The sequence below is a fragment of the Ammodytes marinus genome (genome assembly GCF_949987685.1).
Source record: "Ammodytes marinus genome assembly, chromosome: 22".
In the NCBI taxonomy this organism is placed as follows: Eukaryota; Metazoa; Chordata; class Actinopteri; order Uranoscopiformes; family Ammodytidae; genus Ammodytes; species Ammodytes marinus.
In genome coordinates, this window is record NC_137226.1 from 21,512,061 (window position 1) to 21,575,754 (window position 63,694).

The following is a 63,694-nucleotide window of genomic DNA, read 5'->3' on the forward strand; positions in this document are numbered from 1 at the left end:
GAGTGCTCCACATTAGGGTACTCCACTCTCCACAATAAATTATTTAATTATGTTTCATCTACAGCAGAAATACGTAGGCCTACGTGTGTGTTGGTTTTAATATGGCTATTCCAATTAGAAATAATTTCAATTAGGCTATAGTTGTTTTGTAGGTATAGGCCTGCTATTGTTTAATTAGTGCAAGAAAAAAAATCTATCTATTTATCCTCCCTTCTCTAGAACCGTACTAGAAATAAGATATAAACTTTCTTTATATTATGTTATTAAAAAAGGTTTTAGATCGAGGAAATTCCTCTTGACTAGAATGTGAGCGTTCTCGTTTATAAATGGCTTACTGTTGACTTTGAACGCAGCCCAGTTGGTCCGCTGCCACTTCACCCCCTTCGTCATTTCCTTTACACAACCTTCTCTGAGAGTGTTGTCCAAGATGGCGTCGACGCAGTTAACGGATGAGGAGCTTTTCTCCGAATTAAAGCGCTTTGGTTTCACTCCGGGCCCGGTTACAGAAAACACACGGCCGGTGTATTTGAAGAAATTAAAGAAGCTTCGCGAGGAGCAACAGCAACGGGGCTCCAGAGCGGGTAAGACCCGTAGCAGCGGGGCCAACAACAGCACCACTGGCGGCGGCAACACGGCGGGATCCAGACAAGCCAGCCATGACGTCACGCACCTGAGCTCGAGCAGGAGACCGGGCCGGAAGTCCACCGTACTCGGGTTCAGCTCCGACGAGTCTGACGCTGAAGCTCCAGTGAAAAGAAAGGGCCTCAATCACAGCGGCAGGGCGGACCGAAGCCCTGCCTTTCAACAGCAACCGAAGACAAGGCCCGTTACTACACCGAACGTTGCTATCAAGAAGAGTCGGTATGGCGCTACTGCGAGTAACGTTTCGTTAAATAGCAACAATTCTTCCCCTGGCCCGGACGGACAGAGAAGTGTATCGCTGGGCTGGGGAGTTCGTGCCAGATCCAGCCCCGAGGCGGAAGGGAGGGATTACGACGAATCCGGAGACGAGGACGATTATGAGGGGGAAACGGAGAAGAACTCACACTCTTTAAACGGTTGTAGCGGGGCGTCTCATTTGAACGCTAGCAAGCTAGCCGCGGATTACTCAGACTCGGACGAAGAGGAGGTTGTGGGCCTTGGTGTTGGAGACCGACAGCGACAGGACAGACTGGAGTCTAGACGGAGCCACCCGAGAGCGGTGTTCACTTCTCACGGAGTCGGCCGAGGTTCCCAGACGGGAGGGGTCGACCAGCCCCAGAGTGCTAACATGGTGGGGAGCCGGAGGGAGGAGGGGGAAGACGAGGAGGCGAAGAGAAGGGAGTCGGACTCGTTGGGGGGCTTGCGGAGCCACAACTTTCCCAGGAAGTCCATCTACGTCTCCCTCGCCGACAACCACGCCGGAGAGACCGGCGGCAAAAACAACCACGTTGACGGCGAGCACGGCGCCTCAAGAAGCAGCATTGGCAGCGGCAGCGGCAGCAGCAGCAGCGCGAGTAGATTCAGCATCGGGTTGAGACCGCGCTTCTCCAACTACAGCAGCCTGGCCCACACCTACAGGGGCAACCACTCCAATCACAGCGCTCCCAACCACTCATACAGCCAGGCACTACTCAAGCACAAGCTGTCTGTGCCGGAGGATGAGCTGCTCCAGCAGTTCAAACGGGAAGAGGTGGCGTCCTCCGGGAGCTTCAGCGCTCACTACCTGTCCATGTTCCTGCTCACGGCAGCCTGCCTCTTCTTCCTGCTGCTGGGCCTCATGTACCTGAGGATGAGGGGCTCCGGAGCCTCTGGGGTGGATGGAGTCGGTGAGTATCTGACAATAATGTGAAACTTTTGCTTTACGTTTATCCCCATGAAGTATGGTGGACATAAAATATGTCCACCTGTCATTTGAAGCCACTATTTGATAAGGGCTAGTTTCATCAGTTCATGATACAATATTAGATCGATATATTAATTGGGCAATGAGGAGATATTTGGCGATATCAGACTCTGCCACAATGACCTCGATTTGATGCGATTCAGGGGCCTGTGGTAGACAACATCATATGCCCATTTAACACAACCTGTTACATTGATCAACCCGTTAAAAACCACTAACATATTATTTACCATTTTATTTCTGAGCTCTTCCAGACATTTAAATGAAAAACAATTCATTCTTTTAGTGGATATAATGGCACACACAGAGAGATTGTCAGAACATATATTAAAGACAGCCAAATGCATAGTGTTGGCATAACATCAGGAAGTTCGATCTTTTGCCAATTAATCAATAAATCTATATCCATGTATCTTACCCTGCTACTATTTAAGGTCTAACTATATACCCATGTGTCAAGGTGGATTGGTTTGTGGGTTTTTCTTTTGGGATTAAAGAAGACGGCTACATAAAATAATAAAAAAGACTACTTTCAAGCCAGATATAATGCTGCATAGTAAAAAGAAAATAACTTCTACTTACTTTACTTACTTTATTAGTCAATGGTTACATTGAAATGTGTCTTTCCGCATATCCCCTCTCAAGTCACCACGTTTCGGAGGGGGTCATAGCGCAGCCATAGTACAGCGCCCCTGGAGCAGGTTGGGGTTACGTGCCTTGCTCAAGGACATAATGGTAGAGCTGGTGGGCACCGTAGACATAATACCAGCCACTACTAGTTTTACAACTAACACCCTCCTGTCCGGTGCTGGGGATCGAACCAGCGACCACGTGTTTACTGGTCTCCCACCTTTCCTCTAGGCCATCCTACCACCATTCAGCTGAATAGAGCTCAGACATCTACTGTATCTGTTTAGCTGACTTCTGTTAGCATCACCTGTCCTAACCAGGATGCAAATGCGACCACTGATGAGTGTTCAGTCAGTCCCTCCTGCAGGTGCAATCAGTGGATGAACTTTGTTAACGGTGTGTTCACACTACTAGAGGAAATGCTGCCTCTCGCACGCTCCTGTTACATTGCACGCCTCATTTTGCATTGGCCGTGGATATTTAAAACGGCGTGAACTGATTTCAATTAAGACAAGAATCTAACCTGCCAATTGAATTTTTGCCGATTCACAATTTCCCACCCCGCTTATAACTAGTATACATGTACGAATTTAGGCTAAATGAAATAAGTTGTTGTGAATGTTTTAGGAGTATTTCTTCCATGGCTTGCACCAACAGCTTCAATGACGTCTCATGGTGCTGCTCTCTGCAGCTGAAGGTCCAGTTGCCTTTTCTAGCGAGTGTTCAATGAATATACATGACTGGCGGCTGCCACTAACATTCATGAAGCTCTTAGTGTGAGCGCACAGTTACAAGTACTGCACATTTCAAGCTTTCTGTCCTGTTTTCAGCGCGTAGAACCCATGACACTGAGGACATGCTGCTAGTGACTGGTGCGCTGCAGGGCTGTGAAGCGCTATCTTCCGGTTCTTATCTGCTTCAAAATAAAAGTCAACTCACGTTTGGCCAGTAACATGCTTTTACTGTTTGCACAAGCAGCAACTTATCTGTGTTAATGTAGAGAGCCGTGTCCATCCCATTTAGTACTGGTGGTGACACACCATTAGACGCTAGAATAGCCGATCGAGCCAAAGTGGACTTAATAACTTACCCGCCTAAGACTACATTTACCCACATTTGGCGAGTGTTCATTTTGGGCCCTCTAAGCAGAGTTGTGCATCGCTCCTCTGTGTCTAAAAGAGACAGCATCTCGTCATTAGCAACCTGTCGCACAAGCGCAAGTAGATGTGTATTTATCTTTGCACACAATACATTTTACTAGCAAATGCGATAAACTGTCGCACTGTACAGCCCTGTTTCACTCCATTCATTGTACCTGCATGATGGATGTGAATAAAACTTGATTAACATCCACAGAGTCAGATGGTGTTGTAGGCCGGACTAGGGATGGGTATCGTTTGAATTTGAACAATTCCGGTTCAGATTCCGGTTCTGACTATCGATTCGATTCCAATAAGATAAAAAAAAAGGGGTCAAATGTTTATGTAACAAATGTCTTTTATGTTTTTCTCTCTCTCTCAATCTTGTTCTTGTTAACAGGCAACATAACACAAATGAAACCCTCAGTCACAACTCCTCTCAGAGCTTTTAAAAAACATAACCAATGGGAAATATTGTTGTCTTAAATCAGGCTATTTAATAAGTCATATTTTAGATAATCAGAAGTGGAATCTCTGATATATTCTACCTGAAATCAACATAGTGGCTTATTTATTTATCTATAACTATTCACGTAGCCTATACTGGGGCAGCTCTTGCTGAGAGTGATCACGGTGCACTGCATGCTGTCTGCAGCAGCAGGCTGGAGGCTGCCCGCGGTCGTTCTCTGCATGTCACTCCCCTCTCTGGATACATCTTGCTACTTTTTTTTTTTTTTTTAAGATATTTTTTGGCATTTTTATGCTTTATTGATAGTGCAGAGAGACAGAGGTGAAATGGGGCAGAGAGGGGAGTGACATGCAGAGAACGACCGCGGGTGGGAATCGAACCCGGGTCTGCTGCTGGGCCCGGCCCGGGAGGGGGACGCCCTACCAACTGAGCTAAAGGCGCCCCCTTCCCTGGTCGCCTTTGACCAATTCATTCGCTCAGGTGACGGCAATACTGTTAACCCATTCACTCCTAAGACGCCTGCCATGCCCACGTCATCGGAGAGTGTTTGCAGTGAATAGAGATAAGGAGACAGAGAGAGGGCAAGTTTTTATTTTATATAAAAACATTTTTATTTACATACAAAATCCCCCAAAATATTGAGATATTATTATTATTATTTTTTATCAATATCACACCCCTACCATACACATACAGTATTAGTCAGTGATGAATGAATGTTTGATTATGGTCACCGGCTCATGATGTGGTGAGGTTTCAAGGTTTGAGTCAATGTACAGACACTGACTCACTGTGGTAGGTGATGTCTGAACTTCCTTCACATTCCACAGCCTCCAAACCGGCTGTCTCATTGTAAAAGACCATCCCTGCTGCGTTCCAATACCCATACTTCCCTACTATTTAGTATGCCAGAAAAAAGATTTAGGATGTCCCAATACATGCACGTCGTCAATTGTAGTATGCTGAAAATACATCAATGCCCTATTAACTCCAATAGCATTTTGGGGTATTCATCTTTATTCTTGACATTTCGCGACATAATGAGAAAATGTTTTCCTTATCTGATTTCTTTTCTCTCCTGTGGCCCTCAAACTCTTCTGTACTTTAGTATGTAGTGTAGTAAAAAGAAAAAGTACGTGATTTGGAACGCAGGGCAAGTGTTTCAGCCAATCCAGCGTGTGCCATCATCACCTGTGGTCTGTGTTGCTCTCACACAGTGGGCTTTCAGTGAGCATGCGTCCTGACCTAATCTCTTTTTCCTTTGTTGCAGTTAAGAGCCACCCTTTTGGAAGCGACTTTGATTCTTCTTATGTGAGTAGATATGTTCCTCTTTGATTTCTGTGTACCGCAGAGTCATGTAGCATAAGCTATCCTGCATTCCAATCCCCATACAGCTTGCCCAGTTGTGACATCACAGTGACATCACAACTGGGCAAACTGTAGGGTTAGACAGTGAGACCATAAAACACTCTTTCTGCCTTTTCTCGGGCTAGGATGAACCGATTTCAATTTTATTTTGCACATTTATACTACATAGAATCTCAGAGCTCAATACACCTTCATATTCCCACTAGTGAAGTAGGCCTTTATGTATGATATAAAAAAGATTGGATGTCCTAGTCTTGCACAGCCAGACCAAACTACAGCCAGTAGTAGTTTGCATGTACTGTATATGTCAATGTATGTACATTATATGTATATTTTAATATCCTTATATACACTTATTCTTTCTACTACGATATGGAGTACTTTTCACTTATGTAGTGCTGAAGAATTGTCAATAAGGTTCAATACGGAAAAAAAAAGAAAAGAAGAAAAAACACAGAGGCAAGATCAAGGCACAATGTTATGATGAAATAAATAAGTAAAGTGTGTGCCCAATTGTATGCATGGTCAGATGTAATATGTAGAATAGAAAAAAAGAAAGAGTATGCTATTTGGAATGCATGGCTAGTCTTCAATATAGCACAGGAAGTGCCATGTGTACACTTAGCATAGAATTAGATTGGAAGATAGGTCTACAAAATAACAAATAAATCCGATATGTTTCTGTTGGTAAAGTGGGTCCAGTATTTGATTGAAGTGTGTAATGTCTACAGAACAAGATGGAGAAGGAGCTGATCCTGAAGCTGCTGCTCAATCTACATGACCACCTGGCCCATATCGCTGGTAACTATTAACTCTGTGCAGAGAACTGTGTTTCCTGAAAAGTTAGTAGGGAGATCTTCCTCTGGAGTGCAGGGTCGGAGGTTCAATCCCCCGTCTCCCCGCCACATGTCGAAGTGTCCCTGGGTAAGACACTGAACCCCAAATTGCTCCCGATGGTTCAGAGGGCGCCTTGCATGGCAGCTACTGCCATCGGTGTATGAATGGGTGAATGTGGTAAGAATTGTAAAGCGCTTTGGGGCTGAGAAAATCGGCTAAAAGGCGCTATATAAGTCAAATCCATTTACCATTTTACTGTTGTTTTAAATTTTAAATTTGTTTAAAGCAGCAGGGCCCACAGTTTGGTTTACAAACATATTCTAGGCTTAAGTTTGGTTCCAGGTGCCTCAAAATGATTTATGATGATAGAATTATTGCACTTGTTACATCTCCATGTAGCACTTACGTGTAGCACTTTGTAGTTTGGTTTATTTGAAGCTATAGTACTGACGTGATTCCTGTTGTTCTGAGATTGTACCTTCATGGTTGAATGCACTCAATGGAAGTCGCCTAGGATAAAAGCCTCAGCTAAATAAAATGTAATGTAATTATTCAATACATCTAATTAAATGTACAGTAAATACGTTTTTAAACTAACCACAGGCTCTGTAGACTAGAATATGTTTGTAGACCAAACTGTGGGCACGCACTGCTGCTGTAATCGACAACAGTAGCTGTCCAATATCATAATTATTCTACATTTCTTTGTTGGTGGTGATGTTATGTGTAAGGTTAGGAAGGCTTAAGAACCACAGCAATTCTAATTTTAAAAGTGCAACAAATATACACAAATCAATATAGGTTTATCTTACAGCTTTGAACTGTTTGAATGCAGAACATCAGAACTCAACTTTTGAATTGCTAATTCTAATATTAATGTGTGCTATATCATCTGGCTATGGTCTTAAAATTTAAATTTCTCTCATAGTTAATAATTAATAATAATTAATTTCTTAAAAAAATAAAATAATAATAGATTTATTTTAGTTTTTTAAACTAATCAGTCCGATATGTAGATTACAGCCATATCGGACCCGACATTGTATGGGATCGGCCCCATCCCTATTTGTAATCTCCTTCAACATAAACCTTGGGTCACACAATCCAGTCTTTGTGCCTGTCAACATGAGTACTAACTAGGTTAACACAGGGTGTGAAAAACACATATTGTGTTGAACGGAGCAGTTGGCAGTAATGTGCTCTTTCATCAGTCAGAGCATTTACATGCAGACTCTTAATCGGGTAAATAAACGAAGAAGACTTCAACAGGACTTGTAAAATGCATGTAAACACCTTTATTCGATCTGGACGTGGCTCTATAACCACTTGTTGAAAGGGCTACAGCGCCACCTAGCATAGCGGAGTCAGGTATGCTCTGGAGAGTTATCGGATATTTAAAAGGCCACGTATACCCAGACAAGTGACACGGTCCGGTCGAGTGGCAAGTTCGGTATATGTGTTAATCCAATCTAGTTTTCCCATGGAAACGCACTGAGTGATAGTTTGGTAATGGTAATGATGCTTTGTGATTGCAGGCCAGCATGACTGTGGAGACCAGCAGCATCCAAACAGGAGTCTATCCTTGGAAGAGGCCTCGGCATATTTACTGGTAAACCCACACATTGATATGCTGCCTTGTTCAACACAACCTCAAAAGCCATCTCCTCTGAATCTACAACAAGCAGGTTTATGGTTCACAGTGGCCATGACGTTCTTGAGTCAGGGACACTCCAGATCTTAATACTTAATTTTTATTTTTGTGAAGTGTATATCTGGCAGAAGGAATAGTTTTCTACTTTACAGCTAAATGGAAGCTGTTTCCTGTGGTCAGGGTGTTGTGAGTCCAGTCTGAACACAGGCAGTGAGAGTGATTAGAGCACATAGCATACGAGGAACAGGCCCTGTGTTCCCAATCGCATACTCTTTCTTTTTTCTATTCTACATACTACATCCGAAGATAAAAATAATCTAGTTAGGATGCAGTAGGCATCAGTGGCGGCTCCTGACAATAATCTCAGGGGGGGCAATTGTTGCCATGATGGGTAAAATGACCCAAAATGAACCTAAATCAGATAGCTAATATGACAATGTCATATTGCATTTAACAGTTTGTTTTTCCTGTTCATCTGGCATAACCACTCTGGCAACATTAGAAAAGCATTGCACTGTACAGTATTTTTGGACATTAAGTTAGTTAATTTCTTGAATAAAATTATTTTAGCTCTAAAATGATTTAATTATCCGGCTGTGGCCATCACAGATAACTTGTCATCTACCAGCGTGCTCCTCTGATAGGCTTCCTTTAAAAGTGAAGAAACCTGCTCTACAATTAATCACAATAATCTGATTGACTTGACAGTTGTGTTCTTATTAAACAAAATTCGATGCTGGCATAGCATATGTGCAACATTAACAGTGCTAATCATCACATTGGTTTGGGTTACTACTGTCTACAGCACTTGGTAGGCGGGTTTATGTCGGACGGTGATAGCAGCTGTCAGAGTAAACGGTCATGGATCAGCTGTTGAACGGCGCAGGCTCGTCCATATGCAGATTGATGTTTTAATGTTTGTTTTACCTGTTCTGAGAGATGATGCATAGGGGTGACACCCGAAGTTATCCATGCGGTGTCAGTGCTGCCATCAAGATGGATAAAAAGCCAGTATACAGTCCATAATCAACATGCAGCGGCAGCAGGACATAGCGTTAGCTCCTTAGCATCCTGCTAGCCTCGTTAGCCGTTCAAACGAGCCCCGTGAAAATCCGCGTTTATACGATCCCCCAATCCATCTTGGTAGATACTTGCTTGATGGTTACATTTTGTCTGGGAAGGATCTAGTCCTCTTAATGACATGATCAAGTAGCTTGCCAGCCTAGCCTGAGTTGATATAAAGTTGTGTTGGTCTTGAATGTGACCGCTTTGGGCAGCAGACCGGACATGTGACTGTATCAGTCACTGTAATTGGTTCATTGTTTACTGTACGTATGACGACAACACGTTAGGGCGAGCACCCCCGGAACCCATAGAGATTGCATTGTGAAGCCTGCAGTTTGAAAAAAAAAAAAAAGTTTTACATTGAAGTCTATGAGAGCGCTGGGGGCGATTTTCGACCAGTCTGAAATCGCCCCAGAGTGACGGTACAGAGCACAGACGCTGATTGTACAATGATATTCAGACTTAGATGCAGGTAAAAACTGTATTGAAATCATAAATTATGATTATAAATACAAAAAATATATTTTTCATCATTATTAGCCTATTATATTTTTGTTTTTTGCTGGTATGGCTCAAGGAGGGCGTCACCCTATCGCCCTCTATGGGCGAGCCGCTGCTGGTAGGCATACATCGCCTCTGGAGTGCAGGGTCGGAGGTTCGATCCCCCGTCTCCCCGCCACATGTCGAAGTGTCCCTGAGCAAGACACTGAACCCCAAATTGCTCCTGATGGTTCAGAGAGCGCCTTGCATAGGGCGCTACTGCCATGATCGGTGTATGAGTGTGTGTATGAATGGGTGAATGTGGTAAGATATGTAAAGCACTTTGGGGCTGAGAAATGCTTTGAAATAATTGGACAGTTATATTCCTGAAAATGTTCTGGAGAAAGGAGAGACCGTGTTCAGCTCCGCGGTGCTGTGGAGAACACAGGTGGCACACACACAGGCTGCGCTGTGGTGGCACGGATGTGGCAGTTATTTGCAGTTGCTGTTTGACACAACGCTCAGTTTATTGCACTTGCATCAAAATATTTAACTTAGTTAAACTTTATTTTATCCATTTTGTGCCGTTTTGTACACGTATATAACATTTTAATCCACCAATCGAGTTCATTTGAAACGAGGAGTACTCGATTACTAACGCCCATCCATAGTAGCTACAGAACATATACTGTGCTGTGTAATAACAGCAGGGTTCGACATAACGCATGGCCCGTAAAATCATATGCAGGGCAAGTTGATTGGCCAGTCACTGTTCAAGTGGCCACACAAATCCATGAGTTGATTGACATGTATGACGTAGGATTTTTTTAACTGTTTAACCGATTATATTAATTGTCTAAAAGACCTCTTGACGGTTAAAAGGTTAACCATGAACATCCCCTACTGCAAAACAGTATTGATAAAGCAAGAGTGTGTTGAATGTGAATTGTGCCGTTCCTCTCATCAGTACCATGTGTCTCTTGTTCAGGCTCAGAATCCCAAGTTTGAAGGTTTCATTGCGACCTCTCTGGAGTGGATCATCCGAACAGGCCAGGATGTTGGGATAAGGTAATACACCATATGAAAAAAAAATCATGCTGATCACAAGCTGTAGCACGGGACATCTGTACTCAGTGTGTGTGTGTGTGTGTGTGTGTGTGTGTGTGCGTGCGCGTGTGTGTGTGTGTGTGCAGGCTGTCAGGGGAGTTAGCCGAGGACCCAGTGGCAGAGGTTTCTGAGATCTTTCTGCTGGAGTCCACACATCCCAAGATGCCCTTCACGTGCCGCTTCCGCCGAGCCTTCCTCACCGTCATCAGCAGAGTCTTCCTCATCGCAGTCGGTGAGAAAACGCTAATAACGAAATGAACTGTACAGCTCTGCGCCAGGTTTCTTTTAAGAACATTACAAACAATGCACATTTTGCCATTTATTTTTTGCATTAAGTCAAACTTTGCTACGGTGTTATACTCCAAAACGTCCTCCCTGAAAAAGTATTAATGTGCAGTAATATAGAAAATGAAGAATGCAACACATCGAGACTCCTTTTGTAATAGAATCGTTGACTGATGAATCGTAATTGACTAGAACAGTGATGATTCACACCAATAATAGACTTATTCATTTCTGTAAGCATTTGATTATGTATACATGTCTGGATCTAATTGTTTATGCATGCATTTATTAAGTTTTTAATAAGGCCCTTAAAACCGTCAATACACGACTAAATGCAAAAGTGAAAGCCGTCTGTTCAGCAGTTGTGTGTGAACCTGTGAATCCTGTGTGTGTGTGTGTGGTGCGCAGTGGTAGGCTGTGTGTGGAGCGTGGTCTGCTACATGAAGTATCGCTGGAGGAGAGAGGAAGAGGACACCAGGCAGATGTATGACATGGTGGAGAGGATTATCGGTAAGGAGCGCCACACCTTTACAGAGTGGGGGGGTTAGCTCTATGTCTTTAAGAGCGCACTCACACTAGGCCATCTGAAACATGCACAAGTACGTTTAACCAGTGTGAAAGGGCCAGCAGAGTACTAATACATAGACATTTAATCATATACCCAATACATGTATTTAAAGTACACAGGTATGTATGTATAAATCCTAATCTTCAAGTCTATATACTGAATATCACACTGTAAGTCATTTGTTTCAGTGTTAGTGGTTGATTGGTGGCGTTGTTTGGTCCTCATCCTTCATGTTGCCTCACTGTTGTTCAGATGTGATGAGGAGCCACAATGAGGCTTGCCAGGAGAACCAGGAGCTGCAGCCCTACCTGCCCATCCCCCACGTCAGAGACTCCCTGGTCCAGCCTCAGGAACGGTCAGTGCCACAGTCATCCTAGTGTCTAAATCCAGAGTGAGACCCTCTGAAAGGTTAAGAATTCTATATCGGGGCTTAACAATGAAGCTTTCACACAGCAGATTCAAGTCAAAACTAAAACAAATTAGTTTCCTATCAACTATGCCGCTTGCCGAAGAATATCGTCTTTTATAAATATGACAAGTTAAATCTTCTGCCCATTTGTACGTAAAAAAAACCCACCCGACATAAGGTTGTGAATGTCCATCAAACCCCGTCAATTTTTTTTTCCGGGAATCAATTGTGTAGTCAAGACTAAAATAAAACAAATGCTTTTCCAACTTTTGTATGTGCAAAAGTTAGTGAACCCTGAGCTGCATTGCTTAAATGGAGCAGGTAAACACAATCAGGTGGGCCAAACTGAGTGATGAAATGGACCAATGTATTGAGATCTTTAGGGAAGAAATTGGGCGGCACTAGATAAAACAGAGATAAAACCAGGTCAGTTTAGGCTCACCAAAGTGAACCCATACAGGTCAGACATGCCAAAAGGGAAAGAAAATCTCAGAGGATCTCAGGAATAGAGTTGTGATGTTGCACATTTGTCTGGGGACAGCTATACATTAATTTCCGAAACGTTTGAGCTCCATCGGTCCACCATGAGGCAAATCATCTACAAATGGAGAGCTTTAAGAGTGGCTGAACATCTGCCTAGAAGTGGACTTCCTTGAAAAATATCCACAAGAGCCGCCAGATGATTTTTCAGTAATAAGCCAACTCAAACATTACAGATGAAACTCGAAAAATTAGAATATCGTGCAAAAGTTATTTTATTTCAGTAATTCAACCTAAATGGTGAAACTAATATATTATATAGACTCATTACATTCAAAGTGAGATATTTCAAGCCTTTATTTGTTATAATTGTGATTATTATGGTTTACAGCTTATGAAAATTCAAAATCTCAGAAAATTAGAATATTACATAAAATCAATAAAAAAAGGACTTTAAATACAGAAATGTCGGCCCTCTAGAAAGTATAATCATGCATATGTACTAAGTACTTGGTTTGGGCCCCTTTTGCACAAATGATTGCCTAAATGCGGCATGGCATGGATGCTATCAGCCTGTGGCACTGCTGAGGTGTTATGGAAGCCCAGGTTGCTTTGATAGAGGCCTTCAGCTCGTCTGTATTGTTGGGTCTGGTTTGTCTCATCTTCCTCTTGACAATAGTCCATAGTTTCTCTATTGGGTTCATGTCAGGAGATTTGTCTGGCCAATCAAGCACAGTAATACCATGGTCAGTCAACCAGTTACCAGTGGTTTATGGTACTGTGGGCAGACAAAGATCTGGGCCTGCTTTGATACCTCAGGACCTGGACAACTCCACGTAGTCCAGAGAATCATGAGCCCCTTTTACACAGAGATTGTGGCATATTGACGGAACAACATCACTCCAAAATGCCGGCTTTGCTTGCTTCTGTGTTATTTACACAGAACCAAGCAACGCCGGCCTGCTGGCGCAACAGTAGCTCCTTTTACACAGCGTTCCGGAATGAAAGAGGTGCTTGTAAACAGCGTAAGGTGTGACGTAAACATTTAGCGCCGCGCCGGTCAGCTGCTTTACAACAACAACAACAACAACACTGGCTGATGAATTGAGGGCAGAAGTGCTGGAGCTTGCAGTAAGAGGGCCGTATTTTACTGTCCCCACGATGTGCCAGTTGATCTCGCTACGCGCTGAGTCCAACATCACTGGGACTGTTAACCAAACTGACAAAATCAATCCGCTTCACCTCTTCACGTCTTCAGTTGTGTTAGCAAAACAGTAGCTCTGTGGCTAACAGCTGAGCCGGAGCCTTCAGTCAGCTGAAGCAGACGGGGCGAGCAGACTATTCCCCCGTTACTAGGTCGTATCCTTGGTCGTTCCTATTTACTGGCGTACTACTGGCCGCAGCTTGACATAGTAACCGTTGCTACTGAGTGAGTTCCGACCGTGTAGCGGCTGTTGGCTGTTAAAACAACATGTTGCTTCAATGAATTGCTTTATTTTTTGTAGTAGCCATGTAGCCTAATAAGCGGGATAATGTATAGCGAACGGGTCACTTGCTAGAAATAAAGACCGACAAGCTGAAGCAGGAGCCCGACGCGCAGTGGAGGGCTCTTGTTCAGCTTGACCCGTTCGCTATACCCGTTCGCTATACTTTATCCCTTACTTAGCCTAGCCTAGCTTTCCCATTGTACAACTTCTCCTGGGCAGAAATAGACTCATACACTCTGCAAAATGAAGCGCGGGGGTTTGGATTGAGCAACGGACCTCATGATCAGATAGATTATACGCCGTTCCTTTTATTTGGTGATTTTTACGGGTCATCAGGCCGCCGTGATTAATGTTAAACACACGTCCTTCAACTGCTAACATGGTCGCATGTTTAGAACGTAGACTATGGAACGTTAAACGCCCCCCTGTTCCGCAACAACAAGCTGGAGCATTTAAACAGAGAGGCGGAACTGATTGTGTCGGGAATCTTACTACCCCCCGAGGTAGTAAAATTCCCGGAACAATCTCTCGCACCTTTCTTCCCTCGTTCCGCAACTGTCGCATTTATACAGCAGGGCGGAGGGCCGAAAGGCCGGCATATTCCCGGCTTTCACTGGCTGTGTAAAAGGGGCTATGAATTCTGTAATATCCTGGAACAAAACCTCAAGGCTTCAGTTATGAAGTTAAAGCTTGGCCCCAAATGGACAATGCAACATGATAACTATCCAAATGCATTCCAGCAAAACAACCAAGAAATGGCTGAGATACATGTTCTGGATTGGTCCAGTCAAAGTCCAGATCTGAATCCAATTGAAATTCTGTGACTGGACCTGAAGCGGGCAGTTCATGACAGAAGCCAGTCACACCTCACTCAGCTTGCATTCTGTGAGATGGAGTGGGCAAAGATCACCCAAAACAGATGTGAGAGGCCGATGAGTCGTTACAGAAAGCGTTTGGTTGAGGTTATTGCAGTGAATGGAGGTGAAATATCCTTTTAACTGAAGGGGTTCACATACTTTTACACCCATGAAATTTGACTTTGTTAAATCAATCTCTTTTGTTAAATGAACAATGACAATATATAATTTATTTTAGTTTGAATCAATTATTTGAAAAGTCAATGTTATGAACCGGAGTATAACTTATCATTTGAGTTTAGTATTTTTAAGGAAAATAACGGAACATCTCTGTAGGGTTCACAAACTTTCGAGCAACACTGTATATGGATCTACTGATTGAGGATGTGTTTTGTTTTTTACAGGAAGAGGATGAAGTCTATTTGGGAGCGGGCCGTTAATTTCTTAGCAGCCAATGAGTCCAGGATTCGAACAGAGACTCAGAGGATCGGTGGAGGGGACTTCCTGGTCTGGAGGTGGATCCAGCCTTCTCTCAGCTGTGACAAGACCTCCTCCATGCCCTCCAAAGTCTGGCAGGGGAAAGGTAACCCACGCGGAGAATGTGGGCGACTGTGATTCAGGTGGTAGAGCGGGTCGGCAAATGATTGAAGGGATGGTGGTTCGATCCCCGCCCTGCCACTTGTGTCATGGTTGTTGTGTCCTTGGGCAAGACACTTCACCCACCTTGCCTTGTGTGAATGTCAATAGTTAGCCTGCTATCGGTGTATGAATGTGTGTGTGTGAATGGTAATGTGGGAATGGGAAAAGGTCTCCCTTGAAAAAGAGTCTCCGGTCTCAATGGGATTTACCTGTAGAAATAACGGTTAAAAAAATTAAAATAAAATAAAAAAATGTGGTTCCAGAGAGCAATTCATTCTGACATCATCTTTAGGAAAAATGAACAAAGCTATGTATCATTGCTTCACATACTGTATTTCCAGCTGATAGTCAACTGCCCAACATGGCCATACATGCAAACTTCTGGGCAATACAGTAGCTTTAGCGTTTAGTAAACAAGCTACTTCTTAGGGCTCGAGCATGCTCCATGTATCATCTCAAGGTTTGTACACTACAATGTATGGTGCCAGTAGTAGGAAGCAGGAAAGGGACATTATTTAGTTTTATTATGTAGTGTCATTCTAATGGTCTTTATAAATATGACGATTATGGGTGCCTTTTAGACGTCAGGTAAAAAGGAACTGAATGAGTCTTGGTTCCCATAAACCAAAGAGGCAATGATCAACAAGTATGTGCTCACAGTTTGCACGCGGCAAGAAGCATCCCTTGGAATTTATTGGCCCTGGTTGCAGGCTGTGTGATGTTGACTGGGCTTTATAGAACCAGCAAGTCGTTTTTATTTATACTGCCCAATATCACCAATCGGATGGATTGCCAAGTTTGCTTTGGTGTGGTGGTGCATACAATATAACTAGGAAATAGGTAAAAGCATGTCAGCAAATATAATAAATAGGGACTCTACACAAAAGGTTCAGTAAGCGGAATGGTCTATTTAGCTAACATAGCTAACTTCCTGTCAGTGACTACAGTTAGCAGTCCCCTCCCTCGTCCCTACGTCACCACATTAATGCACTGCGGTCTTCAAGCAGCGAGTTATCAAGCATCATCTCAGATCCATAAGTGTGATAAAACATGATAACCATCAAAACAGACATTGGGAAGGATTTTTACCTGCTCCACCATTGTAGGAGCATACACATTCACCCATCTGTAGCTCTGCACGTGCACCGGCAGTGAGACGGGGGCCGGTTTGTAGAGTTCTCTCTTCTGATTGGTTATCAGTAGTGGGATGAATAAAGAGCAATTTAACACTTATATTAACTTAAATAAATCGCTTACTTCACCTTTAACTAATTGTTGAGAAATAAGCTGAATGATCAAAGATTGTGCAACTGATCAAAGTATGCTTTCTTTAAACGTGTCCAGCCTCATGTGGTCTGATTGATTGAGGTTGTGTCTCCTCTGCAGCTTTCCCTCTGGACCGGAGGAACTCCCCTCCCAACAGCCTGACTCCCTGTCTGAAGATCAGAAACATGTTTGACCCTGTCATGTGAGTCACCTGGCTGTGCTGCTCATATCATGCACTGTCACTGGAAACCAAACTGAAGTCTCTTTCCACCATTTGACTTTCTGCTTAAAAAAGACTCTTTGTATGTATGTGTAGGGAGGTTGGGGAGCACTGGGACCTGGCCATCCACGAGGCCATCCTGGAGAAGTGCAATGACAACGACGGCATTGTCCACATCGCCGTGGACAAGAACTCTAGAGAGGTACGCTCTCCCTTTGACTGATGACTGTATATAAGGCACCCCCTTTTACACTTCTTTTTACACTTTATAATTCCATGCACCTTTGACCTAGGTGTATCTATCCTGGGGTGTGTCCTTGGGCAAGACCCACCTTGCCTGGTGTGAATGTGTATGACTGGTGTATATGAGGGGCCGTAGGCGCTGAATGGCAGCCACACTTCCGTCAGTCTGCCCCAGGGCAGCTGTGGCTACTACCATAGTTTACCACCACCAGTATGACTGTGTGTGAATGAATAGAACCTGGATCCCTGTAAAGTTGAACAGTTTAATACGTTGCTGAAGACTCACTTTTGTTGCATTGGCCTTTAACACAAGTTGAGACTTTGACACTCCTAAGTCCTAACCTTTTTTTTCATGTATCTTATATGTTATTTTGTATTGTGTCTTGTACAGCACTTTGGTCAACTGATGTTGTTTTTAAATGTGCTATTGAGATCATTTCTACTTTTACTTTTGACTTTGATGAGTACACTACCATGCTTTGGGCTGCAGTCATGTCACACTGTGCTTCCTGCTCTCTCCACAGGGCTGTGTCTATGTCAAGTGTCTCTCCGCAGAGCACTCAGGGAAAGCCTTCAAGGCACTCCATGGCTCCTGGTTTGATGGTAAATGACACACAATAACACTTCCATTAAGAGCACATCAAAGAAAGAATAAGATTTGAGATGAAGCAGCCGTCATTATGGGGGTTAGTTGCTCCTCATCATACTATGACACATAATTATATATATATAGAAATATAACTTACTTTTAAAAATCACGATTATTTGCAGAATTTCAATAGTTAACTCTCAATCAGATTTATTCATCGCATGTATACCATTATATTTTTAGGGTTTTTAAGCCCATATTAACAATGAGAAGCAACTCTTACCACTATTTTGAATTAAATGAATGCAGAGAAATACTTTCATAAACTTATTGCAAATCCAAAGAAGTGCAAAGAGCAATGGATTGAATTATTTTTATTTGTTAATATTTCAACTTTGCCCATGCAGGATGTGTGGTGTGGAAAACCATTTAGTGGGTATTCCAACTCAATGAGGAACTTCTTCTCATCCATGGTTTACTATCTGAGAACATGTTGACTCCAGGCTCCCACACATGATGTTTGGCTGATGTAGTTGCGTGAAATACTATCTGGAGTCAGCAAGTGTTTGGTTCTCAAACTTTACCGGATCTTTTAATGTGGTTTCGCTGTGTTACTTCCTGTCTTGCTCGTCTGTTCTGTGCTGAATTGATGCTCCGTGCTCCGGCACACAGCACACATAGAAGCCTTGTGTACCTGCTGAGGAGGAACCAGTGAAAGAACACACACTCAGTGAGTTTCCATGGGACAACTAGATTGGATCAAGACAAATACCGAACTTGCCACTTGAACGGACCGCGTCTTTTGACTGAGTATACGTGGCCTTTCAAAGATTCGATAAATGGCCGGAGCTGTCGCCACTATGCTAGGTGGCGCTGTAGGCCTTTCATCAAGTGGTTACAGACCCACATCCAATTCCTTTCCGGCAACAACACTACTATTTCCACTTCCTTGTAAAATCCGCGGCAAGCGCAATTCTCGAGCAAGCGCAGAACGAGGACTCCGATGTGCAAATGCAATCCTGTATACATGCAGGTAGAATGCCGACTATGAACGAGTTATCTATGTGTTCTTATCCGACTTATAGATCCGAAATAGATTGGATAAAGGTGTTTATGTTAATCCAATAACCACAACGACAGTTGTTCGAGTTTAGACTTTTACTGAACGTTAGCATATCACATGCACAACCATGGCCGACGCCATTATTCACAGTCAGAGAACAGCAACCACGCTTGACGCGCACGCGCAGTAGATAACATGCAACAAGTCCTGCAGAAGTCTTATTAGTTTATTTACCTGATTTATGAGTCTGCATGTAAACACACTGAGTGATTAGAGTGACTACACCCATGAGTCAAACCTATCAGCCCCATAGAGGCTCAGTCCTCGTCACAGCGGCATGTAATTCCCCTCTCTACCAGTGTTCATTTCGTTGACTAAGACTACGACGAAAAATATTCGTCAACAAACCTTTTTCACGGATGTAAACTAAATAAAAACTAAATAAAAAGGCAGATATGATGACGAAGACTGAGACGAATATAACTGACACTATAGTCTACGAATAGGAACGAGACGAAACTGTTAGGGCGGGACGAATGGAGAAGAGATCCAATCAGAACTACTCTTTGTGTGGGACAAGTTGGGAAGAAATCCAATCAGTGCAAAGCAGCGAATGCAACCCTGTGTCGGTGAAACTCGACGGGAGACCGCGCCAGTGTGAGAGGGTGGAGTGAGCCGCTGTGCAGAAAAACTCTGCAGTTTGATGGACAAAATGATAGTCGGGGATATACTGCCCGTTAACGTTGTCTAGGGGAACGGCTAAGTTTTGATGCAAAAAAAGTCCGAACACACACAGCGGCAGCAGTGTTGCTTAAAGGAAAACGCAGTTGCTCAGTTTTATCAGCACCTTAACTGCGTGCTCCTGCTCCTGCCCAGGGGCGGCCTTAATGATCTGGAGGCCCGTTTCAAGACCTAGTGTGGGGCCCCCCACTTTTTTTTAAATATTTTCTTTATTTAAATTTTTTTATAAATAATGCTTGTGCATGCATCAAAAAGATTGTGGAATCCAGTTGGTTCATAGACAGATCATGAGATAATGGGTCCCCCGGGCACAGGCTCTTAAAGCCCCCCCTTCCTCCTATCCAGTCAGGTACACTGATTTTATGTGAGATTATTACGAATGAAATAGAATACATGTTTTGTCTGCTGTACATTTAGTCAACTAAAATCTGCTTATATTTAGTTGACTAAGACTAAAATATTTTAGATGACTAGAATAGGACTAAGACTAAATGGTGTGATATTCAAAAGACCAAGACTAAGACTGAATCAGAATTTGCTGCCAAAATTAACACTGCTCTCTACCCCATTCCATCTCTGTCTCTCCACACTGTCAATAAATGAATGGTAAATGAAAAAACTTATCAGATCCGCCGCCATGGTGGAGTAGAGACCACTAGCAGTGTGTCAAAAGAATAGCAACGCGCAATTTAAAATAATCCTAATTTGATTGATCACGATTTAACATGGATACACACAGTTTGTGGATTTCAAATTAAATCAACTAGTGCAGTGCCCGTAGGAAGCAGGTCTGCTGTGTCTGTCCCGCTCGTCACTCATTTCAAGCTTTGGTCGCAGCAGCCAATCAAATCAGAGGGAGGCGGGGTTTAGCCGGAGACTACTTCATGCCCGTCGTTACTGTGGCCTTCAGTGTGCGCATGTATTTGCCGCCAGCATGATATAAATATGATAACTTCTACATAATTGGTCCAAAACTTCATAATCAATCAAGGATGCACACCTTTGTGCCGTGCGCAAGCAACATCCGGAAGCTCAGACCGATCTGAATAACAGTGAGAGAGATATGCGAGTCACAAACAGACAGACAGACGTTTCTTGCTTTATAGATAGATAGATAGATAGATAGATAGATAGATAGATAGATAGATAGATAGATAGATAGATATGTATGTTATACAGGACCTAATATTTCTTGATTCAGCATTGATCATAGCTTGACGAACAGCATATGGAGGCGTTAAGGGATTGTTTGTAATGAGCAGTGTTTTAGAGTGATTTTTTTTGTTGTGGTAAAGTTTTCAGACTCATGGACATGGTGTGGGTTGTATTTCTACTTCACCTACACCTGTTTGTGTAATGGTAGGGGAACACTGTACCTGCAGCTGTGTGGCCCAGCTTATGACTACAGTATTATAGTCAATAGAAGAGATACAACAGAGACATTTAGTGTAGGGAATGGATCACCATGTTGCTGCTTGTCCTCAATCACTGTCTCCATTAGCCTGTGCCTCTACTGCCCCCCTCAGAAGGTAACTGTAAAGTAATGCCATGTTCTCTGCTTGGACAGGTAAGCTGGTGACGGTGAAGTACCTGCGTCTGGACCGATACCACCAGCGCTTCCCCCAGGCCCAGGCCAGCAGCACGCCGCTGAAGGCCTCCAGCCTCCACCTCCACACCACAAGCCCCATGAACACTACCCCCCGCCTGCAGCACCGCAGCCTGGCCAGCTCCTCAGGCTTCTCATGAGATCTCTCCTCTGTGACAGCACCAGTCTGCTGCTGCTCCTTCACTGCTTTTCTAACGGGGAAAGACTTCAGTCTGTCACGGGAGAGCTTTTTTACCTTCTTTTTTTCTTTTCTTTTCTTTGTTTTTTTTTTAATTGTTTTTCTTTTTTTTCAACACAGGATCTTTGAAAGACGTTGTTAAGCGGTGCAGTGTTTGTTTTTCTATAATCTTTGTATTCGAAACTGTCATGGATTTAACAAGGAAGCCAAGTTCTTCTGGAATATTTAAGATGTGTGCAAGAGACTCCAACCATCCCTTCCCCCCTCTTCCACAGTCTAACTGATGCCATGCTGGAGTACATGTGGGCACTATCTGGAAATGGCTGCATGTATCAGAGTATGCCTCCTATGTAAGCTATCAATACAACACAGTGTGGGTGTTACATTTCCTGAAGATGTTCAATGTACTCCCTGTTATTATTATTCCGATTATTATTATTATTTAGTGGAGTGAGGAAGGTATGAACAGACTGGTAGAGGGTGTGCTGTAAATACATGTGAATGGTGGCACAAATGTAATTACATCCTCTGTATTAAAAGCAAAATCATAAATTCATATTTTTACTTTGCTGCTCATTTACCACAGCAGAGTACATCCATAATCGGAGGCAAACACTCCACCGAGAGGCTGAAACAGCTCCCATACACACCCACACAACAGTAGAGCCTAGTGGGACACAAGCGTGAGGACTCAGCCACTGTGCTTGTATTTTTCCTCCATGTGTTCCATATATGGCCTTTGTTCTAATCATTTTGTCCTTGATTTTTGCCATAGCATCCATTTTTGCCATAGCATCCAGCAGTGCTCCTAAAACTCTCAACAAGGATATAACATAAAACAGCTTTTAATAGTCAGCTGAAGCTTTCCTCTCCAGATATTAACCCAATATATTCCCAAGTTATTATCATTGCTTATTTTATTATTTACCCTCTCTGAAGTTGGGTTATTTTCACTAATGGCGCGTTCCCCCTCATTCAGTTGTATCTCCACACCTGTTTCTGACTGGTGTGTGTTATTGTCATCTCTGTTTTCACGTGACGGGACGTTTCCAGTTCACTTTTACGGTCTTTGGTCACAGATATTTCCATGTTGAAATGATGCTACCACTCTTTTTTTTGTCTGTGCGGATGTTGAGCTTGTTAGCTTGTAATAATCCATTCCACTTATTTCCAAGGAGACTGTTTTGAACTTGGGGGATTTCTGATTGCTCGTGTGTTTTTTACAGCACCTGTGTATTCAGAAGATGCTCAAAATCCAGTCGTTAAATTTTTGTATGTGTGAATTGAAAAGTTGGAATTCAGTATTTGCAGTGGGAAAATCGTACAAATGATGCACATTTAAAATATTCAAAAACCGTGCTGCAACTGTTTTTTGCAGCAGACAACCCAATTGTGCCTTAAATGTGTGCTTTTTTAAGACTGGCACTGCATTACTGAAGAATGTCCTGGATTTCAGAAATGCCGAATCAGTTAAAAAAAGGGTGAGTTAAGGCCTGTCATAGATGTAGTTCTAAGTAAAGTTTGACATCTTCACAATTTGGTATTTTGTAGCCTTTTCCTTTATATTAAACCAAATGCTTCTCTATTTATTTATTTTTATCAGCAGTCGTGATGTACTATTTTAATGTCACTAGACCTGTTACATGTGTCGTAACTTTTTTTTTTTTCATCAAGACTGCAATTCATCAACCTTACATCCGCTTCCAAACAATTGTCAGGATGTGTAAAACAAACTAAATAAAGTGAACACTTTCAGAAATAAGCCAGCTGATGGTGCATCACTTTAGTCTATTTTTGTACGTGTCCAGCAGAATGGTGCAGCCGCGGCCACTCAGCCGACACTCATTGAAACAAGGCTGAACGGAAATGTTGGTTTGATGTGACAGCCCTTCTCCAGGCCTTGGCTCCACATTTAAATGCATCCTTTTTCTTCTGATGTATTTTATGTAAACACTGTACATTGATATAATTGTAATATGTACTATTATATGCAGCTTTATTTCCATTGCGTTGTATGTTTGGAGTTACCAGTATCCCTTTACCTGCTAGCCAGAGGTGTGGGGTGGGAGGGGGTGTATAATACTACAGACATTTAAAAAGATACAGATGTTTTAATGTAATTTGTCAATTGTACAAATGGCTCAAATTAAAGGTTTATTAGGAGTTTTTAAATTGTGTCTGTCTCTTTTTTATAAGATTCCCCATTGGTTGCCAATTTAGTGACCTGGGCCCACACAACGCAACGCAATTCAATTCAATACAAACACTCATTCTAAACGAGATTTGTTGCTGGACCGCAGAGCGAGGCCAGCCCGACAAACGCGGATGTCGCATTTGAAAGGACATTGAAAATAAAAGAAAATCAAAACTTAAATCAGTGAATATAAATTGAGATCCGCTGCTGAGGTCTGGGCCAATCGCCACAAACGTTGACTGTAATGGACCTTGACCTATTTCCCGCTCATCTGCAGAGGTGGCACATTCCATCTCTCCTGGCAAAGCAGGTGATGCCAAGAGGAGGTGGTGTAGACCAAGTCTTCAGGGAAATGGACTAGAAATCCATCAGGGGATCCCAGGGCAGGGAATCCTACTAGCTTCAAGATCATTAGGGCCAGATTATTATCAGGTAGACCAGAGTCCTTGAGTGGAAGAAAGGTAATCAAATTGTCTTGGAAAGTAGCTGGTTCTTCACAGTGTTCAAACCAGGTTCTCTGACCGGGACCCAAATCTCTAGTCACTTGACTATCAGGGAGGCACTGATGACAGGATGACAACACACATCTGAATAAAATCTTCTCTAATGTCTAGGATTTGTTAGCTTGACCTTATCCCCACTCATCTGCAGAGTTAGCACATATTACATTTCTCCTGGCAAAGCAGGTGCGGCCAAGCAAGGAAACACTATTGAGAAGTATCGAGAGCATCACTATGTTAAACGCAAATTCCCAGGCCACGGCGGTGAAAGGTTAGAATCCTAGCCACTAGACCATCAGGGAGGGCATGACAGCTATAGCTGCTTCCCAAGCTGTTGACCCGGGTTTGTATCCCGGCCAATGCATCATCAGAAAGAGCCTGCCAAAATCAATACTATACATACAACAAGTGTCCTTTTATGTAAAGAAGGTTCTCCCTGCAAATCTAGTAACGTTGAATGTCACAAGAGGAGCTGTTTTTGGCCAAGTCTTCAAGGAAATGGACTAAAAATCCATCAGGTGTCCCTTGGCAGATTTGAACGTCAAAATGATAATGATCAGGTATAGCAAAAGTTACAGGTTCTTCACTGTTTTCACCATGTTCCCCGACCGGGAATGGAACCAAGGCCGCAGCAGTGAAAGCAGAATGCGCAGTTGTCAGTCTGGTCATCAAGCCGAGTCAGCCAGATAAATGTGTCCCAAAAAAAGTGTCTCAAAGGCGGATACAGGCCGTGGTTAATGCCTCTCCACCTGCGTCATTCTGCTGTAGAGAGCGCATAGGTGCTCACCCATTAACTGTTGACAGTGTTCACGTCAAATCATTTATTCTGAATGTAGAGCATGGTCACGTTGTGTTAGGCGGCCATTCGGCCAATATGAACGACAACGCTGAGAATATTGATCTGATAAATGATGGATCAAACATAAAATCATCAGGAAAACATCCCGATGGAGATTTCTATGGAGTAGGCGTATCTGTGCCTAAACTGTACAAGTTTAATTTAATTTAATTTAATTTGAATCCAAAAAGACAAAAAGGAGAATACATAAACCAAACCACACACAGACAGACACATAGCCTATACACACACAAGGAAACAAATAGACCTTCCTATATAATAGTCTACATGTTTACAGTTTTTGTCATGTGCCAACCAACCCCGCTCAATGTTAACCAAATTTGAGAAGAAATTGTGTAAGCCAACTAAATAGCATCCCTCATCACAGACTAAAGGCCAGGACACACCGGCCCGATAATCGGGCGTCGGACATGGTCGGAGAGTGTGGAGGGGGCGGGGACACAAATCTGTTTGGTGTGTTCGGTGATGTCGGCCGTCGTAGATGTCGTCTGGCTTTTTTTCAGCCGATTCAACATGTTCAATCGGCGTCGGCCAGTCTTTCAGCCGGAGCAATCTGATTGGTGGAGGGCTCGCCCGTCTCTGCTCTGCCACGGCAGCGGAGCAGATATTAGTTTCACTTTTGTCAAACATGATTTAGGAAGCTATCGATAGAATCAGAGAATGTTCGGATTGTTATGTAGGCTAAACACAATCAGCACATAGCATTAGATTGTCCGTGCATGACGTTTTCACATGTTTTTGGCTCGGTGTGTTCCTCGCATTTTTTTGACGCGTCGGGGAGAATGAAGCTGCCTGCATCGGCAGACTCCGTTTTCTGGCGACGGTCGGTAGTCGGACCGGTGTGTCCTGGCCTTAAGAAATCTTACATCAAAATTAAATATGATTTTATTCAGGACACATGAAGATCCATAGTACAATGTATAAAAAATAGACTCAATACAAAAATAACAACAAAAAAGCACATCAATGCATGCAGATAAAAAAAACTAATAAAATAAGAGATCACCATACAACACTTGCAGTATACAAAGATGCCCTCCAATGTCTCCAGAGTGTGGATGAGAACCTGACAGAGCTGAGCCCAGGCTTGGCCAATGCCTGAATAATACTGTTTTCAGATGCTGTCAACCTTCACATAAAACAATACATCAAATTCCTAATTAAAGCATGACAGGTAGGCACACCAACATTTACAAACATTTGACTGGCACTAGACCATCTCGGTATTCTGAGAAGCATCCGCATTCCGTCATTATAAGCCACAGTTAGTTTTTTCATATTGCTTTTTCTGTAAGCGCGCCACAAATGAGCAGTATATAGCGGGGTACAGAATGCTCTAAATAGCGCAACCTTTACAGCAGTAGAACACATGTTAAATTTACGTGCAAGCATATTGGCTTGACCATACATCTTACGACACTGTCTGTTGATATCTTTATCATCTGACAAATCATTAACAAAATGGTGGCCTAAATACTTCACATCATCACATACTTTAAGAGCAGTACCAGATAAAAAGAACTCAGGAAATACCAATTTCCTGTCTTCTTTGCCTCTGACAATCATAATATTGCTTTTATTTGCATTATATCGAATATCAAAATCCACACTGTATTGGGAACAAACCTTCAAAAGTTGTTGTAAGCCAGCACTATATGGGCAAAATATAACCAAATCATCTGCATACATAAGGTGATTAATGAGACTATTGCCAATCACACATCCTGTATTTCATGCATTCAACTGCTGTGACAATTCGTCCATATACACATTAAAAAGAAAAGGAGATAGGATTCCACCTTGGAGTACACCGTTACCAACATAGAAAGGTTCTGACACAGAATCCCCCCATTTCACCTGCATAGACTGATGAGCGTACCAGTAGACTAAGATTCTAATACTGACTTTAGGCACTCCTCTATGATGCAACTTAAGGAACAGTTTCTGATGATTCACACGATCAAATGCCTTGGAAGCATCTATAAAACACGTAAAGATAGTGGAATTCAAGCTATTATATCGGTCTAAGATTTCCTTTAAGGCAAATATACACATATCAGTACCATGTTTACGTTTAAAACCGAATTGGTTATCTGTGGTAAGAATGTACTTTTCCAACCTGAAGGAGGATTTTCTCCAAGATTTTGGAAACAATGCTGGCTAAAGCTATGGGCCTATAATTGTCTATGCTGTTTATTTTGCCAGCTTTGTCCTTAAGAACAGGCAAGGCAAGGCAAGTTTATTTTTAGAGCACATTTCGGACACAAGGCCATTCAAGGTGCTTTACATAAGCAATAACAAAATACATCAAGTAAGAACAAAATACATCAAGCATAGAGCACACATTCAAAAAAAGAATTTAAGCAAGAAAAAAATACATCAAGTATAGAGCACACATTCCAAAAAAAAATCAAAATGAGAAATTAAAATTTCAGGTTAAAACGGAAACAGAACGGTCTTCAGACCTGATTTAAAAGAGCCAAGTGTTGAAGCGGACCTCAAGTCCCCTGGAAGTTTATTCCAGAGCTTGGGTGCATTAAAACTAAAGGCTGCCTCTCCCTGTCTGGTCCTTACTCTGGGGACTTTCAATAGCCCAGTCCCAGACGACCTGAGAGCTCTGACTGGTTCATAAGGGACCAGTAGGTCAGATATGTATTTTGGCCCTAAACCATTTAGGGCTTTGTAGACCAACATCAATATTTTAAAATCAATTTTTTGGTTAACAGGAAGCCAATGTAAAGACCTCAAAACTGGGGTGAAGTGATCTACTTTTTTGGTCCTAGTGAGGACTCGAGCAGCAGCGTTCTGAATTAGCTGAAGCTGTCTGATTGATTTTTTAGGAAGGCCTGCAAAGACACTATTACAGTAGTCAAGTCTACTAAAAATAAATGCATGGACAAGTTTTTCTAAGTCCTGCTGAGACATTAGCCCTTTAATTCTCGATATATTTTTAAGGTGGTAGTAGGCTGACTTAGTAATTGATTTAATGTGTTTTTTGAAATTCAAGTCGGAATCTATCACTACTCCAAGATTTCTAGCTTGGTGTGTGCTTTCTAACATAACAGATTTAAGCTGTGCACTGACTTTTGATTGTTCATCCCTGGCACCAAAGACAATTACTTCAGTTTTGTCGCTGTTTAATTGAAGAAAGTTTTGGCACATCCAGTCATTGATTTGTTCAATGCATTTACTTAGGCACTAATATAACTGGTAAAATGGCTTCAGGCAGAGACCCATGGCCTAAGAATCCTGTCATACATATAGCAAGCAGAGTAATAAGTTTCCTGCTAGCATATTTTAGATGTTCAGTAGTTATTGTATCAGCACCACAAACTTTGTTGTCATCTAAACCCAATACTGCAGAGTGTATCTCTTCTGAATTAATAACCACATTTTCATTATTATAAACATATCCAACCTCAAAATTATTCCTCCCATTACAGTTAAACAACTCATTATAATGTTGTCGCCACATCTGACAGATAGCATCTGATCCACTGACTCCCTCGATATCTGTAGGTAAGGGCAATTTACTATTGTTCATGGCTCTAATCTCTTTCCAGAAATCATTATAGTTTTTATATTGTAACTTACATGCCAGAGACTCAGACCTCAGCGAGTTCTCATTCCTTTTGATGTATCGAAGTGCGTATTTAAAATGTGCATTTGCACGTTTCTTCTGTTCAAATAAAGATCCCTGTCTGTCTCTACCAGACACTATCCAGGCTTTAAAAGCCCTCCTAGCTTCGGCATGAAGCCCTGCCACATGCTCATTCCATCCAGGCTTGATATTCTGAAGTCCACACTGGAATTTATAAAAAGGCCTACAGGCAGCATGAAGTGATTTCACAATTAAATCATATAAAACACAGAAGTCATTAATATGTTGTGAATTTTTACAGTTAATATCACAACATTGTATGGCATCTTTAGGCAATGAAATGTTTCCCAGCAACCTATCAGTATTAATTAAATAATTCTGGACATCTTCTTCAGTTAGCTTAGACCAATCCAGTCTCCCTGTGTTGATGCTACTAGCCACAGTAGACAAAGCGGGTAGCTTCTCAACATTCACAGACAAAGAAAATGGTATATGATCAGCATTTGCAAACTCATAATGAATCTCCATGGCATCCACTGAGTCATGAGCATCAGTTGTACCAACACAGTGATCTAACCATGAGGTAGAGTGCCATGCTTCACTGATGTGAGTGTAACTATCAGCAGGCAGGAGAACCTTGCTTGAGAGTATACAGCATCAGAGCAAAAATGAATTAGATGTCTAGCAAAGAGAGAATTCATATCAGAGATGTCAGCATTCATGTCTCCTACAACGAAAATACAGGTTGAGGCATTATCTTGAATAAAAGAGCCAAGAAATGCTAATCGATTAAGATATTCTGCTTCATTGACATGACACTCATAAGGAGTGTATATGTTTATGAGGATACACTTTGTATCATGACAATTAAACTCTATACCAATAGCCCAATCCACTCCCAATCTTACAACTGAAATAAGTGGATCATATTTCTTATTCCAGAGGATAGCTACACCGCCGGGTATCCTACCTCGGACCATTTGAGTAGTTAGATCAGTAGTAGAGTCCCCTACTACCCCATACAATTCATTATGTAATGCATTTAGACCTTCCAAATCCTGTTTGGCTAAGAAAGTCTCTTGAACACACAAAACATCACAGAACCCAAGAAGTTCATCAACGATGAAACGACGTGAACCTATCCCCTGGACTGCGGCCAAGACGGAGGCCACGCGCATTATACGACCCAACTCCAAACTTCATGATATACTTGTTCCACGGTTCAATTATTTAAATTGGAAGCAAACAATTTAATAATCTCTCATTACAGGGCTGTTTTTGTAAAACTACTATGTTTGAGCTGTGGACCAACATAATCAAATCAAACATTTCACTGTGACTTCGTCGTTATATGCCTACAGTCTATTGAAATCAGTTAAGAAATAAGAACAGCGCCCTCTAGGGTCACACATTCTGGCAGGTCACAGCTTTCGGCGCAACACCGGAAACTGTAGGGCGTAGCTAAGTCCAGGAGGTGGCAATAATGCAACACTACAGGCTACTATAACACTAAACCTCAGTGTAGAAGAAGAAGCAGAGCGGGGTCCTGTCCTGGCCATACTTGGATACGTGCGGGTCCCGTACATAGGCCTACAGGCTGTGGGCAGACCGGGGCAGACGGGACGTAGGATACGGAGAGTTAGCCTTTTAGCTTATGTGCCGACCGTACAGCTTCACTGTCACCTTCGTCTTGCTGCTGCTCTCCGGTATGTTACACTGTCTTTTCTATGTTGGACAAAATGTTAGATAACATTTAATAGTGACTTGGGGCGACTGACGTTAGTGCAATTGTTCCTGCATTTTTAACATTGCAACTCCAACATTAAACGTCATAATAACTTTGGAAAGAATTAGCGACCTGCCAGAAACACAGATAGGCTATGTCTGTGTCCTCCTCGGTCTACTTGTATTCTCACAGACAGGAGACTGTAACGCGACCTCACGCCATGGAGTAGAATAGCCAACAATCAAACGTTAAACTTGACATTTTTCAACGTAGCCTATGATAAATTGACTACGGTAGGCCTATTCTAGACCAGCTGACACTTTATCAATAACTGAGTGAGTTGCGATAAGACGCCCTGGTCCAGGCTCATGTTGTAGCCTATTTTATCGTGAGCCCTGTAGTTCTTTGATGACGTCAGAACGCTGAGGAGCTGTATTGAGTTGAAAGATATTAGCCTACAAATATTTTTGCCATATTGACCCCTGTCGTTATTCAACTGTTACAAAATAAACATACACACACTGTCATGCATTGCTCCGAAGTTTAAAACGAGACAGTCAACAGTGCTGCACCTATGACATCTAGTGGCAGCGGCCCGGTAGGCCTACAGCAGCTTTAGTATACAGTAATAACTCAATGAATTGTTAAAGGTTAAGAGCGATGTATTTATGTTAATATCGCCTAAGTTTTAAATCGCTCTTTATTCATACAGTGATCGGTAACACTTTACAATAAGCTACACAAAAAAGAGTAGCCTAGTTATTGTTCCAAAAAAGAACATTAGGCTACTCTTTTTGGAACAGGCACTAGGCCTACTCTTTTATTGTGTAGCCCAGGGCTATTCAATTAGTTTTGAATGGGGGCCGGATGGTGGAAATGATCCAAAATGAGGGGCCAGAAAAAAATGCCTAAAATTGATGAGCATCACATCAATAGCTACATATACTGTAAAACACTACAACGACATAGGAGTGCATATATTGTCTTTATTTGATCAAATAGAGTTCACCAGCTTATCAAAAAAAAATCCCTATTTGATTAACATAGGTTGCCTGTTGTTTAAGTGTTTAACAATCTTATCAGTTCAGGAAAACACAATAGGTTAACTCTTCAACAGCTTATCAAAATACATAGAAATAAATGTACTCTAAGTGCAACAGCTTATCAAAATACAGGTAGGCCTAAGTTTACTAAGAGTGCAACAGCTTATCAAAAAACATATAAATAAATGTAGGCTACTCTAAGTGCAACACCTTACAGTGGTTCCCCCCCCAAAATGTGTTTGTCAAGGGGTCACTGTCCAGGGTCATGGGAGGCGCGGCGCAGAGCGGCGCGGCAAAATTTTTGGCTGTATTTTGCTCAAAGATGCCAATGCACAGTACAGAAATAAACAACTGCTTATTTGAATACAAAAAAACTACAGACACTGACTTTACAGTTGTGCAATTTTGTTTGCTATGTGAAGGTACAAATTTTGTGCAAACATGCAAAGTTCTACTGGTGCAATATTATGCAGACACACTAAATACAAATAATGGACCATACACTTACACTGCGGTACAATCGCGCCCTCAAAGCTGCATACACAGAGCAGCTGATAGAGAAAAGCTTGGAGACACATGTGCACATTTATTTACTGCAGATCGCGGCCTTTCGTGCAGTTATGACCATGCAAAAGCACACATCACACGAGCTAGTACATTGATTGTGCACCACTAAAAAAAAAAAAAAAAAAAAAAAAAAAATTTTTTTTTTTGGTTCGGTCGGTAGTCAAGGCGGGGGCCAGTAAATATTCCTTCGCGGGCCGCACCTGGCCCGCGGGCCGCCTATTGAATAGCCCTGGTGTAGCCTATCTTATTGTAAAGTGTTACCCAGTGATCACTTATATAGTGTGCGTGTTTCATAAAGCCGATCTCTCAATCACTCGCATGTAATCGTTCAATACACTTTTCGGGGATCCCGTAACTGGTATCCAATCAGAAGAGAGAATGTTACAAACCGGCACCCGTCTCACTGCCGGTGCACGTGCAAAGCGACATAGGGTGAATCTCAATACAGGGGTTGCAACGAAGGCTGCATTTGAAGACCGATTGCGTCATAGCGGCGCGCAAAGGTTGTTCCATTTGCAAGGCTCCTCATATGCGGCCGAGAAATGCAGCCTTTGTTTCACGGTTTTGAAGGCTGCATCAGATGTATCCTTCGCAGCCCAACATATCCCATGATTCATTGCGTTGTTTCAGAGATGGCATACAATAAAATAAAAAATAACAAAACAGCAACGTGTTGCTCCATCTTCTTAACTTTTATCTTCCTTTCTTTTTTTCTTGTACTTTTTTTTCTTTTCGTCTGGTAGGCAACTTCTTTTTCTTTTTTCCTCTGTTGACAAGGCTGTTTCCGTTGGCAGCTATCAGGGTTGCTAGGCAGCACAGGAGCCGCGAGTCGTCACGCTAGGTAACGGCTTGTTACGCAAACCGGAAATGCTCGTAAACGGAGACCTGCGGAGACACGACTCTTGTCTGTCCATACGAGCTGTTTTTGTGAAAAATTATTGAGTCATTTTCAATATTGAGGTGTTTTTTCCCGTCCGTGAGGGTTAGCCTATGGTTAGCCTACAGCAGAAGGCTAACATTAGCTTAGCATACAGCATACATTAGTTAAGAGTTTTGTCTCAATATTGAAAATTACTCAATAATTTCTCACAAAAACAGCTCGTATAGACAGATAAGAGTCGTGGCTTTAAAGAAAGTAATGTGTATTTGTGAAAGGCATGTCTTATTACGTTTTTATTAAGTTTGTTTGCAGAATACTGTGTCATTCAATATAAAGTGAATGGAGCGCTGTGAATTGTTTTCCCCCACGATGGGCGTGGCCTCCGATTAAGACGCGTTCCGCACTGTCTCTATATGGGTGAATGTGTATGCGCAGCAATGGCGGAGCAGGTAAAAATCCTTCCCAATGTCTGTTTTAATGGTTTTTATCATGGTTTATCACACTTATGGATCTGAGATGATGCTAGATAACTCGCTGCTTGAAGACCGCAGTGCATTAATGTGGTGATGTGGGGACGAGGGAGGGGACTGCTTACTGCAGCCACTGACAGGAAGTTAGCTAAACTGACCATTCCGCTTACTGAACCTTTTAATGAGCTGATTCTAGACCATGGACCTATAAAGAAATGGACAGCGGATTGAAAACCGTTGTAACGTGACGCGCATTCATTCCTATGAAAGCTGCTCATTGGCACAGGACAACAATCCAGGAAGTATTCCCGTGCCAAACACGCCCCTAAAACATGACGTTTCGGATGAAGAAAGCAGTGTAACATTCTAATATGTCCATGCATTGTAAGCTAGGCGGAGACGAGCACAGTTGTATTGTTTATCTACCATGGAAGTATAAGATACTTATCCCCGATGATTCTCTATATGTAATCTTAAAATGATACCCCGTTGTTGTAAAGTAATATAGTGATTCACAAGCTAAACGAAGACTCCTCCTGCCATCAGGGCAGCAATATTAGCTAATGTAAGCTAAACAAGCTAGTGGGTTAGCGCTGTTTTCGTAGCGTGTGCTGTTATGTAGTGAGCAAAGTGAGCTTTTTAAAGTTTAATTATAAGACCAAATGTGTGGCTTTCAAAGCAATTACCTAATCAGAATGAGTTAGAATTAGTTTTCATACATTTGTTTCACTACGACTCTGTTCAGCTGTCCATCCCTCCTTCTCCCGCAGAAACAAACGGCTAAAACTGAAAGCCGTTAAAAGCCGTTGGGCTAATAAAACGCTTGAGGTGGCGTTTTGAAATGAGAAAACTTCCATTTTATTAGTACATGGTCTAAAGATAAGTATGAGCCTATGGTTGATATCCAGATTTTTTTTTGCGGAGACACAATCTGGTTCGCCGCTTGTGCTGTAGTGGGCGGGGATATCTGCGTCCGGGCTCGTATGAAAATAAGCCCCTCCCCACAGCCCCATCCACAGCCCATTGCTACCAGGCTTGGCCACTGAGCACTGCTGGATTATGAGAGAAGGCACAGTCCTGGGGGCCTGTTCTAGAGCTGTTTGTGTGTGTGTCGTGTTTCACCCTCACACAGTGTAACGTAGGGCTACATCCCTGCATATATACACATCTTTGCCTGTGAGTGTGTGGCAACTCACATGAGCTGAAAATCTCAGGAAAAGCGTTTGCCTAAAAAGGGTCGTCAGTGGATTCTCCGTCCTGGCTCTAGTTTTCATGGTTTGATTTAGGGTTGCATGGCTGACCTCATTGTTCAGCTGTAGCAGGGCATACAGTCACATACTGTATAGAAAGAGGACTCCCCACAGAAAACATCTTAACATATAGCAAGAAAGGCCAATGTGGAAAATAATCAACAAGGGCTGAATTCCATTTAGCTCCTTCAGTGTCAGCTGGTTTGGTTCATCCAGGCTTACTGTCACGGCTCACTGAATAGATAGGAGCCAGTAGCCCAGGGCTGTACAGTGCGACAGTTTTGATCGCATTTGCTACTGAAATTGATCACGTGCGATGATGAATACGAACCCATTAGCACTCGTGCGACAGGTTGATAATGAGCAGATGCTGTCTCTTTGAAACACAGAGGAGAGATGCACAACACTGCTTAGAGGGCTCTACATTAACACTGCGGGTAAATGAGTCTTAGGCAAGTAAGTTATTGAATCCACCCTCCACTTTGGCTGGTGAAAGATGTGTGCTCGGGATCTGTGCGGGTGCAGCGATTCTAGGTATAAAAACTTCACCAACGGCAATTACCGGAAGGAGAACGGCACATTACCGCAGTTAAGTTAGCTCGTGTACAAACAGAACATTTCCTGTGCGCCTTCACATTAAAAGCCTGTTATTAGCCAAACGTTAGTTGACTTTTATTTTGAAGCCGGTAAGAACAGGAAGTTAGCACTTTTTTCTAGCTTGAAAGGCAACTCATTCAGCTGCAGAGTGCAGTCAACAGTAGCCTAGTCTATTTACAAAGTTTTAAATAAGCCACTGAAAAGCTACTCCCAACACATTCACAACAACCTATTTAATTTATCCTAAATTGTACCAATATGTATACTTATTTATTTAATAGGCTATGTTTAATGTTTTAAAGTTTGGTTTTAATTAACAGAAGGACATTATAATAATAATTCTGAATCAGCAAAAAATTGCAATTGGCAGGTTAGATTCTTTTTTCTAAATCGCAATCAGTGCACCCCTATTAATTTTTCTACAATTATTACTGCACCCACTAGGATATCATATTAATTGTGAATCTCAAATGAGACCAGGATGACATGCTCAAAGGTAATTAGAGCAAAATGCAAGGGTTAAGGTTATGCAAGTTTTCAATCATAGCCTACTTTGTGTGCTACCAAATTTATTTTTGTGCTACTGAATTTTTTTGCTTGCTAGCACCAGTGCTACCACCTGAAAAAATAAGCGTACAGCCCTGCAGTAGCCCCTTTAACACAGCGAGTGAAAGCTGCGAAAATGCATCCTAGGCAAGTGCCTAGGGCCCATTTTCCACTAGGGGGCCCAGCAAGAGAACAAGAAAAAAAAGGAAGTTTAAAAAATATTTTTTAAATGTATTCCCAATCTAACAATTCATCTTAACTTGTGATCACTTTTAAATAATCTTTTTATATAAAGTCAACATGTTAAAAAGCTTCCTGCTTAATTTAACCTTGGCTTGATTGCAAGACCAACACAATGCTCACACTACACCTGAGGATGCAACATACAGACTAGAATGGTTTTTTGGTCCAGGCCTTAAATGCATTTAATAATGCTGTAAAAACTGCATATTTAACATTGGAGTCAAGGAAAAATTGCTCTGTTTTGAAACCGACCCTAGTGGCCACCGGAAGTTACTGCAATGTGTGTCACTTCCGCATTGGATGCTGGTAGAACTCGCTGTGGTTGGGGCTTGATTAAGACGCAGTTTGAGGCTCGCACCGGGCACAGCTGTCTGTGGCTGACCCCTGCTCTAAAGTCTGGTGATGGAAGGCCAAAGGAAGCATCTGCTGCCCCTAGTTGTTTGAGGCTGGCTTGGAGGGCCAGGGCCTTTCCAGGCTGCATACGGCTGGTGTGCTCTCTGGTAGAAAAGGGCTTCTCTGCAGGTTAATATTAGTCACACTGCTGGGAACACGGCCATATAAGGCCATCTTTGTAGAGCTGTTTATCTCAAAGCACCTCACTCAATAAAGTGTGAGACTGTTCTCTGGGATTTTGGCTCAATACAAATCATTTCTCGTAGGCCTACTTGGACAAAACATTGATCGAGGGACATTAAAAATAGCCCAGCCCTTCATCTGGCTAGGCAATGATCAGACTGAAACTATTCCTCTGGCATAAATAGCTTTGTTTGATGGTCATTATTTATGACTCCTTGTTTTCCAGAATGCGCGGATGCTGCTCAGAGAGGGAGATTATAAATTAGAACTAACTAAGTGAACAGTGGATGTTTTGGGGGTCACAGAATAACCCAACTAGTGACCTCTTCTCTCTCTCTCTCTCTCTCTCTCTCTCTCTCGCTCTCTCTCTAGTGTGTCTCATGGCTGTCCTCCTCAGACGTGGGCTCTCCGTGGCCCTGCATCGCGCCCTTGGGCAAGGCAGCAGCTCAGTGTGCCGCCCTGTACTGCCTGCTGCTCTTCTAGGTAGAGTACCCTGTTGGCTTTAAAGGGTAACTGAACCCCCTGTTTGAGCTACTGCACGATTTTGAAAAATGCTTTCAAACCATGGATTCTGAATTCTGTTTTAGAACCATTGTTTTTAAACATTCAGACATCAGCCGGCCGACATTCGGGAGGGAGGGGGCCGCACGGTGTCTGTGAAGGAGGGGGCTAGCTGCTAGCTGTCACTCAGGAAGATCTGAATGACATGACTTCCTTGAAAAATCGAGTGACACAAAGTCTAATGGCACTGTCACTACACGATGTGAGCTCATATGCCACACAGATGGGTCGTCTGAGGTGGAGGACTCTTCTTATTCTAAATTGTTGGCGGGTGTTTCTATCGTAGTGTTAGGAGACAGAGTAGCGCAAGTGAGCTAGCGGCAGTGTGTGTGTGTGTGAGCGAAGAGAGCGAGCGGTAGCGTGTGTCAATAAAGTGAAGCAATGAACGAGTCCGGGTCTGTGTGTGTGTGTGTGTGTGTGTGCGCGCACAAGCGAGATAATGCAGACACACTGCCGGTAGAAGTTAAGGGTGTTAACCCCCGAAATAACATCCTTGGAGGGATCTGTATAACAGTAGTAGCTCATGGACTAGCCATGGACCTGTAAAGAGCGTGACCGGCTTTGCGGCGACGTGATGACATACATGGGGTCAAAAAAGTCCCATGTACGTCATTTTTCGAACCCGAAGGAAAAAGTTATTTTCAAATCTTAGTAAAGTTCTAAAATAAATTACAATACAAAAAATTTCTTAAATTGCCGATATTTAACATATTGCAATTTTTTTCAATATTAACACCAGCATATATGTGTTCCTTAACAACAGAGTCATTTAATTCAGCTTCTATCTCAAAAAACAAGTAAAAGGGTTCAGTTACACTTTAACCTTACCATGTCCGGGTGTGACAGGGCAGTGCTGACTGTATAGCTCTTATGAAAAGAACATATGTTGGGCATATTTTTGTCTATCTCCAGTGGCCATGCATATATGTAAAGTAAACTTTTAAACGGCAGCACACTGCCTTTATAGTAGCAGTTGTGTTTGGATGGCCAGTCTGAGTCTATTGTGGAGTTGTCTGTTAGAAAGCCTGGAGGAGATCTCTTTGTTTCACCCATGTCGCTTCCTTCTGAATTGCAATGGATTTCTTGAACTAAAGTTTTGTTGTTGTTTTTGCTTTTCTCAGACGTACATTTTTACAGTTGTTATATTGTATTGCAGTGGTCAGGCTGTAGTTATGAACCATTGGATATTTGTGTACATTTCTATTTCCAACCCTCCATATTTGCACCTCTAGCTGGTACACCTTAAAGTGAGAAGAAAAATGCAATTTTCAGAGGGGTGTGGTGGAAAAACCTGAGACTGGAAGAGTGATGTTTTATAAGTTCAACTAGAATATATAAAACAACTTATTAAGTATGTAAAACTGTATGCACTGGAGACTTTCCACATTTATTTATTTATTTATTTGTTTATTTGACAGGGACAGTGCATATTAATAAGCATTTCTGTAAATATGCCAGATTTAGCCAGAAGGCAAGTTTCCATCTGCAGTCATTGGCCAGTTGTAACAATAGGCTCCCATCATAATCATCTCCCATCTTAAAGAGCACCTATTATGCTTTTTCAACTTTTATGACCTATAGTATAAACGTTGTTATAATGATTTATAGTCATGTTTAACCGTATTAAAGTGTCAAATAATGACTTGCATGCATTTAGACGTATTCCCTGCTGACCGTCTGGGGTGGCTGTGCAGAACGCCGGTAGCGATTCACTTGTTCAAATTTCCGGGATTTATCTACTTAGATCAATCCGTGATACGCAGGTATACGCAGTATACTCACTAAGAAAGCTCCAGCATTTCCGTATGCGAAATGTATGCCCACTTAGAAATGGGAAATGACACGTAACAATTTCGATAGTGACAGAACTCAACTGTCATACTTTCATTCATAAATTCAACCTGTGCACTGTGTCCCTGTGGAAGTCGCAACGGACTTATAATATATATGCGGGACCAGGCATTACCCCACGGCCAGTTTCATTGTGGACTGTCGGGTAAAAGAAAGGGCGATGTCCAACCCGAAAATACTGGCAGCGCGACGCAACATTCAGCTCAGTAGTCCCCTCGGGAGACGCACACGGTGCTGTCGGAGCACACCAGCGCGCAGGGACTTATTTTCTCCCAATGAGGAAAAAGTAATATTCTAAGTTTGCATGACCGGTTTGAAATTCATAGTAACTTTTGCGAGCACTTCAAGATCGGATCATAAGTGCAGTTTTCATAGGCTTAGGTGGCGATTGATTCACCCCGTCAACTCATGCACTGAGTAACATGAAAGAAAACCAGAGCCGGCCCGAGGCATAAGCGACTTCAACTGTCACAAATGTAATGTTAGGATGTCCACATGCTTGTTGTCATGTAGTGTTTGTATTATCATATGCCTAGTGTTAGAACTGGGTCTTAAACAGAATTAATTTGAGTATGTTTTTGGATAAGGTGTAAAATGTGGGCATGTACAAATAGTATATATTTTTTTGTCATAATAACTTTCCTTATTCACTGTGTTGAGCTGTCTTACTATTGTCACTTTATCATAAGTTCCAGAACAGTCAGGACAGAACAATTTCTCTGCTCTAACTGTGTGTGTTTGTTAGCAGGCTAGCTAGCTAAGTCGTTGGCTGTATGGCATGGCCCGACTGTTCAGTCCACCCCAGTGTCCACGCCTCTTATCAAGAAACACAAACTGTGTGATCAGTCGGTGAGCCGCTTTCTGCTCTCGCTGTGTGCCAGGTTAAGTCATGAAGCCTGTGACGTAGCATTGGTGCAGCAGGACAAACGGTTCATTAAAATACTCAGCTGTTAAAAAATGCAGATTTTGATTTTTTCTGCCATATTGCTCAACCCTTCCTCATGTCAATCATTATGTCAATCATTTCTAGACACAACATAGTTATGTTTTTGACTACAATGACATTGATTTCCCTACTCTCTTGTTACCTCTGATCACAGTCGCACGCACCAGTGCACCTTTTGTGAGGCTTATTGCTATTGTCACTGTTGCTGGCAACTGACATGGGTTGACTGGCGAAAACAGGAACAGATAGAGTAAGTGTTGTCTTGGTCACAGTGTTTAACTTCAGGGCCACTCCAAAATCGTTATGTTGTCCGGGGAGCAAAATGCCTGCAGTGCACAATTAGAAATCTCTTTAAATCAACTGTAATCAATTACTCCAGAGTAGGGATGGCCATTTAGAATGTTTTCTTTAACCGGTTAACCACAAGAATTAACGGTTATTAACCGGTTAACCGATAAGATTTAATGTAGCCTATTTACAGTATAGTGAAATACATGAAACATTATAGCAGGGCTCCCGACCTTCTTTTGTTTCAAGGATCTGCATATTAATTAAATATACATTTTGACATTCACACGGCACATTGTCTGTTGTGAGAAGAGGTCTAGTATGCAAATGTAGGAGCAGAAAATGAAATAAGTGACTGAAAAGGGACATTTACACACACACACACACACACACACACACACACAGGCTTAGGGGATGGGTAGCCTACCGAAGCCCGGTGCTAAGTAGTGCTGAGCACAGGGCAACATTTTGAAAGACTGTAGTATTGATAAGCTCCGACGTTATCAGTACAGCATAACGGTAGTTTACGCTTTTGTTTATGACGGATTTTCGCTATGTTAAGCTAGCGGGAGCCCACGCTGTTAATTAAATTATACAAACACATGGCAGGGGAGTGTTGTGACCATAAGTTGTGACTGGCTATCTTTCCGGGAGCGTACCATGGACCTATTATAAAGTTGAGAGTAGCCTACACTACTCTTTTCATTCTTTACCGACAGTTGGCATAACGGTTAACCAGTTAACCAATGACATCCCCACTCCAGACTCTTGCACACTGTGATGTCCAAATGGGTCCATTAAAGTGGTTTAAAGGTTCAGGGGGTTTGAAAATTCTTCTGGTTCTGAAGAAAATGGTTCAAGTTTAGCCACAAATAAAAAAATAATAATTCTCACTTGTCTTTGTAGAGTTTCAACAATCTATTTAAGACGGGATATCTCATGAAACTTTACCAGTTGATTACAGACATTAAAATAATGATTTTCCGTATTGAAGATTTTCAATTTTTTTTGAATATACATGCAAATTTGGCACACTAATTATGAGTACATTTTCATATTTAATATAAAAATCTTGATGTTGGATAAGACCAGAGTTAAAACCTTTATTGCATTTTTACAATATTAGTGTCCAAACAGAACAGATTTGGGATACAGCATTTTTTCATTTAAAAAATTTAAAAATACTATGGTCAGGTCTTAAAAATACATTTTTTGTATGTTTTTAAAGAACAAAATGTATCATAAGACAATTAACAATATATGAAAAATAATAACATTTGGAATAGTGCTAGGAATGATTATTGAATGTTTATTTCATGTTAGGACTTTAGCAGTTGCGATTTTAAAACTATCAAACCATGTCTATCTAACCACTATCAAACCGTCAAAATCCAATACAGATTTTCACTCTTGCTTTATCCAAAATATAGATTTGTTTTTTAAAGATTTGCAAATGTATGCAATGCATAATTAATGAAATATGCCAAAATAGCATACATACTAAAATACAAACAATTATTATTTTAATATCAGTAATCAACTGGCAAAGTTTCATGATTATATCTTTATGTGAAACAAATTCAATTCTACCGTCGACTTAAAGCTGGAGTGGAGGATTTGGGTAGAAAATAGCAGTTGGGATAGAGATTTGAATTCAAATACCTCAACCACTCCACTTGTTCTCTTTGGTCCCTCCCCTATGGTCCCTCCCTGACACGCTCTACACCAACAAAGTCATGCCAAAGTGAATGGACAGTCCCAACAGCCAATAAGAACAGAGAATCGGAGCCTCGCTCTGATTGGTCAAAGTGTACAGCTCATGTTAACTTTGACCAATCAGAAATCATATACCCCAGCTTTAATGCGTGGTTCTGATTTGCTATTTCCACCCCCTGTAGCTTTCCAGCAGGTAGTTGACCAAGTTGTCCACCCAGGTTGTGATCCTTGAAGGTCCTAGACATAATTTCTGGTGAGCAAACTTTTACAACATTCCATGCTCATAAAATCCCTTTGTCCCCTGGGTACATAGAATATTCTGAACATTAAAGCCACTACGAGTAACTTTGTCCGTTGGCGGCCCCTTTGGACAAAAGCGGTAGTATTTTTACGACGCCAGCTGTCGTAAAGCTGTTTTCTAGCGCGTGCCGGGCGTGCAAGTGTCAAATGGTTAGTACGCAATATAGTGCATGTCTGTGTGTTGAAAGTGTGAGAGTGGTTAGTGACACTGCATCAACTAATGCCAGTCAGTGCTACACACACCTGATTGCAATGAGTTGATGCAGTGTCTCCGAACTACTCGCACAGAGATGAAAGATTCTGTGTCCTCACAGAAAACGAATGAACGAGAGATGGCAGTTAGTATGGATCACGATGAGGTAATGTGTTTGTTGTAAATAATGACTATTTCCGATGAATAATGGTAATCTGATGATGGTGAAGCAAAGTAAACTTTGTTTTCTTCTCCTTATGGTGACTTTCATTTTCAGACATCACCAGCTGAAAGTCTTGAAAATATGTGGGTGTAAAAAGGAAAGGGTCACTCCACTTATAATACAGTACTAATGTTTTCACTTGTTCTAGGTGTCTGTGTGCGTCCATGTTTAAACAGTATCCTCCAAACTGCATGAACAGTGGATGTTCCCTGAACGGATCCTGATGACCAGCCCTTCTATTCCACATCTTGCCTCTAATGCTGTTCATCTATGTATCTTGACCTTTTGTTGTGTTGTTTATCCCTCTATCCACTCCCCCTCCATCCAGCCCGGTTGTAGCCCTGCTGAGTGAGGGGTTCTTTGGTGGGTGGAGAGAGATTACCAGCAGCCATGTCGGGCTTCAATCTGCTGCATCTAATAACCAAGGGCCAGCCTGTAGCTCTTCGGTCCTGCAGTCTCCCCTCAGGTCCACTGACTGGGTGCTGTGTGTGCCTGCTGTGCTCGGCCTCTCTTAAAGCCTTTAACACTTGGCTGGTGTGTCAGCATGTCTTTACTGTCCCAGTCTCTGTGTGTGTCTCTGTCTGTCTGTGTGTGTGTGTGTGTGTGTGTGTGTGTGTGTGTGTGTGTGTGTGTGTGTGTGTGTGTGTGTGTGTGTGTGTGTTCAGAGCGATACAAGCTGTGTTCAGGTGTTTCTGGTCCCCTCTGGGAACAGCAATGGTATTTTAACAGTCAACGATGCTTGAAAGCTCTCAATTTGGACCAAATGGGTGCAGGGCCGGTTATTGGAGCTCAGTGTGATTTGTAGCAGTGAGTATCAGAAACGTCCAGGTCATTACAACCATAGGACTGAAGGTCTCTTTGAGCAGACCTGATCTTAAAGTGTAGCTATGTCACTCAAGTCAGACCACAGTAAGGTGAAATACAAAACTACAACGGACATTGTCATATGTTTGCCTTTTGTCTGTGCATTTTTTTCGATTGCACTATTTTGAAAGCAGGGCCCATTTTTTTTTTCTCAAAACACTACACCCAATTATCTGAACACCGCAGACCCTTTGCAAAATGAAACACTCTTGCAGAAACTATACCCTAATTTATAAAAAAAACATGTTCTTACCATATGAAACACACACGTTTAATATGACTTAATTCTGTTTGAACCAGTTACACACTGTTTGCAATTCTACTTCTCAGTGATTAGAGTAATGTGAATGAAGTAAACAGAAAAAGTGCAAATATACAATAAGTTCACCATACACTACACAAGACCAATGCTGCAGACTATAATATAATTAATTTCTCTCCATATACCCAGATCAGTCAACAGGTCAACATGCACATACAGTGTGTCATACTGTAAAAGCCCAAAAGGCTTAGTCCTCTAGCTTAAATACATATATAAATAAGTTTGCTAGCTCAATGCTAATTTATGAATGGAAACGCCATGTCAACAGCCTCACACTTTTTGCAAAACAATACAGTGCTTAGCAAAGCACTGAACACACTTCTTATTCTGACTCCTTCCATTTTGGATGAAGGCAGGTGCAGGCCTGCTGCATTTGTATAGTGATTGAACCTGATTGGTGTGTCTACAATAAAGCAATCATGTGTTTGTGCACCTGATGGCTGTGTTTAACCAATTGGCTCATGTGTTTGGTAATTTGACAGTCAGTGCTTTGGAATTGCAATTAGGTGACATCATGATATACTTCTGTGTCTAATGTATTCAAGTGTGTTTAGTGTTTTGCAAATCAGTGTATTGTTTTGCTAAAAAAGTGTGAGTCTGACTTTATGCTTTATGGTGTGCACATCTGGGCCAATGCTTTTCTCCTTGAGTGTAAGGCTTTAATAATTGTGTAATACTCTGGACTTCATGCAATGGAAAAGTAAACTGTAAAGGAAGTATCAGGAAGTCAGCGACTCTGGAGAAGGCTTGTTGTTAAAATCACCTTTTTGTCAAAATCGGTGAATATCTCCTCACAATCTGCTACCTGTCCGTACTGTGTGTGCCCTGATAATGAATCTAGTGATACACAGCCTAGGCTCTGTAAACACTTACCAGGCGTGTTGCTAGCTATTGCCTTGTTAACATAGCCTTTTTGTGTATTACACCAGATTATTTTCTCAGTGCACACACAGTAAGGACAGGTAGCAGATCGTGAGGAGATATTTACTGATTTTTACAAAAATACATTTTGACAACAAGCGTTCTCCAGCATGGCTGACTACACCTTTTTAAGTCTGTCACGTCTTAAAGGATGATTATCTAGTCTCTTGTCTTACATGGCGGAATAAGGTGTGCCTGATATATTGGCTTAGTAATAGTTCATAATGCACACATGAAAAATAAAATGCATATTGCCGTTGCCTTTATTTTTTAGTTAGACTTTTTTACTAGGCATTTTAAACCCTTCGTTATTCGCCTGTTGTTCTCAAAGGGCAACACTCAGTTTTTGCTCATTAACTATACATCCCTCACTCTTTCCACAATAATTTTGCAAGCCATGCTATTAGGCTAGCCAATGTTTTATATGTCTACTGTTCCAAGAGTCCATTTAATTCTTCTGCACAGTATGAAACCCAATAAGGAGACTCATAAAACCTTCATGGGCTGTTTTTATAACCCATCACAGTAAACCATAGGCCTGCAATATTTTTTTTTTTTAACAATTAACATTATCGTGAGGTAACACCTCACACAACATCCTGAATTGGACTAACAATGCATACCTGATGTTCAACGTAGCACATTCAGGGGCTTATTTCTAAACTGATTCAAATCAAACGGTAAGTTAGCTAGCTTCTGGAGAATGCTTGTTGTTAAAAAAAAATTCAGTGTTTATACACAGCCTAGGCTCTGTAATGGGCATATTGGCTAGCTACGGTGGGCCCCTTTGAACAAACCTGTTTACAGAGCCTAGGCTGTGTATCAACACCAGATTTATTTATTTTTACAGCGCACGGAAAAGCAGTGGATCGTGAAGATATATTCACACATGTTTAACAAAGTGATTTTGACAACCGTTCTCCAGAATTGCTGACTCCACTTTTTAAGCTAGCTAACTTCCTGTTGGATTTGAATGGGTTAAGAACAGCACAGTGTTCTGTAGCTTGGGATCAATCAGCAGGTTTCACTGTTTTCACATAGATGTGGTCAAGCAATACGTTTTGGTTTTCTTGGATGCTTTGCTGTTGGTCTTAGTTGGCTTTCAATCATTTTCAGCCAAAGGTTGCCTTGACACATCCAACACATGGAGTGCAAAGTTAGCATTCTTTTGCAGTCATATTTTGCGTCCAAAAAATCACTCCAGAGATCTGAAAAATGTAGTTCTAGCAAAAGGCCTCTTCTAGGTTTCAGCAAAGTCATATACTGTATATATCAGTTGTGCCTTTTGAAACAAGGCCCCTGGGGTAGAAATAAGTCTTGTTCTATCTGTGCTAAAGCTTAGGGTCATACTGGCTCCACCATTGAACAGTTACAAACCACACCAAGCTAATTGTGTGTGTGTGTGTGTGTGTGTGTGTGTGTGTGTGTGTGTGTGTGTGTGTGTGTGTGTGTGTGTGTGTGTGTGTGTGTGTGTGTGTGTGTGTGTGTGTGTGTGTGTGTGTGTGTGTGTGTGTGTGTGTGTGTGTGTGTGTGTGTGTGTGTGGCTCTGCTCACAAGCTGATGTCACATAGTGCTAACAGAATAATCCAGCGATTCACTGCTTGGCTTTCCTGCAGCTTGCATGCACTGAGTGTTTTTGTTTTAACATATTGACGCTCCTCCTCCTCCTCAGAGTGTGCACAGTGAAGCACTGATGCTTCTCTCATAGGAGGGGACCAATCAATGTCAGAGCAGCGGGTTCACAAGAATATATAAAAGCTAGCTGCTGTGTGTGCCGCCATCACAAGTCTAATGAAAGCGCTGTTCATCTTTCCCTGTCAATGTTATACTCTAAGAGGATTGACTATAGCTGGATGCATAGTAGCAATAGCGAGACGCAGCGCTTTGTTTCTTCCTGTTGCCAACAGAAGACCTGCATAGTTAATGTGTGTTGTCCCCCCACCCTCCCCTATCTTTGTTCTCAGGAGCACGTAGAACTAAGAAGACATGGCCAGTGAGCTTCACTCAGGAGGAGCTGAAGAAACGCCTCACACCCATGCAGTACCATGTCACCCAGGAGAGGGGCACTGAGAGGTTAGACACTTTCCATGGCACAACTAGATTGGATTAAGACATATACCGAACTAGACACTCGAACGGACCGTGTTACTTGTCTGAGTATTCATGGCCCTTCAGTAATCGGATAAATGTCCGATGCATGGCTGTCTCCACTATGCTAGGTGGCACTGTAGCCCTTTCAACCATGCTTTCAACAAGTGGTTAAGAGCCACGTCCGGTTCCCTTCCGGCAATCATTTTTATATATACATATTTATATATATATATAAATTATTATGTATATATAAATATTCATTTATATTTAAATTTTTATATACTATCTATGCAATAACCCTTCGATTTTTTTTACGTTGTCTCCTTCCACTTCCTTGTGAAATCCTCTGCGGGGATTCTCTAGCAGGCGCAGAAGCAAACTCCGATATGCGATGTCCGATCCCTGTATACATGCAGAGAGAATGCCGACAATGAACGAGTTATTTAGGTGTTCTTATCCGACTTCTCTTGTCCGTTATTGTGCCGATTTGTGTGCGAAGTAGATCGGATAAAGGTGTTTACATGCAGTTTAAAAGTCCTGTTGAAGTCTTATTCGTTTAGTTACCCTATGAGTCTGCATGTAAACGCACTGATTGAACATCAAAAACAACCGCACAGTCAAATATCAACCCTGCGTTCCAATCCCCATACTTCCATACTATTTAGTATGCCAGAAAAAGATTTAGGATGTCCAATACATGCAAGTCAATTGTAGTATGCTGAAAATACATAAATGCCCCACTAACTCCAATAGCCTTTTGGAGTATTTTTCTTTAGTCTTGACATAATGAATAAAAAAACAATTCTTATCTGATTTTTTTCTCTCTCCTGTGGCCCTTAAACTCTTCTGTACTTTAGTATGTAGCGTAGTAAAAAAGAAAAAGTATGTGATTTGGAACGCAGGGCAAGTTTGCATGTGGTCTATCAGATTGACAGGTGTCGGTGCAGACATTAGTTTTGCTTTGAAACCTGGCTGAAAAGGTTAAGTTTGTGTTTGTTTTTTTGCACATTTGCATGTAAAATGGAACTCCATGCCCCGCTCAATACCAACATGTTTGGCACTGTTTTATCAATCAAATCCAGATTATTTGAAAAAGTAATATCATCAATACCCAGGGAGTACCCATGTGTGTTATGACTCATTTTAATCCTATTTCTCATAAATATGATGTTTTATGTATTATTTCCTTCAGTGCCTTCGCTGGAGAGTTCACACACCAAAAAGATGAGGGGACCTACACTTGTGTTGTCTGTGGGGCCCCACTTTTCAGGTAACTGCTGCTGTGTTTGTGTGTGTGTGTGTGTTTGTGTTTGTGTGTGTGTGTGTGTGTATGTGTGTGTGTGTGTGCGTGTGTTTGTGTGTGTGTGTGTGTGCGCGCGTGTGTGCATGCATGCCAGCTGTACTTATCAGTTTGAAGGAGAACTGGATGCAGGTTAAATTCTGGTGAGAAAGATGTTTTCATGATTAAATTGACACATTTGATCTAATTGACATTTTGTTTCCTTTTATAGCGCAGACACTAAATTTGACTCTGGATCAGGTGAGTTGAGTCGTCGTTTTCCTGAACAGGTCACATCTCTGAAGCCTGGAATTTTCGGAGAATGTTCTGATTTTCATGTAGGCTTAACACAATCAGCACATCAGTGTGCATTAGATTGTCCGTGCACTACGTTTTCACATGTTTTCAGAAATAGTCGAGGTAGTTTGGGCGAGGAGTGGCCACAGGTGTGTGTGTGTGTGTGCGTGAATGTGTGTTTCTCTGTGTATGTGTGTCTGCAGCATGCATTCTCTTTGTTATAATGACAGCCTATGTTATGATAACAGCCTACTTAATGTGACAGCAGCCTACTTAATGTCATCCCGCGCAAGCGCAGAACGTACGGCAAGCCTGTAGTCGGCTCGGTGTGTTCTTCACACTTTTTTGACCGTGTCGGGGAGAATGGAGCTGCCTGAATCAGCAGACTCCATTTTCTGGCAACTGTCGGTAGTCGGCTCGGTGTGTCTCCGCCTTAAAGGCCTACTTCACCGGTTGGAATATGAAGGTCTATTGAACTTGGAGATCCTATTTAGTATAAATGTGCAAAAAAAAATTAAATCGGATCATCGTAGCCTGAGAAAAGGCAGAAAGAGTGTTTTATGGTCTCACTGTCTAACCCTACATTTTTCTTACTGTGACATCACAGTAAGGGTTATAATTAACAGGACAGCTGGGCCAAGGGAAGACTAAGGGAAGACTGAGGGAAGAAAAACCTCATTCATTATATTATAATAGTGATTTTATAATGATAGAACGCTGGTTCCGTATGGGTGAAGTATTCCTTTAAGGCGAACACTAGTCCAAGTCAGAGCAGTATGATGAGCTGTGTTTTCACTTGGTGTGCGTGCTAACACATTCCTAATGTGTTCAGGTTGGCCGTCATTCTCTGACCTAGTGAAGGAGGATTCAGTCAGTCAGGCGGATGACTTCTCCTATGGGCTGCACAGAGTGGAGACCACCTGCAGCCAGGTACAATACAACACAACACAACACACCCTCAAAGCCTCTGTTGTTGACAATTGATATTTTGAATGGGCTCACTGATAACTGATGATGAACATGTATGACACATCGTTGTTTCATGTATGATTGACTCAAGTGGCCTCCCCCTGACTCGAGGAGACATTTTCATTGGTTGCTTTTTGTCTTTAAATGCATTCATTTTGATTATCCCGTTTACCTCAAGCAGCTTTTTACTTCATCATATTCACTCAGACACTCAACAACCTTTGTTTGTTGTCCCTAGAATATTTAAAGAAGTTGGGAGACAAGCATTTAAGTTTAAAGAACCTTCAAATTGGAATAATTGACCTTTTTCAATTCTTTACAAAGCTTCAAGATGTCTTTGCTCGTTTATCTTAAATCACCTTGCTCTTGTTTTTGAATGCACATATGTATTTGTTTTTGTCATTGTTGCTATTTTTGGAGATAATTGTGAGAGCCTGTGTATGTGCTGTATGTGTTTGTCTTAAATAGTTGTGTTTTGTGTATTGTATGTTTTTCTGAGGACCCCCCTCGAAAAAAAGATGCTACATCTGAAGGGGCTTATCCTCAAATACATTTTTTTAAATTAAAAATCAAAATTACTTAAATTTGCTTTTTTTCCATTGTTTTTCAGTGTGGATCCCATCTGGGACATCTGTTTGATGATGGACCCAAACCTACAGGAAAGCGCTACTGCATTAACTCGGCCTCTCTGGGATTCCAGCCTAAAGACACGGCCTCCTCCTCCAGCCCGGCGGCCCATGGCGGGGCTGCCAGGGGCCCAATGAGCGATGACAAGACAGAGCTCTGAAAACACTACCACTGTGCCTGTGTAGGGCTCCACATACTTTATATAAATAGGCCTGTGTTTTTGATTCACAATGTGAAGATGGAGTGTGTGGTTGAATTGCAATAGGAAGGTGCTCAGGCCGCAGACACACCCTGCGTTCCAATCCCCATACTTCCCTACTATTTAGTATGCCAGAAAAAGATATAGGATGTCCCAATATGCATGTCAATTGTAGTATGCTGAAAATACCTAGATGCCCCATTTACTTCAATTGCAATTTGGAGTATTCGTCTTTATTCTTGACATTTCTCGACATAATGGAAAAAAAAAATGATCTGATATGTTTTTTCTCTCCTGTGGCCCTAAAACTCTTCTATACTTTAGTATGTAGTGTCGTAAAAAGAAAAAGTATGTGATTTGGAACGCAGGGAAAGACAACTCATGCTTCAAAAACAGCCATGTTGTAGCCACAGTCAAAGCTGCAAGAACCACTGTATAAGATGATAAACTAAACAAGGAACTTTCAGCATTTGTCTTCCTGGGTGTTATTGTCACATGGTTATCTGTACTAACTATTGGTCTTTAAAACATAGTTGTAGAGATGAGGGAAGGGGAGCAAGAAGAGGATGATGAAACTACTTTTACCACTTGAGGTGATTTCTGTTGAGTTAAACTAACGTTGTTCTTTCTGGAATCTGCATTTCCTGCCTGGCTCCAACAGAGGGCGTGAATAAAATGTAATCATGACCCACTGTGGACATGAACAAATATGTAACACCCATGTTGACAAATACCTTAACTTCCCTCCATTTAAACATGGATTATGTGCTGTATAGCACACACACACACACACACACATACACACACACACACATATATATATATATTTGAATATTCAAGCTTAGAATATTTTATTAAGGTATATTTTTGGAGTGATATTTGATACTGAGAGGTTGATCTAAAGAAACTGCCTATGTAAGTGCTCATGTGAGCGCTGACTCAGGCAGTGACGGAGCATATTTTGACAGATGGCATCTTATTGTACTGTGGCCTTTAGGTCGCTTCCTGTATTTGCTCTTTCTTTAGTTCTACATATAAGAATATATTTTCAAGTTTTGTTCACAGCTTGCATTAAAAACGTGAATATACGATACCTAGAAGCACTGTATGACTTTATTGTTTTACTCTTTTATTTATTTAAACAGAAAATGAAGCCCACAGCCAAAACCTTTTGTTGTCTTCACCTTTTACCTTCACCTTTACGTTTTAAGCTTTAAACAGGTATCCTGTTCTGCACTATCAAGCGAACATGGCTTTTACACTCACCGGCCACTTTATTAAGTACACTTGTTCATAGCTTATAAAAACAAAAAGTTAATCTTCCAATCACATGGCAGCAACTCAATGCATTTAGGCATGAAGACGTGGTCAAGACAACATGCTGAAGTTAAAAAAGAGCATCAGAATGAGGAAGAAAGGGGATTTAAGCAACTTTTAACGTGACACGGTTGATGGTGCATGGCAGGATGGAGCCATGCTTTCATTGTTTATGCCAAATTCTGACCCTATCATCTGACTTTCACAACTGAAATCGAGACCAATCAGACCAGGCAATACTTTTCCAATCTTTTATTGTCCAATTTTGGTGAGCCTGTGCATATTGTAGCCTCAGTTTCCTGTTTTTAGCTGACAGGAGAGTGTATATCTGTATATTATGTATAATTGTGTATATTATGAAGAGTAGACAATAACCCTTTTGTTCCACTGACTGATGTGACATGCTCATGGGTATAGCGACATCTAGTGGCTATAATTTGCACTGTGGCTTTATTACTAATAGTTGTGTGAATTATCAAAGGTAGTAGCTCTAATAGTGCCTGTATGGGGCTGAAGAAGAATAAGCTCTTTTGGAAAATACACAAATATTAATAGTTAATGGGATATATAACATGTAACAGATAGAGTAGAGTATTTCCTCTCGGTGTGTCTTTTGCTGAATAATATTGTAAACCGTGATCATACATTCTAAATACTAAGTAGTGCAAAGAAATAATCCCCCTGAGAAATCCTTCATGGGTCTGATAGCTTCCCTCTTGTTTGCTCTTTGCATGCAGTGTTCACTTTAAGACTTGTTCATTTGACTGCTCACTTTTGAAAGAAAAAACAGGGAAGCACACGGTCCTTTCTTCATACCTACAACGTGTGAACATTTTAATTTCCTAATTAAGGACCTTTGGTGGCCTTGTGGGCATTAGCCTTGAAATCATAAGAGATACATGAATTAACCAACCATTTGTTGGGGAGTGAAATTTGTTTTGTATTTTGAATAACTGAGCAGAACAGGTCAAATGCAGCAGCTCCCCATCCCTTCTCCAAAGTGAGACAAAGAAACCTTTGGAAAACAGAAGATACAAGCCACTTTGCAACTGACATGTTATACTAGTAAATCCTCATGTGATTGGTTGTTTTTCGCACAGCCCATAGCAAACATGGAACCTCATAGGACAGTAAAGTAGTGGTGTGCCTACACTGAACCTGCTTGGGTGATTTCTAAGATGTCCTGTCTATTGTACTACAGGTAGAAAGGAATCAAAGTGTACCTTCCTCTCTGTGTTTGCATGTGAGGTTCATCCATTACAACTACATTGAGGTGGAGCTTGCTTTTTAAATGATCCCATCACCATTCATTTCTCCTCCTATATGGCTTGCATAATGATAACAGTCTTTCCCATTTGGGTTGGATTTAGTGTGAATAGATGTCTGCTGAAGTATGTAAACTGACCCACTGAGACCTAGTTGGTCTTAACGCCAGGTTTTAAGCTTTTAGAGACAGTACTTCAGACTGAGAGACTGATGTTTTATCTCAGTTTTTCATTTCATTAATTTATTTTATAATTTTGTATTTTATCTCAAAGAGTGATGCCGGTGCGCTCTTACAGCTATCACAGGTCGGGTCTACATCGGGGAACATACGAGCTAATTTAGTTTTAGATATGTGGATACAATGTACTACTTTAAATTGCACAAGAGCATGTCGGGCGCACATGGAGGTAGAGTGTATCCGACCCAGGACTGAATCCCACATGTGATCTGTGAAGGCAGAACCTCCAATTTATATTCCTAAATCTTACTTTAAGTCAATTGATTCTTTTCATTTGGGGATATAAAGCACATAGGATCTCAAAAGCCCATCTTCAGAAACCCAGGGAGCATGGCGGACTGGGGTTACCAAGTTTTTTACATTATTACTGGGCTGCCAATGCTAGAGTGATGGTGTATTGGCAATTTACATATGAAAAATACATTAGATCTGATCTGCCCCCTGGTTGGCAATTGAAAAAAGCTTGGCCCCAAAAATTTCTCTTACTGCCCTCCTTTTCTCTTCTCCCAGACCGCCTGCCTCCTTTAGAGGAGACCACTTTACCTTGTCCAACGGTCAGAGAATTTGGAATCAAATTAGGAAGGCCTGTGAACTATCGAGCACGACCATACATGCCCCAATCTGGCATAACCATGCCTTTCCCCCATCGTTCACAGATTCAGCATTCAGAGATTGGAGTCGGAAGGGAATAGTAACAGTTGAGGACCTTTATATAAATGGTCACGTTGCTTCATTTGATCAGCTAGTATCAAAGTTTTCACTGTCGAAAGCTCAATTCTTCAGGTATCTGCAGTTAAGGAATTATGTCAGACAGAATATACCATCCTTTGAATCTCTGCCCGCAGATGACTCATTGTCCAAAACTTTACTAGGCTCACCAGAAGCTAAAAACCTGATTTCATCTTTTGTGGGAATATATTTTTTTTGGGTGTTGTATTGTATGTGTTTACTTATTCTGTTTTTTTTGTCCATATGTATACAACTATAAAACCACTAAAATAAAAGTTAAAAAAAAAAAAAAATAAATAAAAATAATTGAACCGGTGTACCTAATAAAGTGGCCGATGAATTTATATCCTCTGTAAAAAATGTAGGGCAGTATCATTTACTCAGAGTATGGATCGACCGATATTGTTTTTTCAATGGCAGATAGCCGATATATAATGCAGATATCAAGTTTTTTTATTTATTTATTTTTGGATTAATTAAATACAACAATTTGATTAAGGACAACAAATGAGAGAGTTTATTAAATAAATGTAAAATTAAATAAATAATAAATATGCATTGCCTATTTCACTTGGCCTTCCCTGGAGCCGACTTTCTTAGAAATTGCCATAAGGGACTTATGGATTTCTTTCCAGCCGCCTGTGAACATTGAAATAGAAAATAAGGTCAAATTACAAGGTAAATATTTGTGATAAAAATAAAGAAACGCTAAGATTGCTCTACAGCAGCCACAAAGACAAGGCTTCCCGCAGTTTCATCAACTTAGTGAGAACAGATATCGGCCCGATTAATCGGTCTATCTCTAACTCAGCGTACATTGTAAATCGTTAGCCTCATAGCATAATTGCCTAAATCATATTTACTCTACTCTACTTTTACTCTACATCTACTCTACTCTACATCTACTTTACCCTACTCTATATAACCCTTAAAATATGACTTAGGCAATTATGCTATTAGACTAACGAAAAGTAGATGTAGATTATATGATTAGGCAATTATGCTATGAGGCTAATGAAATGTACTATTAATTTGATCAAAGTACCAGTTTTTCATTATTTTACTTGAGTGGCATGTCTTTAAAGTCACAGTACCATTATTGTAGTTAATATGATATAATTTCCCTAATTTTTCATTCTTATTCCAATCAGATATTTAGTTGGATGGTTTCTCATTGTAACATTAAGTGATTTTGGGTAAACAATCTGGAAACACAACATACAGTGCCTTGCAAATGTATTCATACCCCTTGACATTTTCGACATTTAGTCACGTTATAACCACACGTGATAGAACAACACACAGTGGCGCATAATTGTGAAGTGGAATGAAAATGAAGCGTGGTTTTAATTAAAAAAAACTGACAAGTGTGGCGTGCAAATGTATTCAGCCCCCTGAGTCAATGCTTTGTAGAACCACCTATCGCTGCCATTACAGCTGCAAATCTATTTGGGTAGCTCTCTACCAGCTTTGCCCATCTAGAGACTGATATATTTTGTCCATTCTTCTTTAAAAAATAGCTTGAGCTTCAGATTTAGCATCAGATTGGGTGGAGAGCATCTGTGAACAGCAATTTCCAAGTCTTTCCAGAGATTCTCAATTGTATTGAGGTCTGGACTTTGACTGGACTATTCTAACACATGACTATGCTTTGATTTAAACCATTCCATAGTAGATCTGGCTGTATTTTTAGGCTAGATGTCCCCCTGGAAGGTGAACCTCCACCCCAGTCTCAAGTCTTTTGCAGACTCTAACAGGTTTTCTGTCCTGTATTTGGATCCATCCATTTTCCCATCAACTCTAACCAGCTTCCCTGTACCTGCTGAAGAAAAGGACCCCCATAGCATGATGCAGCCACCACCATGTTTCACAGTGTTAGTTTCCGCCACACATTGCATTTTGCATTCAGGCCAAAAACTTCAAGTTTGGTCTCATCTGAATATACTGTGTCCCCCGCATGGCTTGTGGCAAGGGTTGGAGGAAGGTGCATACAGGGCAGAAAAACCTGTTAGAGTCTGCAAAAGACTTGAGACTGGGGCAGAGGTTCACCTTCCAGAAGGTTAAATACCCTAAACATACAGCCAGATCTACTATGGAATGGTTCAAAGCATAGTCATGTGTTAGAATGGCCCAGTCAAAGTCCAGACCTAAATACAATTGAGAATATCTGGAAAGACTTGAAAATTGCTGTTGACAGACGCTCTCCATCCAATCTGATGCTGAATCTGAAGCTTGAGCTATTTTGCAAAGAAGAATGGGCAAAAATATCAGTCTCTAGATGGGCAAAGCTGGCGGAGACATACCCCAATAGACTTGCAGCTGTTATTGCAGCGACAGGTGGTTCTACAACGTATTGAAAAAAAATTAAAACCATATTTCATTTTCATTCCACTTCACAATGATGCACGCACCACTTTGTGTTGGTCTATCACATGAAATCCCAGTAAAATAAATGTACGTGTGGTTTTAATGTGACAAAATGTGGAAAATTCCAAGGGGTATGAATACTTTTGCAAGGCACTATAGACATTTTATCACCATTGAAAGTTTATATTGTGAACATCCTTGCAGACATAGAGCAGCAGTATCATATGGTTTGGAGTTGTGTTTGTTTCACCTGATGAAGATAAGTCCAAAATTGGCCATTTATTCACAATGTAAATAGTACACTGTGTGTGTTACATTAAACTTTAGCGCTAAGCCTATGTTACAGGGAGGAAGGTTGTGTGCTGTGTGAGTGGGAGGTGTTGGGAGGTGATGGACTACCAAGGTCTCCTGTACACTGACCCAGAATGCTGCTATATCCTGATCTTTATTTGGTGCAAGGCATCTGGCAGTTACAAGCCACTGTTTATTTGTAATATTTGCTGTGATGTAGAACCAAATAAGTGCAAGCTCAGTTACCATCCTAAGGATACGAGGCAAGGCAAGTTTATTTATATAGCACAATTCAGAAACAAGGCCTTTCAAAGTGCTTTACTGGGGCACGATTAAAATACATAATACACATTACAAAAGCGAATGAATAGAAATAAAAAATTTAAAAGCTAATGAATAGAATTAGGACATTTAAATACAATAAAATTGCAGGATACAACCTTGAGTATGCAACACAAATCCTGTACTCGTGACTGCCTAACTGACAGTGGCTGCCATGATGCATGATAAGTCGTGTTTTGAAAACGTATGGCCGGCTGAAAAATAAATCTACTCAACAAATATATAACTGCCTTATCGATGGGCGTTGGTTTTTACTAGATGTATGTCATTTTCTTAATATGAAAAACAATTAGTAACCACTATGCGAGGTGTATGTGCTTGTTCTTGTAACTGTTAAATAAAGGGAGGTAAAAACAGAGGAAGCTCTGATGTGGAAAGTAATCTAAAGTGGTTGCTGATTGACCAGGTGCTTTGAATGCGGCCTTCTTCTACCTACAGATAAGTGCAGCACCACACCAATCTGTATCTGCTGACCTGCATCCTGTTGAGGAGGACAGAGTAAAGGCTTTCCATTCATGCATGAAAAGTCAAATGTTTGCCTGGCACAAATGTTATCTTTTAACTCCTGGAGAAGATAAGTGGTAGATGCCTGAGGTAGACCCTCTGTCACATACAATGCACTGTCCTCTTCAGCATCTAGACCAAAATGAAGGCTAGTCACATTTAGTGGTTGTTTGTTTCTTCACATTGGAAGGATGCAACTCATGGAGGGGTAATAAAAACCATGGTCCCTGGACAAAAAGGGGCCCCTTTGCCAGCTAACACACAGGGTCAAGTCTCAGCATGTATTACGAAGCGTTCATGTGGATTATTCTGGCATATCACCACATAACTGTATTTGAGCTCTGTTTTACACCATCCTTTTACGAAAGGAAACATAAATGAGAATTTCAGAGACAAAGCGTTGACCACACATCAAAACACAGCACACAGGTACACAGGCTTCTTCTGGCTCTCTGAGTCTTCAGTCAGGTGATCAAAGTCCAACTCTGAAGCCCAAGATGTTTATTGGATTCTCATGTTTCAAAAACGTGTTCATGTTACCAACAGATTTCTGCAGTGTTGATTATATTTTCACAAAATGCATAGGGAACAGTGTTAATATCGTGGCAGAGGGAAAAGTCTGAACAACAACTTTTCAACTTCTCAACATAATAAGACAAGGAGCAAGGAACTGACAGACCCAAATGGAGCAGAGCCATAACCAGGCAGACAAATCATTCTGTCTAAACACCATGGAACTAAGGTGTCCCTTCTTGTCTGAGACTGGAGAATCAGACTTGCTGTTAACATGTTAGGATGGTGGCTCCATTACTATGTGGTCAGGGGAAGCACCTTCAGCACTACAACCCATACCTCCTTCCTGTTCCCATCAACAGGCACGTACCTAAAATAGCACCTGGGTGTGTGTGTGTGTGTGTGTGTGCGTGTGTGTGTGTGTGTGTGTGTGTGTGTGTGTGTGGTTCGGAATTAACTCTAGTGAGTGTCTTTAAGGAGACTGGCTGACTGTTTAGCCCTTTAAGGTGGTTAATGAGTGCTGAGACTTAAACCCTATTTGTACAGGATTAGTGTTATAGGTAATGAGTTACCATCTCAACCTCTTTTTGGAATGTGCATTCACTCTGGTGATCACAATTTTGTGAGAAAAAGCCAGGCCCCCCCCCCCCCCCCCAAAAAAAAAATAGAAATAATGTAAGTAATAAAAAGGAATACACTGTTTTGGTCTAGATAGTTAATAACCTAATAATTGAATCAGTTCATCTGGGAGGTAATCCAAGGTTAACTGATCACGTCACGTTCACGTCCATGCACAGTGTGTATTGAGTTTATTTAAAAGTATTTCGAAATGGGGCTGCCCTCAGTTGCCCATGCACTGTGTATAGTCTACAGCCTATTTCAGCAATGTCTGTGGGAAAAAAAGATAGCTGACCAACAGAGCTCTCCTGCTTCGTTCCTCTCACTGCATTTAAATGCATTCATTATATTACAGAGAAATATGTCCCATACATAAAAGAAAAATAGCTCCAAGCCCAACCCAGAAGACCCTGCATAATATTTTGTTTTAAATTAATATTTGTATGGAAAATCCATGTGTAAATAATCCAACACAGTGTCTCCAAATAATTTTTTCACACAAATTCCTCAGATTTAGCCTCTTAATTTTCCTCTCAAAGTGCACCAGATACATACATTTCACTTTTATAAGGTAAAAAAATCTCCCGGGGGGGCATACCCCCTGACCCCCCTACGAGGATCGGGATCTCGGCTGGCTACTTTTTTCACCCAGCTGGACATTGGAGGCAATAGCGGAAGACACCGGTGGTCTGAATGATGTGGCCAGCGCTAACATTGCAGAGGACCCCCTAATCAAATTCTGCTTAGGGCCCCATGAAGGCTTGGGCCGGCTCTGGTGGTATGGAACCAGTCAAATCCGAAAGGCTGTGTGTGCTGTCGATTTCCAGCAATGCCTGTCTGCTGTATGTTAGCAGTGCATGGCATGCAGAGAAAGTAAAAGTAGAAAAAGCAAAACACTCACTAAAAAGAAGAAAAACTCAGCAATCAGCGGCGGAGCGAACAAACACGTCTGCTTTGCGGGGCGCCATCTTGCAATAAAAAAGTAGTAGTAAAAAAAGGCGCACTTTAGCTTGCACACATTAAAGTTCCTCTTCCAATGATCAGAACTTCTCTTTCATGGGTCACTCATTGGCTAATGTGATGGACCCCGTGCTCCTCTTGTGTGTAGCAGCAGGTGAAGCATCAGGCTAAGCAAACACGCAGGAAGCTTAACAGAAAGGGGCTCATTACTGTGGAACACATCCAACATGTAATGCCTTAATGTGTCATAGAGGTCTGTCTACACCCTTCCAGGACATAATGGCGCGGGGTGCATCTGAGCTTTGAGGGGGTGCACCAGTAGTAGGTTTATGTTGGCAACAGTGGCCGCTTACAGTGGCGATTTGAGAGTCTGTGGGGGCCCTAGGCATAAATTCCTAGGGGGCCCCTCCAACCAACCTTTATCACCAATGCCATTGTGTAATAAATAATAAGACCAAAACAATATACAAAAGAACAATCAAATCTTAAATAACTTCAATGTTGTCACATTGTATACATGATAAGGCCATACATACAGTATCTCACAAAAGTGAGTACACCCCTCACATTTCTTCAAATATTTCATTATATCTTTTCATGGGACAACACTGAATAAATGACACTTTGATACAATGTAAAGTAGCGTGTGTACAGCTTATATAACAGTGTAAATTTACTGTCCCCTCAAAATAACTCGACACACAGCCATTAATGTCTAAACTGCCGGTTACAAAAGTGAGTACACCCCTGAGTTAAAATGTCCAAATTGGGCCCAAAGTGTCAATATTTTGTGTGGCCACCATTATTTTCCAGCACTACCTTAACCCTCATGGGCATGGAGTTCACCAGAGCTTCACAGGTTGCCACTGGAATCCTCTTCCACTCATTCATGACAACATCATGGAGCTGGTGGATACTGGAGACCTTGCGCTCCTCCATCTCCTGTTTTCAGAAGCCCCAAAAATGCTCAATAGGGTTTAGGTCTGGGGACATGCTTGGCCAGTCCATAACCTTTACCCTGAGCTTCTTTAGCAAGGCAGTGGTCGTCTTGGAGGTGTGTTTGGGGTCATTATCATGTTGCAGTACTGCCCTGCGGCCCAGTTTATGAAGGGAGGGGATCATGTTCTGCTTCAGTATGTCACAGTACATGTTAGCATTCAATGAACTGTAGTTCCCCACTGCTGGCAGCACTCATGCAGCCCCAGACCATGACACTCCAACCACCATGCTTGACTATAGGCAAGACACACTTGTCTTTGTACTCCTCACCTGGTTGCCACCACACACACTTGACACCATCTGAACCAAATAAGTTTATCTTGGTCTCATCAGACCACAGGACATGGTTGCAGTGATCCATGTCCGTAGTCTGCTTGTCTTCAGCAAACTGTTTGTGGGCTTTCTTTTGCATCATCTTTAGAAAAGGCTTCCTTCTGGGACGACAGCCATGCAGACCAGTATGATGCAGAGTGCGGCGTATGGTCTGAGCATTGACAGGTTGACCCCCAACCCCTTCAAGACCTGCAGCAATGCTGGCAGTATTCATATGTCTATTTTCCAAAGCCAACCTCTTGGTATGACGCTGAAAACGTGCACTCAACCTTCTTAAACTGGGCCGCAGGGCAGTATTGCAACATGATAATGACCCTAAACACACCTCCAAGACGACCACTGCCTTGCTAAAGAAGCTCAGGGTAAAGGTTATGGACTGGCCAAGCATGTCTCCAGCCATAAACCCTATTGAGCATCTTTGGGGCTTCTGAAAACGGGAGATGGAGGAGCGCAAGGTCTCTAATATCGACCAACTCCATGATGTTGTCATGAATGAGTGGAAGAGGATTCCAGTGGCAACCTGTGAAGCTCTGGTGAACTCCATGCCCATGAGGGTTAAGGTAGTGCTGGAAAATAATGTTGGCCACACAAAATATTGACACTTTGGGCCCAATTTGGACATTTTAACTCAGGGGTGTACTCACTTTTGTTGCCTTCAGTTTAGACATTAATGGCTGTGTGTCGAGTTAGTTTGAGGCGACAGTAAATTTACACTGCTATACAAGCTGTACACTGACTACTTTACATTATATCAAAGTGTCATTTCTTCAGTGTTGTCCCATGGAAAGATATAAAGAAATATTTGAAGAAATGTGAGGGGTGTACTCACTTTTGTGAGATACTGTACATGAAGCACGCAAACTCATAAGCCATAAAAGAGGTGACATGTCCAAAAACAAACCCCTGTAGGGGGGTCTGGGGGCATCCCCCCCCCATAAGAAAATGTTGCGATTTGAACATGTAAAAGAAGCAATTTGGTGTATTCTGGTGAAGAGAATTAGGGACAAAGAAAACTTTTATTTATTTTCTCGTTGTTGCTGACATTTCTTTTTAAAAGGCGGCCGCATCCTATACTACTTTTTCAGCGGATCAGAATATTGTATATTTGTTGAATAAAATATAGCCTACTTATAAAAAAACTTTAAAAAAATGGTTGGCCCCCCCCCCTAGGGGGCCCCCTGGTGGCTCAGGGCCCCAAGCAGTTGCCTGCCTTGCCTGTTCACAAGCTGTGCCTCTGGCCGCTTACAACCGCAATGATAAATATTGTCAATGTTACCTTCCATATGAACACATTATGGCAATTTTCACGTTATGAAAGCATAAAATGTCTAGTGTGTTGAAAGTGCTTGGCTGAAATATTTCATCCAGTCCAAAGTAATCATTCAAACTGGTCATATTGAGTTCATGGTCATCCGAAAATGCCTCATCACCCACAGAAAAAGCACTAAGTGATATTCAACAACAGACCAAAGAAATGCCCATTTTTCTTGTTGCTGTTGTGGGCAGTAGATGCAGTGTTGCTGGTGACTGGCTTCAAACTAACATGTATGTAATTCACGCACACATCAGGGGATAGACAGTCCATATGTTTCTCTCTTGACCGGTTTTAACCGTTGTTACAGAAGTAAAAAAAAACTCAGCACGTTGAGTGCACGTTCACTACATGAGGCTGTGTGTCAGAGTGTGGGCGAGGGGCGAAAGTGAGAGAGAGACATCTTAGCTTTACCTTAGCAAAAGGCAGAAGTAGCAGGCTTTCGTACAGCAATTATACATTTATTAATATTATGTTTATAATATTAATAAATAGAGGGTGCAAAAAATTAAATTGGGGGGTGCAATGCATGCTTATGCACCCCCGTAGAACCGAGCCTGCACTGTACTCAAGTCTACACTCTCCACAGATCAACAGGTGAGTAGGCAGTGGCAAGGACTACAGTGCAAAGGGATTTGGACAAGCTGGGGTTTGAGCCAAACAGTCTTATCTTGTCAAACGTGTCATCTTTTTAGTCTCATTGGGCCCACCATCTGTGGCCCGAGGAAAATGAATGCAGCCCAACATCCACATTTCTGTTGTTAACCTAACGGCCTCTGCACACATCCTGCGTCTACCTCTGGAGCGCGTCGCCTTACCTTACTGCTGCGTCTCTTTTTTCTCGGACACACATGGAACGTCTCAGCAGCAGCTGCTGCTGCAGCGCTGCTTCTAAAAGCCCTGTCTTTCTACATATAGTTTTCATAGATAATTCCCATTAAAAAGGAAGTTCTTTCCTGTCATTTATGATGCATATGATTTATATTGAGTCTGGACAGTAATCCGTGCGCCCCATTGCCTTTTTCTTTTTTTTTTTTTAATTTTCGCTTGTTGGAAGTCTTATTTTGAAAGGGACACACCAGGAAATGGTGAAACTACAGCGAAAGTTATAGCAGAGAGACCCGAGAGAGACGCGCGGCTCTCAGAAAAAAATAGGCGAGCCTCCTGAGGTAAAGGGGAGCGTCGCTGCAGACATGCCTCCGACGTGCATCAGCAGTGCGTCTGAGGTTGGATGTGTGGCCGCTCTAGGTTGATTACACGGTCAGTGACAAAAAGTCAGACGCAGACGCGAGGTAGACGCGCAGTAGAGGTAGGATGTGTGTGGAGGCCGTAAGAGACAGACATACAGGGAGACAGGAACAGGACTTGGCCAGTAGTACTCTTCTCCTGGAAGGAAAGGCACTGATCTCATTCTGTTCTGTAAACTTTGGCCAAAAATGTTCTCTGAGCAACAGGAGAGAGCAGACAGGGAGGGGGAGAGCCTCTGGGAGAGAGCAGACAGGGAGGGGGAGAGCCCCTGGGTCAGACAGACTCTGCCCTGGCCTTGGGCCAGATGATGCAATTTGACAGAAACCACATGAAGACGGTCACAGCACTGCACACTGTAGCAAGATGTCTGCAGCAATAGCTGTCTTTAGTTTCAGGGTAACATTCAAAACCTCTCTATTCATGCATTCACAGGACATCACAGGATTAGAAGTAGCTCCCAAATGTAAAAGTTTTCAAACTAAAACCAAGCACTGTCAGCGCTCTAGGTTCTGATACTTGGCAGTCAGCACTCATAAAGCAATAACATTATTAAAGCTTATAATAAGAGGTGATGTTCTGAAGCAATAACATTATTAAAGCTTATAATAAGAGGTGATGTTCTGGATGATCACAAGACACAGAGCACTGGATCCTGTGCACTATGAGTCCATACACCAATGACATCTTCATGAAAAG

General features: G+C 41.8%; 2 protein-coding genes across 4 annotated transcripts; both read left to right on the top strand.

Moving 5' to 3' along the window:
- The first annotated feature begins 403 nt into the window (after window positions 1-403).
- On the top strand, window positions 404-23,309 carry lemd3 (LEM domain containing 3). Its single transcript, XM_080050711.1, has 13 exons — window positions 404-1,808; window positions 5,394-5,434; window positions 6,223-6,292; window positions 7,864-7,937; window positions 10,513-10,592; window positions 10,718-10,863; window positions 11,325-11,426; window positions 11,737-11,839; window positions 15,122-15,300; window positions 16,743-16,824; window positions 16,939-17,044; window positions 17,610-17,688; window positions 21,046-23,309. Exons 1-13 carry the CDS (start codon window positions 428-430, stop codon window positions 21,222-21,224), a joined length of 2,622 nt encoding a protein of 873 aa, XP_079906837.1. The 5' UTR covers window positions 404-427; the 3' UTR covers window positions 21,225-23,309.
- Window positions 23,310-29,942: 6,633 nt separating this feature from the next.
- msrb3 (methionine sulfoxide reductase B3) lies at window positions 29,943-51,054 on the top strand (the record flags this gene model as incomplete). Of its 3 annotated transcripts, XM_080050809.1 has the most annotated exons (7): window positions 29,943-30,122; window positions 36,687-36,797; window positions 46,464-46,572; window positions 47,783-47,860; window positions 48,102-48,130; window positions 48,999-49,096; window positions 49,746-51,054. In XM_080050809.1, 7 exons carry the CDS (start codon window positions 30,071-30,073, stop codon window positions 49,920-49,922), a joined length of 654 nt encoding a protein of 217 aa, XP_079906935.1. In that variant the 3' UTR covers window positions 49,923-51,054. The 3 variants fall into 3 exon arrangements, with proteins under 3 accessions (XP_079906935.1, XP_079906936.1, XP_079906937.1); XM_080050810.1 differs by lacking the exon at window positions 36,687-36,797; XM_080050811.1 differs by lacking the exons at window positions 29,943-30,122; window positions 36,687-36,797 and adding an exon at window positions 42,783-42,858.
- Between the last annotated feature and the right edge of the window lie 12,640 nt (window positions 51,055-63,694).

Bases quoted from the DNA above. Each gene is read 5' to 3' on its own strand.
- lemd3 (XM_080050711.1), top strand. From the start codon at position 428: ATGGCGTCGACGCAGTTAACGGATGAGGAGCTTTTCTCCGAATTAAAG. The intron at 6,293-7,863 runs GTAACTATTAAC...TTGTGATTGCAG, and splicing joins CCACCTGGCCCATATCGCTG to GCCAGCATGACTGTGGAGAC. The intron at 7,938-10,512 runs GTAAACCCACAC...TCTCTTGTTCAG, and splicing joins AGGCCTCGGCATATTTACTG to GCTCAGAATCCCAAGTTTGA.